At 39.9% G+C, this 72,089-nt stretch overlaps 1 protein-coding gene across 2 annotated transcripts; it reads left to right on the top strand.

Annotated features, from left to right (window-relative positions):
* Positions 1–12,208: 12,208 nt before the first annotated feature.
* Positions 12,209–69,762, top strand: NPSR1 (neuropeptide S receptor 1). 2 transcript variants are annotated; one of them, XM_027665018.1, is made up of 9 exons: positions 12,209–12,428; positions 25,572–25,704; positions 51,939–52,042; positions 52,389–52,482; positions 57,068–57,269; positions 66,160–66,236; positions 66,919–67,008; positions 69,073–69,253; positions 69,375–69,762. In XM_027665018.1, the coding sequence occupies exons 1-9, from the start codon at positions 12,282–12,284 to the stop codon at positions 69,466–69,468; spliced, it is 1,122 nt and encodes a 373-aa protein (XP_027520819.1). In that variant the 5' UTR covers positions 12,209–12,281; the 3' UTR covers positions 69,469–69,762. The 2 variants fall into 2 exon arrangements, with proteins under 2 accessions (XP_027520819.1, XP_027520820.1); XM_027665019.1 differs by lacking the exon at positions 69,073–69,253.
* Positions 69,763–72,089: the final 2,327 nt, after the last annotated feature.

Raw genomic sequence — 72,089 nt, 5'->3', positions numbered from 1 at the left:
AGAGTCTGAGATGAATTAATAAAACATACATTCTTTTATTTTTTTTCCAATTACAAAAATGGAATGAGAAATTGTACATATATATTACACCTATGTATAATTTACTGTTCAGTCTTTGAACTCTAATTTATTTGCCAGCCTGGAACAGTGATTTTAAATTCACCTCTGCCTAATTATTTGATCTTCTCCCTTGACTATCTTAACCTTCTTCAAACAGAAGAGATTTGTCTTTGGAGCATGTTGGGATTTGAATAGAACAAGTTAGATGCTGACATGAGTCTTTTTAAATATAATTAAAATGCAGGAAAAAGTCACACTTCCATACCTTTCAAAAAGCATTTTATTACATTAAATATTTAATCCAGGACAGTTAATCCATATTTATCTTACAGGACCATGCAGCGACTGTAAAATTGCAGGCCATCGATCCTTTCTTGGGCTCCTTGGAAGAGATCTATAATAAACATATGGGCTAAGATTACCTTATGAAGTTCGGGCAAAAATAGTCCTTGAAGTTGAACCATGTTTAAATAGTAGACCATATTATCTAATACTGTGCTCTACTCCATCCAAGAGATGCTGTTCCCTGGTGTACTAACTATTTGGTGATTACTCAAGTGTGCTCATCAGAGGGAATATCACTTGCTTCTTTTGATCATACCCATGCTGTACTGCAGGACAGAGATCTTGTCCACCTGAGCAAGGGACAGAAGTGCTTATTGAAAAGGGTAGCAGAACTTGTCAAGCCTTTAAACATCTTGTATTTTGAAACTGAAGAAATGAGACAAATGCAAAAAAAATCCAGTTTGGGTCCCAGGCTTTAATAGGCAGAAGCTGTACAAGAAAATTTGTGAAGTTCTCCAGTAGAGCCTTTGTTCTTGATTGCTTCTTTAGATCTTAATCTCAGATTGCCATTCATTGCTTCTTCCCTTCCTACCCTTCTACTTTCTTCTATCCATTCACTGTGTGTCATTTTCAGAGCGGGAAGCTCTGAAATTTGGCCTGAGCCATTTAAATTTCTACGGTTCTATATACGTATGTAAGTATGTATAAATTTATGTGTAAAACTTGCCAGATATTTCATTTAAAAAGTGGCACAGTTTAAGGATTTCTGGTGTTGAACTCATAAAAGGGAAGGTGTTACAAGAATAGTAAAAAAGAATTATAATTGCAAGCATAATAAAAAATTATTCTTATAACATGGTCTTCACAAAAATGCTTGTTTGTTTTGAGTAAAATTAATTACTTTGGGGTCAAATAGTTTTGACAAAAAGGTTAACCATAATTTTTTGACGTTGATGGCTTAAAATGAATATTTTTTTTTTTTAAAAATCACACTTGTTCAGTGAAATATCTGTTTCTTTCATATCAGTATTGGAGAGAATTCAGACATGTTGGCTGGCATTTCTATTACGAAACAAATATTGGATGATTTTTAAATTCTTTTTTTTTTTCTACAACTGTCATGGATTGCTGCTTTGTAGAGAGAAAGTGAACAGAGGGGCCCAGGCACCAGCAGGTTTTCTGTGAGATGCTCTAATTTGTGTCATTCCTTAGAGAAGGTGGTGAAAGACATTTCCAGACTTTCACTCCCTGAGGCACGGCCAGATTAGTTGGATTTTTATCCTGAGTTCTCTAAAACACCAGCTGCTAAGGTCTGTAAATAAATAAAAAACAATTGCTTGTGTGGACTCTTCAGCTTTTTGATGACAATCAAATTTCATGGAAAGAATAGTAAAACTTTTCACAAGATGATCACTGAAATGAAAAATGCTATTAGGTCTACCACTAGCCAGTCGACTTTCTAATCAATTTCTAACCTAATTCGCTTAAGCATGGGGAAAAAAATGCAATGAAAAGACAGATTCTTAGTGATGTTTAAGCAGTATTTCCTCAGCTCCTAGCAGTAGATTTTCAGTTTTCAAAAGGAGACTCCCATGATTCCTTTTTTTTTTGACATTTGAAAGCATGTTAAAAGCCCTTCAGCAACTCCTATGAATAAAAATTTAAAATTATCCTATTTTTTAAGAGAAGGATATGAAATGAGAAATCATCAAATACATTTTATTTCTGTAGAGAAATATATCAAAAGTTCTATATGCATACGAAATTATTTTGCTCATCACCTTCCCAAAGAAGACAGTCTTTAATTAATCCTTTCTCTGAGAAAGATATTAAATCCTCATGTAATCCCCAAGGAGCAGTACATATAGTCTCGAATTTTTTGCTTGTTCATAACCACAGAAAACATTATTTCTTCCTGAAGCAAACTGTGCTACAAAAGCTCTGAATGCTTCAAGTGTGGAGATGTTTTCCTTTTCTTTCATTTAATCTCTCATTGGCTTGATACATGTGGATGCATAACAATGTTTTTTTTTTCTCTTCAAATTTTCTTTTTGTTCCAAAAAGAAAATCGAAGGAACACTTCAACAATTTTGATCTTTTTAAAAGTTCTGAAGACTTAGCTCTGGGCAGCAGGCATAACAAATGTCTCCCACACTGATTTCTGGCTTGTTTCTAATTACTTTAACAAATTAGTTATTGTATTTGCTATTTCATATATTCTGCCCACACCGCTGTTAGAAACACTTGAAACTTTTCACACTCCTGCTTCCTAGATGATATTTATTGTTTTATCCTGTATAGCTTTATTATAAGAACAATATTACCTGCTCCAGAAGTATGTTTGGACAAGGACTAGAAATTTCTCACCCAACTAAAGGAGATGTTGTTTTGTCTGTATAGACAGTAAATCATCTCTGCTTACACATATAAGCATATAACCACTAATGTGAAAAAAATTGATAGCTTACTCCCAAATGTAGTCAGCAAGCCAGATCAACAGCCCACATGCATGGGCACAGCCTGTGAGCTGGAAAGAGTTGAGCACATTTATCTCCATGAAAATCCGCCGCTGCTGGTCCATAACTTACTGCAAATGGAGCAGTTGTCCCTGGCCAGCTCGTGAGGGTTGCCTGAGTGTAATGCAATCAGGAGGGTAATTATACCCCTGCTGAAAACAACAATCTATTACACATTTCTCTGAGCATTTGTATCATTATACTCACACTTACAATGGTGAGTAAAGAATCATTAGCATAAGATATCCACATCATTGTGTACACCTTATTGAAATGCTGATGATCTAAGAGACACAACAGTCTATTAAAATGTGGGGACATAAAAATACTGGACTGATTAATTGCCTAGTTGCAATTTGCTGCCTGCTTGGTCACTAGGGGATGTGAACACTTATGGCAACTGTATCCACAACCTTAAGTTGGTTGCTAAATTTTGCATTTTTCCTTGGACAATCTTTTCTTTTCTGCTTTCAAGTCAGCATGTGTCAGTCCTATTTCACTCCTTCTTCATCGGACTGGAACGGTAGTCAAATGGTTTTATTTGTACAGAAATGGAAATGATAGCAGTCTGTTTCCACATTTTTACTGAAGATACATTTCATAATGTGATCAGAAACATCAATGCACTGCTAAAGAACTCCAGATAATATCCAAAGAAGTATGTCTAAAAAACATATTAGCAAAAGACTATGGCATTTTGGAAATGAAGTTTTGAATCACACCAGACTAATTTACATCTGCATTCTAGTCTAAAAAGAGCTGGCCTGCAGAAGACTATTTTTTTGTATAAAAAATATATTTAATATATATTTTATATATTTTTTTTCTCCTGTAGGATCTTTTTAAATTATTTTTCTAACACTAAAAAATAAAAGAAGAAAAAAGTTGTTTTATGGCATACCAGATAGGATTTGTTGTTCTGGCCAACATATGTTATTAAACACCCTGCTTGTGCTAATATGCAGTGGTACAGATCAGCATGAACAAAGGTATAAAAACTTTATCCATGTGAGCTCTCTGATGAAGTGAGACAGTTTCTTTAGTGAGTATTTCTTCCTTTCTCTCTGACCCCTTTTACTTTCTGCTACCTTGCAGTCCAGTGAATTCAAAGTGCTGACACAAAGCTGCTGGTGTTTGAATAACTCATCCCTTTTGCTGCCTGAAAAAAATATATGTATGCAAAATCCTCCTTAATGGAGATGACCTGGGACACAATTGCATGTTATGGCCAATGTTATCTTATTCTTCTCCCTACACATACCAGTTCTGACCTGGGACATATTTCATGGGGGTTTTTTCTGTCTGTACACAGGTTTTCTGTAAGAGAGCAGTGTGTAATGTGCATCTTTTTCTGGAGATCCTAAAAAATTGAGCTTCAATAATTGAGGAAGTTATGCTGTTCAAACTGTTCTTCAGGTGCAGTCATGACAGCAGCACAGTACATTTATTTTACTCTACCTTAGGCTTTTTTTAAAGTAAATTGGGTGTAACTTGTTCCCCTTCCATACACTGACTTTTTTTATTTCTCTGTGTGTGTGTGTCTATCCATGTGAAGGCAGCACAAGCATGCCTGCTACTGCAAAAGACATTTAGTCTAGCTCTGTGTAATTTCTTCAGCCTTTTTATAAGTTGGAATTCAACTGGCTGCTTCTATATTTAATAAATAATAACCCTGCCATGAAATTGTAATTGGCAATAAAAAGTCCTGCAATTCATCTACCCGCTTTCCACCTCCGTTGTAAATCTGTAATTCCACTCTGCTGCTCATCGCCACAAGACAGAGTGTATTCATTACTTCAGGTACAACTTCTTCCACAGAAAGGAGAACTGGGATGCAGGCACTTAAAATTCTTTCTTCCCACACTTTGGTTTATTCTCCTACCTTCCTGTGGACACAGAGTTCTTCTATTTCTTGGACCTACACTGTGGTTTGTGGGGGTTTTTTTGCCCAAGCTTTTTGTGTTGATGGATTAGACTAATTCACCTTATCACCATCTTCTCTCACTGTAGCATCTGTAGTACTATTTCATTGGAGTTTAAAGCTGGCAGTATAGTCTTAGAATATGTTCTTATTTATTCTCTTTTTGCCATGTTTTGAACTTTGATTCTTCGATTTTAAACTTTACCTAGAATTGTATTTTTTTGAAACCTTCTGCCCAACAGAAATTCATAGCAAAAATTCAGTTTGCTGTGAAACGAACAGCTCACTTATTGTGTGGCTTTACCTAGCCCTGCTTTGCAAAGGAGGCTCAGCACAGTTTTAGCTCAGTGCTGATTTAATTCATTCAGATTTAGTGTGCAAGGACCCTGGTCTGCAAGGGTGCACCTTTCTTTAAATAGAGATACAGGTCCCTGTATATAGAGAGTCTGTCAAAAATTACAGATGAACACTCAGTTGGATACTCCAAGTGCTCTGTGTGCCCAGAGATAACTATGCAGGCAGCAGCATCCAGGTGAATGAGGAATGACATCCAGAAGGGTCAGGCTTGGAGTTGGTGTCACACTTTCAGAGGTTTCTTGGCCATGGTCTGAATGGGAAAGTGCAGAGGAGCAAGGAATTTAATATCTTCCCTGAATTCCAAGCCTGTGTCTTAGCCATTGGATTATTCTTCATTCACTGCAGAGGAAGATAGGTTTATCGAATCTAGGAATCCTCTTCACTCTGATGGGGGAGCAACTCCTAAATCAGTAGAGTCTTGAACAGAATTGACATCTTGTGTGCAATCACCAGAGGTAGTAGACAGGGAGGTAAGGAGTGGGAGGAGAGTATCTCCCAGAACAGATATATGTGATTATCCATAAAGTGTAGTTTAAGATGGACTAAGAATTAATATAGAATAGACTAGAATAGATTAGACTAGTTGGAAGGGGCTTCCATTTGGAAGGGACCTACAATGATCATCTAGTCCAACAGCCTGTTAAGTTGGTTTTAGTTCAACTAAACATGGGCAAAGGGAAGAAAAATGCTTTTAAGCAAACATATGAAAACTGAACATATTTATATATGTAGAAGGCATTATGTGTCAGTAGTAGCTGCTTAAAACACTGCAAGAAGTTTGGCTTGTGGGAATCTTGAAGCCAATTTGCCTCCAATGGCCTTCCTGTACTGTGTAAAACAGCTCTGGCACTGCTGAGGCTCTGGCTTGTAGCTCAGTAGACTGCACAACGAGCTGCTGATGCCAGCTGTAGACAAAATGGGAACTAGTATCTGTGTCTGCACAGCCTCTTTGCCTCCTCTCTCAGTGTACATTAGTGTTCATTGTAGTTAACCGGGACCTTAAGCAGAGGGAAGAGCAGGACAGGACAAGCATATGGCTGGTGTTTTGTTCTCTGCAGTTTCCTTGTTAATAAGCATACAGTCTGCTGGGGGATGCAGTCAGGCAGGCTGACGGCATGCTGCCGGGTGTGCTGGGAGCTCGCCAGGGCTTACCTGAAGCCACCTTTCCCTTTTGGCAGCTTACCTTTATTTCTGTGCTCTTTTCCCATTCCTGCTGTAGCGCTTTGAGAAGGGCAGACGGTGCCTTGGCAATCGGAAGCAAAAGATTTTGAAGGAAAAATCTTTCTGGTGGTGATGTGAGCTGTGAATTTATCCTACCTACTTACTGGCATCTCTACACATAACTACATGCCAGCACCTGATGGATGCCGTACATTTTGGCCACCTGCTCAGCTCCTTAAAAGTTAGAGTATTCCAAGTGACTATGTTGACTGCTTCAGTATTTTATTGGAATGCACATTTATCAGTCATCTGTTTCAGTTCATGGTGCTTGGCTCTTTTTTTGTGGAAGCTACTTGCAATTCCAGTCACAGAACAGGAAGCAATCCTGCTCTGCAACACAATGAATGAATGGAGAATCAGGCCCTGGAAAAATATATGATTGTCTTGATACTGAGAGAACAGAGCAAAGAGATTTGAAATCTCAAGGTGTCCGGCGGTTCCACTAACACAATATTCATATTTAATAGCACTCCTCTACATATTTTGTTCATCTCCTTGCTTCTTTTCAAAGGTAATTCCTTAAGGACTGCTTATTCTTCTGCAAAAGTTTCTTAGCAAAAACAGAGAAATGGCTATGTATCCTTTTTGTAAAATGAACCAATCCAGATTAAGACTACAAAGAGTAATAGGGGTGGGAAAGAAATCTCCTTTTAAAATTTGTTTAAGTTGTATATAGAAGAGAAATTACATGCTCATATTTTATCATTTATTATTAAAGCGTTCTGTGATTTCTACTACTCCAGTACTTCACTATGGGTAAAATCTAGACTTTTACAAAAGATCTGATTCAAAGCCTAAATTAAGAGGAAAATTCTACTTGCTGTCAGTTTGGGGATCTCATTCAAAGCTAGATATATATTTGACAGGTCAGAGATCAGGCTGGAGTCCAGCAGAGAGCAGTTATCTCATTCTGTGATACTACTAATATTTCAAAATTATGTTTGTTCAGATTCTGGATGAAAATCAAATGCAATTTTCTCCATAAAAGAGAAAGGCTCTTCAGCTCTAACTGCTAATCTCTCTAACTCTAGATCCCAGAAATTTGAGGATGCAGTGGATACAGTGGGCTCTTGTCCCCCGTGGCTCAAAGTGATCCATGCAGCACAGATAGGATGGAGTCACAACCTCAGGGTCTCTGCAGAGTGTAGCTGAAATTCACACACTCACCAAGAGCAGCCTGGGAACGGCTAAGATTGGCAGTGTTGGCATGCTGCTGTCAGACTTCCAGGCGGCATGTCTTGGTCCTGCCCTTGGGATATAGATCCTGAAATAAAATACTTGGGATTGAATTTGAAACCAGCTTCTGAAATCGTGCTTTGACTCCTGAATCTTCAAATCCTAAGTTACAGCCACTTCATTCTGGAAGGTGAAGAATGGGTGCTAGGGGTTTTTGTCAAGAAAACCTAGTAACTGCATGTTTAGCTTATAAAAGATCATTGCTACTTCAAGTCTTTCAAGATTTAGAAACTTGATGTCATCTCCACCTGGAGGGGCTAAAAAAATTGTATAAATGTGAATGCAAATGTGTTGGGAAAATAGTTACATCCTAAGTGAGGCATATATGGAGCCCTTTGCTTCACACACAGCACAACCTCCAAGAGTCCAGAAACAAGGGCTTCCCTTCTCAGCCACAGCCCAGGATCTGGGACCACATGCAGGTTTGGTTGTTGCTTTGAGGGCAACAATCCAGCCTGTTTGGGTATTGCCTACCCATGCTACACAGATCTGCACCCCTCTGGAGACACAATGCCAAAGGAAACCAATGTACCAGCTAAGCATCTTGTAAATTAAAGGAAAATGAGCTTACATGAGACAAGACTTGTGTCATTAATGTGTCATTTCTTCTCTCCTGTGCAGTGGGAATGAGGGAACACAGCTCTACAGTCATCCTACACTGTCTGAGTCACCAGCTGAGCCCATTTGCATTATCCCATATGTTCAGCTTTTGGGGAGAAGAGCTATGCATTGGTAGGAGCAGACTAACCTTCCTCTTCCAAAGCTGGCATATGAGGATTTGGATAAGCATGTTTTTTTACTGAAAAGCAATTAACTTGCCACTCTTTTAGAAGCAAAAGATATGTTATTCTCTTTCTTCCTGCAGTCTGATAGCATTATTTGTTCTTTGCATTTAATATGATTATGTCCAACTACTCCAGGGTGCATGAAGCTCCAAAGAGCAGAAAATTGAATATTTTTTTCAAATTACTCCCAATGTTTCCTAAATGCAGCAGAGAAATGCACTATAAAGTCTCAGTAAAAAATAATATATACTTCAGCAGAAATTTTTTCTGCCCGTTTCAGAGGTGCCTAATCTTTTAAACAATTAGACACATCAGAACATTTAGATTGGCTTATTTTTGGCAAGTTATCAACTTCATGCTCAACAAATACTGCCACACAATAGTTTCTGTCAGTGAAGACAAAATGTGGAAATGGATAGCATAGGAGGAACCATATATTCCTGCATCATTCTTCCTCCTACTGCTGCTGAATTTTGGAATGTAACATCCACCATTGCTGTGATGGCTCCTCTGCCTACCATAGAGCATTCACACTGTGCTGTACTAAATGACCCACGTCCACCTATTGTGTTTCACAGCTGTTGTACAGGAAAGACCAGACTCCCTGCACGAGGACTTTCTGGCTTGAATAATCAAAATCACTAATTTTTGTCTGATCTTTAAAAACTTTGATTCTTTACTTCTCTTTTTTTTTCTTTTCTCCTTTCCAGAGTTACCTACCTTTACCTATTGCATCATGTCACAGAATCACAGAATCTTCTGAGTTGGAAGAGACTCAGAAGGATCATTAAGTCCAACTCTTAAGTGAACGCCCCACACAGGGGCATTATTAGCTCCAGGTTCTAACTAACCGAGCTAGTCTATCAATCTCCTGATTTTACTTTCTGCAGTTGTACATGGTTTCTTCTTCTTGCCAGTCAGGAACACAATGCCACTATGGGGAGATACAATACAGGCATTGCAGGTTTGCCTTCATGTGTCTCCACATTGGTTTTACTGCACACAGCAGCCATGGCAACTTCACCTTTCACTGGAACTGTTTATGCTCTTAGGTTTTCTGGTCCTTTGTTTCAAAGCTTTATTTAAGAAAATTAAATTTGAATAGCTTCTGAGACCAAGATAAAGGGAAAGACAAATGAAGAGAACTCTAAAGCAAGTTATTTCTATTTTTCTTCCAAATAATCCATTCTTTGATACTTATGAAGCATGCTGTGGTGCAGTACAACAGTATGACTTAAAAAAAAAGCCATTCAAAATGTTAAGAAAGAAGAAGAATATTTTATCATATATTAGATAAAAAATTGTCTTACAATAATAATTTGAGAGCATTTTATATTAAAGGACAGAGAAGACTCAATTTCTCTCTCTGTAAAAAAGTCCCTTAAATCACTGAAAGTTCTCAAAAACTTTTCAAGGTCCCGACTGAGGAAAACAACAAAGTCAGTTACAGGAATCAATCAGCTATTCCTTCACCACAGAGGAATTGCTAGGATTTGATCTTGCCTTTTTTAAGCTTTTGAGATTCAATCATAGAAGTTTTTTATTTCACCATTTATTTCAGAGTTTGTTTATTCTCAGCATGGGGAGTGGGGTGGGGAACTAACAATCAACACCAAATTTCAGAGAGATGGCATGACTTTGTAGAGGTTTTAAAACAAAGTGTTGTGTTCTGGAGAATTACCTTAATTCTAGATGTGGTACCACAGACAGCCCATGCCTTCAAGATCTGTGGCTAAACAGCATTTCAGCAAAACCAGATGTCAACAAACCATGGCAGTGACAGTGACTGAGAAATACTCAAGGGCAGAAAAGCTAATAGTGATGGAAAACCTGAATTAGCCCTGTGTAACTGGAGAGTACTGGAGCAGGGCCCGGTATAGCCTTTTGCAGCACCATAAGCACTACTTAGATGAAGTAGCTGGCAAAGCCACAAGAGAAGTCACTCTTGGTTAGTCCTGAGAGCTGCACATGATCTGGCGTATGATGTAGCTACTGAAAAGCCTCTTAGTGCCGATAATATGCTTGAGCTTAAAAGCTCAAGGAATGGGAGCACAAAAAAACACCAAACCCAAAAGTTCAGTGTAGTAAATTTTAACTGCAGCAAAGAGAAATCTGTAAGTATAAGAAAGCAAGGTAAGAAGAAGGAAGAAGAAAGTATAAGAAAGCAAGGTAAGAAGGAAGAAGAGGGAAAAAAAAGGTTACTGTGTTTTCAAGAAGCTTGGATACTACCTAAATAATTCTTATCAGAGTTTCAAAATCAACCTGTACAATCAGGTTGTACAATTTCTTTAAAAAAAAATTTTCCCCTCTCTTTCATATAATATATAAATGAGCACTTTCCCAGTGGTTTTAAGCAAAACATGGTGGTTCTACAACATTTCTTTTTATCTGATCACATTCCAACCTATGAATCATTCACTGCTGTTAAATATTGAGCAGTGGTGCACATAGGTCCCTTCTCATCCTGACTGGTACTGATTATCTGTATTGGTCTAGACTGATTCCCTCCTCTGAATAACTCCAACATCTTCTGGAGAGGTCTGAATATTGCTCAGACACTCAGAGGTTTCTCCAGTCCCTAAAACAGCCTGGTCCGAAGCTCCGGGTCTAGACATGTCTCAACTTGGGAGGGTTCAGATTCAAAACTTAGACCTTGGAATTTCAGTGCTCGTGCCCCCGTGCCCTGCTGTTACTGGCCCTGGGAGTTGGAGGGCCCTTTTTTAGTGACCTGTCTCTTGTTGCTTATGTAGATGGAGCACAGTCCCACCTGGATCAGGAGCATGGATGCTATGTGGAGACCCCTGCTCCAGCAGCTGGAAAAGAGGGTGTGCTGTGCTGGCAAGAGAGAGGATTTTAAAGATTCCTGATCTCTCCTGTGGCCATCTTTGCTTACATAACCACAGGACTGGGTTTTACCAAGAGCAGGTAAGAGTAAATTATGTTGGTGGGGTATGGCTGTGAAATGCATCACGTTCTGCTTAGGATTGCATTGTCATTGAGGCAGAGAATCTTCACAAAGCCGAACAAGTTCTGGATTTACAAGTGACTCTCATCTACCATCTTGGTGTAAACCTGGGGTAACATCACTAGAGACAGGTAAAAACATCTGAATAAACAGAGGGTAGGTGAGATCAGAGCCCAGAAAATCCATGAGTAGAAAGATAATTGATTACCTTGTTCTGAAGAGTCCTTGAGCCTCTAAGTGACACTAGCAGTCTGTAGGAGCCATGCTTTTCCAGGCAGGCTCTCCATATGGTGAAGAAAACCCTGCCTTTCCTGGGCGTGCAGCACACTCAAGCTCTTTGCAAAGGTGAGTGAGAGGCCTATTTATGAAGTCAGGGAGACATTGACATGGAAGTTGTGATAGCTTAAGCTTACAAACTTAGTAGGGTTTTGCTAATACAGGAGAGTGTGTTGGTGCTTGGGTATGGATATATTGTAATACTGCAGGTAATCAAAATCATAGTGAGCTGAGCCAGGGTAAGTAAGCAAATCTGCTAAGTGGAATACCCAGGCTCCTGGGCTTAATGCAGGGAGCAGGTCCATGCTTTTACAGGTGTGCCTGACTCCAGAGCTAACAACTTGGTGTGCAAGGCAATCCAGAGTCGACAAAGCACATGGCTGGGACCATGTATGCTGGCTTTTGTACTGGCTGCTGCTACTGGAAAGAACATGTGGATAGTTGTCGTCAGAGTTGTACCAAAGGAAAGCTCAAAGGGATGATGCCAGCTTGGCTTTGTTGTTTTTTTCTATCACTCAGCTGCACTGAAGCCTGACACCTCTGGTAGCCAGTAGTGGAGCAGTGAGAAGCTGGTTTTGTGCTGCGCTTTTACGGGAGAAGCCTGGCTGCATTAACTCTTACTACAACAAGCACCTAGACAACTCACACAAAACCCAGTGATGGAGGTCAGCTCCACAGAAGCCAGCAGCAGCTCCCAGGGAGGCACCAGCTGGTTGGATCTTACCCTTGTCACCTGTACTGAAACGGTGACTTTCACTGAAGCGGTGAGAGAAGAGGAGTGGGGATCCTTTTACTATTCCTTTAAGGTATTCTTTTAAGGCGTGCATTACTTTTCTCACATGCTTGCAGCTTTGGTGCTTTTTCAGCAATTGTGTGGGGAGGCAACTAGGATTACTGAACTTTTTTTGCCCAGATATTGGTGGTTTTTTACCCTGTAAAGACAGCCGACAGACAACATGTGTGAGGCGTTTACTGAAAAGCAAAGTACTTGTAGGAATTGGAGAACACGTCTTAGCCAACTGTATCCCCCCCCCCAAGAGAGGACAGTACTGGTTTTTTGTAGAGGTATTGTAATTATACATGCATCTTTAATCAAAAGCTTGTATGATTTTAACACATTTTTATGTAATTTCTTATAGGCATCGTCATGACATAAGGGATTTCTTTTCAATTTTCCAGCTGTAACAAACATTACACACAAGTGAGAAGGGGGTTTTTTGTTGGTTTTAGTTGTTTGTTTGGGTTTGGTTTTTTGTTTGGTTTGGGCTTTTGTGGTTTTTTATTTGTTTGTTTGTTTGTTTTTATCATGAGGGACAGCTTCTAATTAGTTGGTTTGTTTGTTTTTAGCTTGAGAAGGGGACATAGTCTCTTAAAGGCTGTTGTTAAGAATGCACCAGATGAGTCATTCAGTAGTGAATGCTGCTGAGCAGCATGGGAAGTATGTGCATTCGTCTCCAAAATCAACCATCACCCTGGCAATATGTGAATGTAGGAAAAATATTAAAGATGTACTGAAATTTGTCTTTCCTTAAGATTTCTATGCCCGTTGCTGTTGCTTAATTGCATGCTGATTGCCATGTTTCCCTTTACTGTTATGGCATGTTGTACAAGTTAAGTTCAAGTTATTAAAAAGTCTTACAAGGAGTACCCTGTTGTTCCTTCTGGAGCTCAGGACCAAAGAGATCAATTTCAACTGGAAAGATGCAGGCACTTATATCATTTCACAACACGTGAGGTAAAAGGGGATATATTCAGAAGCAATTTTTATAGCTGTGAGATTGGTAGAGCTCAGACACAATGCTGGTGGAATCAGTGGAATTACTGCAGGTTTCCACCCCTCATAAAGAAAGAGATGATCTCTGGTTCTATCCTTAATTAATGAGGGCATCTTTTAACATGCTGCTGATACTTTTTTTTATTGTTAAGATAGTACTTTCCTATTTAGTATTTCAGGGTAGAAAATTCTTTTTTTTTTTCCTTTTTTTTTCCCCTTCTCCATGTTAGACTCCTAAAATGCTTTTGAAAAAAATATCAGAAGTGACAAGCAAAATATTTTTAACAAATTTCTCTTTATCTCCTTTCTTCTTTTCACAGTTAGGGCTGTAAATCTAAGCAATGTCATGGGAGAAGTATTTTATAATGGTAAAAGTGACAATTAATTTCATGATTAGAAAGTCCCCAGGCAGAAAAATGCTTGTTAATCGGAGAGACTGAGTAAATTACAATAATTAGGAAACCATGGATAGTCATGCATGCTCACCCATTGCTAAAGGAAACTTGGTTCTGTTAGATGAGAGCTTCTCATTAGATTTGCAATCCTCTGCCAGATGCCTGGCTCTCGCATATACAGCATGAACTTTGCAAGGAGATTCACTGATTTCACATCAATTACGAGCTGTTGATAGGCATGGAAATATTTTGACTCTGGAGACAAGTGACAGCTGGTGCAGCTGCAGGAAAGGAAGGAGAGAACACCTGCTCTGATGACTAGAGTGCAGGGAAGACAGGGCTCCCTGGCAGCAGTTTCAGTGCTCTGGAAAAGCTCACGTGTGGAAGGTATGGGTGGTACCTGTTGACTCAGTTGGCTGTCCTCCACCAGCTCTGCCCATGTTGTGGCCGTGCCCTTGTCCCCTCCAGCAAGCCAAACAGCGTCTCCTTCCTCTTCACAAGGGTCTGGTTAAGCAGCTAAAGCAATATAAGTTTCAGTTTGGAATAGGCTGTATGAATTTGAAAAACAGAGTTCTATGTTCAAAATGTAGCTACAAATAGGGTTTTGCCCTTTTATTGGGATTTTCAAACACACTGTAGCCTCTAGCTGATTGTAAAGGCAGCTGGATGAGCGGTCACCACACAGGTTGATCTCAGAGCTTGCGTGCCAGGGTGCAGACAGGGCAAACAAGCTATTTCTTCTCAGAAAATGCAGGTGTAATGTATCTTATCAAAGCAGTCAGAGGAAAACATGATCTAACTAAATATATGGAGACCAGGGAGTGACACTCCGCCAGTACCTGTGTTAATGACTTTTCAACAGTTTAATCCAATGACAGCTTTGCAGGATACCTCACATGCTGCTCAAACTATGGGAGCGTGCACTGGTTTCTTCTTTTCCTCCCATGCTTCAGAAGGACAACCTGTACCCACCTAAGGTACTGTCTGTATTAAACTGTGGTGGCAACGTGACAAAAGTAAAATGATGTGCCTTAGTGCCAGAAAGTCTTGTTACAGGCTGACCTGTGAATGCTTCCCTTTCAGAAGCATTGGAGTTTCTTTCTATTCCTCTGCTTAACAACTAAATCTTGCACTGTTTCAGATTAGAGAGTGTTTTGCCAGTTCAGTCCTAATTTATTTTTTGAGGGGGGGGGGGGGGGGCTCAAGAATGGAGCATTTCCTTCACTTGGAGAAATGCACATATTCTTCTGGTGGTCATTACTGTAGAAGGGCCAGCTGCTCACCAAGGCTCTGCTAACAAAGTCTGTTTTGGGGCCATGTGGGCTCCTTGGGGTGGTTCTCAGCATGCAGAGTTGCAGCTTTTGGGACAGGACTATGTGTACCCATGCATGACTCACCATCAAAGATGAGCTGGTGCTTCCATGGCAAGGGCACTGCCTCATCCCCACTAACATTCAGGTCTTGCTGCTGTGTTATGACAAATGGTCCCTGAAAGCCCAGATGCCTTTCCAAGAAGCATCCAGGTAGGTTACTGCCTTAAACCACAAGGAGTTCTGTTGTTTGTTTCAGCACCTAATTCAGAACAGATGTGCAAATTGGTATTAATTACAGCTTCAACCTTCCAGGCCAAAGGAGTGTTCATTACATCCCTTTACAATCTCCTCCACATGTGTTTAATCTATGTGTAAAAGGGCCCTAAGTGAGTGTCAACTGCCCCCTGCCAAATGCAGTAGTCTAGAAGCAACAGAGGGCATCTGAACACCTATGGCCTTTCTCCACTTAACTCTATAAGCCTGACAAGATACAAACCAGAAACCTGTCTGGGGAGAAGCTGAAATCTCAGAATAGGTTTGCCCCAGTTGTCCACAGAGTTGGAAGGCTTTGTCAGGGCTGGAGGAAGCAGCTCCTCTTGCCAAGTACTCACCACCCCAGAAGCTTCCCCAGTGGTAGGAGAGGATTGAGTAGGGATCATCTCTCTTTTAAGAGGTCTGCTGAGAAATGGGATGCCCTACTTTTATGCAGTAGAGTAAAGGTTAGAGTGCTCAAAAGGAGAAAATTCACAGTTGCTATTTCTTTCTTGGTGGCACTGTGTTTCCACCATCATCTCCTGCCTCCCAGTAGAGTGGGCTGACTTCCATCAGGTAGTTAATTTTCTTATTTTGTTTTCTGCTGCACAGAGCTGAATCCTCCCCTGAGCAGCAGGACACAAAGGTTTTGTTGTTTACATTCACAGTTGCTAGGAACCCCAATGCTCTCCTTTGCCAAGTGGGAATCCTAGCCACTGGTCCACATGTTGACACACCCCTCCCTCTGGGCCCATGAACCCTGGTCATGAGTCCAGCATCACCACAGCAATGACACTGCAGTGTTAGAGCTCTCAGGAGGAACTATGTGCATATCAAAACCACAACAGATTATTTTAAACGTATAATGTAAATTCCCAGTTTGTTTCAGGAAAGACTGTTTGATTCTCTGCCTGAAAATGTCCTCTCCCTAAACTGTAGCATTTCCTGCACCTGCATGTTTAAGCCCATGTAGCTCAGATATTAAACAGGACATCACAGCATAGATTGAGTAAGGACAAATCTAGGAGCATGTGCTGCTTATCCATGGAGTCTCTTTACAAAGGGCCTACCATCTCCAGCAAAGACCTGAGGAGACCAACATGATAGGTTTTGTAGGACTATCAGGTACCATGGATTTGGCCCCAGGTGTCCTCAGAGCCTGTTTAAGTCAGAATCTGGTGTCCTTATCCTTTCATCCAAATGCAGGAGTTGCTTTATCTCCTGGAAAGCATTTGCTTATGCTATTGTTCATTCTGATTTTCAAGCAAATATACAGAGCATCCCATGCTTGAATACATAATAGGAAAATAATAATGGGTGCTGTCAAATTTCTGGAGTAATCTCTGCAAATGCAATCACACATTTTATAAAATAGACATATCAAATAATTCAGAGGTAACTTTGCAATCTTTCAGTATGGGGAAAGGAGGAGAATGAAGTTTACACAAATAAGGTGTCAGGAACTCCTGAACACAGCCTCTGTAATATGCTATAATGACTGTTGCTATCCCCGAGATGCTGAGCTGAGAATGTAATAGCTGATCTCCTTGTGAAACTGCTGCTGCAGTGCTGTTGGCCAGGCTGGCTTCATCTAGCAGCTTAAATGCAACACAGAAGGGATCTGGCAATATGACATCCCAACTGGGAGCTGCGCTGAGCAAACTAATTTGGGCAGTTTTGTACTAGCAACCCTCATACTACTGTCTCTATGGTCCACACAGCCACATGATTTGCATCTGTCTGCCCCTCCTATATAAATATGCCTGGAAAGTAATATATTTTACATTTTTTGAGATGTTTTACTTGCACAAGTTAGGCATACTTAATAATTTTACTCTTTTTTGTGATTAGGAAAAAAAGCATTTCACAGTTTTAAATATGGCTGTCAAAGTTATACAATTATGGATGGACCATTGAGTGACCTAATATTATCTCTTCATATTGAAAATTCCTATGAAGAAAATAGTAAAAATATATCTTTCCTGATGACATTTAAATCAGGAATATCTGTTCATCTAATTCTGTGGAATTTTCCTAGAGTGCAATATGTAATAACTGGACAGAACTGTCCCCATTTATTAGTCATCTTGTACCAAAACACAGCAGAATGGTAAATATGAACTATCTGCTAGTAGAACTGAATTATTAACATTTGTTACTGACTGTCACAGCCACATCTATGCAGAAATCTGGGGCAGGGTGGAGGCTTGTTCAGCTGTTATTTGAGTTTGGAAAGATCACAGCAATTATCATGTATTAAATGTTGTGGTCTGAAAGGACCCTGCCTCATCTGTGACAGTAAAGTCACAGCTAAGAAATAAGTTTGTTTAAAAATGGGGGTTCAGAAAACAAACAGATACATCTTTGCTAGATTTCAAAAGAAGAGAAAGTTATCTTAACGTAATTACACGTTTCCACGAGAAAGTGTCCTGATTTAGTGAACAGACTTTCTAAGCTTGTCCATTTCCGTAAGTCTAAAAGGAGGAAAATGTTATAGATCTTTCCTCTGTATAACACATCACCATTCACAGACTGTGAGTGCAATACCATATAGACACAAGCTCATTCAAAACTTCTCAAGTTCAACAGAATAGAAAAAAATCAGCTTGGGTTCCTTCCAGTTGTGCCCTTCTCCCAGCCACAAAGACCTCTTGGGAAGTGACTGTTGCCAGCACCTCTGATGTGTTGTGAAGGCTTTATTTGGCAATGCATCTCATGATTTCCAGAATGTCCCATAACCTTGTGCTGGGAGGATAACACAGGCAGTCAGAAAGCATTTCAGTAAAGCAGCTTCTGTGCAGGAGATATGAGAACTATCAGGCATGACTGGTGACATTGAAATGGGAAAGCAGGAGTCCCAGAGTCAAACCTGGGGCTGAACTTGTTTTTATGCACTTTGAATCAGGCTCCATTCCAGGCCACGCTAATTAAAAAAAGTAATCAGCTCTTAGAGGCCTTGTTGCCTTCCAAATGTGTTCCTCTGAAATCCAATTGCAGTAGAAGTAGTTTCAAAGACAAAATATAGAACTTAGCTTTAAACTTTCCCTTTTCCCAGTCTTTCTTATCTTCACATGAGTTTTCTCAGAGCTTTTAAGTGTCAATCAAATTGCTTTCCTAAAATTTTCAGGAACATCTTGTGTGAACTCTGTGTAGAAACGTCTTCTCAGTTTTTTCTTGCTAGCTGGAGGACATCCTTCTGAAACAGGTTTGTATCACAGGGGTGGACAGTACAACTTCTGCTGCTTGTAACAATGAGGGCATAAGATTTCAGTGTCCTTCTCAGTTGTTTGAGCATGTTTCTTTCTTACTGAGACGCCTCTCAGCAAATGAATCAAAAATGATTCAGCCATTTTTTCAGTTTTTCTTGAGCAATAGGGGATGGCATAAATTAATCATCTGAATCTTTACATTTAGGTCATTAGTATTTCCTCCATGAAGCTGGCTTCTAGCCCAAGTATGCCATTTGCTGAACCTCTTTTTGCAAGACATTTAGTGCCCCTTACTTTTTTCCTTATTGACAGTCAGAATTGCTTTCTACAACTAAAGTATACATAATGCACCTACAGCTTATCTGCAAGCATATTGCTGTTAGGTTGTGGGATTTTTCACAACACGACTTGTGTAGAAAGTTTCAAAACAAGAAGAAATAAGGATGTCTCCATTTGGCAGTTTAATCAAGTTCGTTCTTTTTTATGTACTAAAGAACCTTTATTTTGTAGGTGGTAAGAATAACAAGAGTCATGATCCCTTCAGTGGCATCACACTTCACTTCTGAGAGCCCACTGTTTAAGCTGGTCAACACCTGGCAGAAATTCTTCATCTCAGGCCTCCAAATAAGCATAAGAATAATACTATCTTATCCTTTAAAGTTCTTTTCCTAAGACTTCTCTGTTTGTACCATTTCCATGCCAGTAGCCTTTAGACTCCTACTTTTTACTTGCAGAGTGAACTTTAATTCACATAAAGAGTCACACAAAGCCATGAGTTGTTCATGTTTCTGTGATACAATAAATAACATACGACTTGCGCAAAGTACTCATCTGATTACGTCTGTGTAAGTACCTTCTAGTTTTAAGAATATTCCTTAAGAAAATAGGTCAGATGCATACTTATGTGTGTGCATGATAATTCAGGTAGAGAAAGACTTGTAGAGATCACCTGTGCCAACCACTCAAAAGCAAATTCAAAGTATGCCGGATTTCTCAGGGCAGTGCCCATTAAAGTTTTGAATATCTCCAGGAGTGGAGAGCCTGCAGCCTTTCTGGGCTCCATCCCAGTGTGTGACCACCCTCATGATGAATACTTTTTTCCTAATGTCTAATCAAGATGTCTCATGTTACAACTCTTACTTGTGACCTTTTGCCCCTTCACTGTGCACGTCTGAGAAAAACCTTGCTCCATCTTCTCCACACCCTCCTGTAGCCTGCAGTTAGACCCCAGAAGGCTCTTCTAGGGTTTCTGCTGGGGAGAAATCTGGAGGTATGGGACAGAGAGGTTTTTAATTTATTTTTGCTTTGTTTATTTATTTAAAATAACTTTATGAATTATATCAGATGTTGTGCCAGTACTTTAAAACTCCCTAATTAAATTGTGTTGATTAGTGTATTTCTTTGATTCCTTTCAGTGTTGCAGTCCAAAGTGCAATTTGCCTTAGAGGTAAGCTGACTATAAATTCCTGACTGAAATCAGTCAAGCTGTATGGCACCTGTCTGCCTCTGGAAAACTAATCTTCCTGGCTTATTTCTTTGGGGTTTTTTTCTGGTTTGTTTGGGTTTGGGGGTTTTTTTGTGTGTGCTTTTTTTTTTTTTTTCTTTGGTTTTGTTGTTGGATTTTGTTTGGATTTTTTAAGGGCTTTTATTTTTCATCCTAAATGGGGGGTGTAAAAACAGCAAATCTGTCCTGAACATTTTCAGTTTTGAACATTCAAGAATCCAGATCTTCTACAACAGGATCAATAAATGTGAATCTAGACTGCTCCATTTTCTTACATGGTCTGCAATTAAAAAGTGAGCGAATATTTTTTTTTTTTTTTTTTTTTCCTTCCTTCAAGGAAGTGCAATGCAATCTACCAGTGGTGAAGCTGACCATGAGCATGATATTTACTCAATTTAACAAGGGACTTTTATATATTCTTCTTATGTGTTAAGGACATTCTTACAAAATTCTTTGACTTGCTCCATGATTACAGCTCTCTTACAATCTCAATTTCTGCAATAAGCTATGCTAAAACCATAACTTTTAAAATATACCAAAGTCAAGCAGTAACATCAATTGCATATTCCCAGAGTTTGATCAACTGGCAGGAAGGAGCTCTCTGGGGACTTAAGCCACCTGTGATATGAGGAATCAGTGCCTCTTCTTCACCCAAGTGACCAAGGACATAGTGTAGGAAGACACCATGTCAGCAAGGCCATGAATTCACCATAAGCTGCCTGTCCTCATATTAAGAGGCCAGCCAGTCACTCCAGGAATGGAGTACCTCTCTTTTTCTATTTGCTCATTTCTTACCTAGAAAGTTATTTTTCCCAGGCTGTTTCCCAACCAGTCTCAGCAGCTAGAACTAAACTGTTTTATGTAGAGTCCCCATTCAAGTACAAACATGTTTTGTGCACTAATAGTTGAACATCTTCTTGTATTAGGCAGCTCCTCTGCTATCAGGCAAAGGCTCTGCACCTCAAGACATGAGCAACAGCACCTACATTGGGATGGGCTATTAGGAACCCTCTTCCACAGACACAGCTGGTGCCCCTCAACAGAAGGGATACAAATCCTGAAAGATGACAAAGCAAGGAAGTTGGTTAGGGAGAATTGGAAGGAGGGATGGCATCATGGCACCAAAATGTTACCCAATATCTCCAAAAGGATTTAGCTATGGTCTTGATTAAAGCTGCTCACAGGGGTGATCTTTGTCTCAAATATAAAGCAGAATACTCCTCTTGCTAGACTTATCACGCCCTATGGATTCAGAAATATTATTAGAGAAACAGAATGACAAGCCTCTTCTATAGCCAAAGGAAAATGCACACAATCTTCAGCAGGCTTACATTTCACCCATGAAGAGGCTTTTTTCATTGACCAAAGCTGGTTTTAATCTTAAAGCAAATTAGCAGTACATCAATATGCACTCCAGATATCAAGCACTTCCATGCTCCAAACACAGCAGTCTTGTGGAACAGCAGCATGTATAATGGCTCTAGTCAAGCCAAGGAAATTCTCTTGACTTTGAGTCACCAGTATCTCTAGCTTTTCTATCCTAAATAACTGGTGTATGACACTAATCTCTCTCATAGCATTCTCATATATTGTAGTTATCAACACCCATGCAAAAGAAGGTCTTGTCAAAAGCTTCTACACAGTGATTTGGGAGATATTAGTATCTTTCTTTTTATCAGAATGCTTCTGATGCCTGTACATGTTTTTAAAGAATGCTTTTTTGTAAATTACCTTGCTGAGGATTGTTACTAAGTGAGGATTTTTGTTTGATGAATGAACAAGACATGAAATGAAACACTTCTATGTCTAAGCAACCTGAAGGTGATGAATAAAACAAAATTAGAGAAAATTAATCTAGAGTGAAATTCAAGGATCCATCAGCTATCTCTCTAATCTAATAACTATTTTTAAGACTTTCACAGATGGAGGTTTCACTGACTCAATCTCTATATAAATGATATATTTTAAGTCAATTTTTTAAAATTTTCATCCTGAATTCTGTGCTATAGTTTTGATTCACTGTTTTTTATCCAGTATGCAGTGAATTTAAAGAAGAGATTAGTCCTTTCCTAGTCCTTTCCTTTTTTATATCTGTCTTTTTGTGTCTTCAAGGGTATGTTCATCTTTTGCTGCAGTCTGATTTTTGCTGGATTTAGCAGCTTGATTCATTCAGTCTTTTTCCCTGGCTATACCCTCTAAACTGCTGTCAACTCATTTCTCTGTGTCTCTCTTGAAGCACTGTGCCTAGGAGTGAGCATAGTACGGTGGAAGGATTAGAGCAGAGGCACACAAGACTAGTGTACATCCCATGACAGTGGCTGTTGCTCTCATGGTGGGATGATGTTACTAAGTCATGTTCCATTTCTGGGCCACTTTACACATGTGCTGTGTGTGAGGGAGGATGTTTTGAAGACTGGTCCAACCCACTGTGATTACACCCACTACACCGTAGAGTCCTATACTTTGTTGAACAGCATCTTGCTTTTTTCCCAGTGCATGTTTCCAACTCATGAAGGTAATTTTGAATTCTAATCCTAGCCTCCATGAAGGCCTTTAGCAAGGTGGCCATCCCATTAATAAGCACAGAAGTTTTCATTTTGCAAGTTAATGCAGACTGAGAGAGGCTGCAGTGATTTAAGTTGCCTATTGTTATAGCTCCTTTACCCTGAAGAATGAGACCTTTTTCTCTTTTGTCTGAATGGAAGCTCCAACAAATAGACACTTTGGCTTTATTTCTTTGTTTATAGCCTTTCAGACTTATACTATATACAGTGTTTGTATTTTTTAACTTATCTTTGCAGTCTGGCTTAATTGTTTCCGCAGCCTAAAATTGCTTAACTGTTAACCATTGCTTTTTAACTTGGCAGGAGGAGATTTAAGCTGACCATATGTGCTGCTGCCCTATGGTGAGGAAACACCCTTCTAAAACAGTCTCTCTTCCTCCATAGCTATTTCTTCTGTGAGAATTGTAAGAGCATTTGAGTGTTAGATCCTTGTTCTGTTCCTATCCATCAGTATAATATAGAAATACAGAATTACTTTTAAGAAAATAGTCTCCTGATTTTATATCAGAGAAAATGGGAACAAGTCCTGTCCCTTAGTTTCCCTCATGTAGGAAATATCTTTTCTAAAATGGAAAAGACAAACCAAACCCCGAGGAGAAGTCACGGTTTTCAAGGACAAAAATGATGTGAAATCTTACCTTTAATGATTTTATTACCTTTCAAAAAGACGTTTCCTTCCAATTCCTGTACAAAGCAAAGCATCCCCATAAAAATAGTTCTACCATGCCTGTGCCACACATTTTGAAGGGACTTTGTTTCCAAGAAGTTTAAGAGATTTGCAGATACCCCAAAAAGGTGGTGTTTTTTCTGTTTTGTTTTTTTTTTTTTTTGTCTAAAAGCTAAGCATCCAGCCCACACAAGTTGTCTTATCCAGGTCACACTATAATCAGTGGAGACAGGCCATCCCATGGTAGGTGCGATGAACGGTGACTCATCTCTGAGACACTGCTATTATCTAGACAACACTATGACAATTTAGAATTGTTCTCTCTTTGGAATTTTGAAGTTAGGTGAGATTACCCAAATGGTAGATTACACTGGTGAAAGTGATCATGCTGAGAAGAGTGAAACCATCTCAACAAAGCCTTCACTGTATGGTAATCTAATCTCTGGGTTCAGGCACAGAGTGCAACCTCAAACTGCTCGTCACCTTCCCCGCACAACCATATAATCCACAGTGTAGCATGGCTCCCTACCTGGAGCAAAGCTATGGCTCCCCAGCAGAGGAGACATCATGGCTTCTGGCCAGCTGGAGGCTAAGAGCTGAGGAGGCACTAGAACTCACTGCGAAGCAAGAAGCTACTTGTCGCTGCTCCATTCCTTTCATTTCACCTTCCCTCCCCAAGTTCACAGCTGAGATATTTTGTTTGCAAGCAGCTGGAGCTCTGTTTTCTGCTCGCCCATGACAAAGTCATGAGTTAGTGGCTTCCGAATACTTTTAATGAGTGTTCTCCCCAGGTTCTGCTCTATTATCAGCCCAAACAGGTAGGTGTGGGTCTCACTGGCAGCCTCCTTTCCCCAGCCTGCTCAGGACAGTGCCTTGGGGTCAGTTCTGTATGGCCAGCAGCTGGCACTCCTCTTCAGCTACAGCCTTTACTTATCTCCTCCAATTTCCTCTAACTCCCACATTTTGGGTTTGGTGTCAGGAACTGGAAGATCCCAAACGACTGCATTGACATAACCTGAAATGTAGCATTAAACCTGTATTATATGGGAAAACTGTGGTTTAAACAGGTTTTAAAATGGCTTTTGGTGGTGTCTTTGTAAACACATGCTTCTTCTTCCCACAACCCCCTTTGTTATCCATACAGGAATGTCCTGGGAAGGTGTCCTGAGGTGTTTCCCATTGGCCTTTGTTAACCTCTTCCTGTGATTGGGTGTTCCTGTAAACCCCTTGAGACTTCTAATTGGTTACTCTGTGAATCCTCCTAAACCCTATAAATGTAACATCCCCAACAATAAACGTGCTCTTGCCTCCTCTCCACGCCCGGTGTCCTGTGACCTGTCTCCCTGCCGGCCATGGGGCCATGTGCCGGGGGGGAGGGGGGAGCACCTTTCCCCTCCAGGCTCAGGGCCTGAAAAAGCCCTGGGATACCCCTGGAGTTTCCTTTCCCCATCCCTCAAAGCGTCGCAATGGTTCTTCAGATGGAAATGGAACTAGAACTGGGCCGCCCCACGCCGTGGATGGGGAAAGGAATCCAGAACTGAAACTCATTCCAGTTGCTAGGATATGAAGACTGTATGTGCACTTACCAAACAAGAAAACGTGGACACATACTCCCTTGTTCTTGCAGACAGAGGATCATGATGTTTGGAGAGCACAAATAGCTTTATTTCTCACTTTCTTTTCTTTGTACACACACCACTAGGGGACGTTTTGTCATCACGTATCACTGGCTACACAGCTATACTTTTCCTTAGTGGGTCATTTTTCCTTTTCAGTCTTGGTGCACATCTAGATCATGGAGTAGATGTCCGAATTTTGTAGGGCTCGTGGATGACCCAGAGTCACTGGAGTTGGGAAAGAGAGAATTATTTATTTCCCCCATTTCTCCAAAGGAGCCCATCTATCAACATTCCTTATGAAGTGAGGCAGCTGGTTATTTCACAGCTTGCTGGAGCAGCACAAGAGCTGAGGGCAGCTTCTCATTTTAGCGTTAAGTGCTGAATACAGGCACTGCTAGTGGTTTTGTGAAGATAGAAGTAACACAGCCACTGCAAATCAAACTGGAATGAACATCACTTAGTGATGCATCTAAGTGTTTTCTGAAAAAAACCCAAGAATATCTTTTAGACTAAACAGTTGAAATCAATTGGCAAAACTCACATTTCACTCCCATTTTCCATTCTCATCTTATTTGTTCAAGGATAAGTGACTGTCTTAACCCAAGTCACTACCCACCTATTGATGTGCTCTTTTCCTTTCTCTCCATTGCAGACAGAGCAGCTGCTGACTCTTTGGATTCTCTTTATTGTCACAATTGCTGGAAATGCCACCGTGCTCTTCTCTACCTGGAGGAGGAAGCGGAAATCTCGAATGACCTACTTTGTTACACAGCTGGCAATCACAGGTAGTACGAAGAGGGGAAAGGGTATCTGACCTGTACAGGAATTGTTATTAAAATGGCAAATAAGAAAATACAAGCTGAGTTGTGAAGAATTCAGTTGTCATCTAATGTCCAGTTGCAGCTTGCCATAAAGCAAATGGATGGCTGCTTATCTTAGGGATCATCTGACTCTAATTGAAAAGGATGTTGCTAGATGTAGTAGTATCTGTGTCAGAATGTAGCAGCTGCAACTCACTCATGTCACTAAATCTTATCTTCCAGTCTGAGTTTGCATCCACATTTCCCAGAAGCTATATTTCCAGCTGTTGTCATGGAGCTGTTTAAATTAAACTAGTTTAAGATGAATCTCTTGTGTTTTTCTACTAAAACTGCTCTATCAATTATACTCTTGCAGGGAAGAGTGAAAATAACTTCATAGTAGTATCATAGTATCATAGTATAGATTGGGTTGGAAAAGACCTCCAAGATCATCAAGTCCAACCCCTGATCCAACTCCAATTACTATATCATGGCACTAAGGGCCACGTCCAATCTCTTTTTAAAAACCTCCAGGGATGGTGAATCCACCACCTCTCTGGGTAGGCCGTTCCAATGCCTGATAACCCTCTCTGTAAAGAATTTCTTCCTAACATCTAACCTAAACCTCCCCTGGCAGAGCTTGAGCCCATGTCCCCTTGTCCTATTGTTGGTTGCCTGGGAGAAGAGACCAACCCCCACCTGGCTATAACCTCCCTTCAGGTAGTTGAAGAGAGTGATGAGGTCGCCTCTAAGCCTTCTCTTCTCCAGACTGAACAACCCCAGCTCTCTCAGCCTCTCCTCATAGGACTTGTGCTCCAGTCCCTTCACCAGCCTCGTTGCTCTTCTTTGGACCCGCTCCAGCACCTCAATATCCTTCCTGAACTGAGGGGCCCAGAGCTGAACACAATACTCCAGGTGTGGCCTCACCAATGCAGAGTACAGGGGAAGGATCACTTCCCTGCTCCTGCTGGCCACACTGTTCTTGATGCAGGCCAGGATGCCATTGGCCTTCTTGGCCACCTGAGCACACTGCTGGCTCATGTTCAGCCTCCTGTCGATCAGCACCCCCAGGTCCCTTTCCGCCTGGCTGCTCTCCAGCCACTCTGTCCCCAGCCTATAGCGCTGCAGGGGGTTGTTGTGGCCAAAGTGCAGGACCCGGCACTTGGCCTTGTTGAACTTCATTCCATTGGAGTCAGCCCATCTCTCCAGTCTATCCAGATCCCTCTGCAGAGCCCTCCTGCCTTCCGGCAGGTCGACACTCCCTCCCAATTTGGTGTCATCAGCAAATTTGCTGATGATGGACTCAATCCCCTCATCTAAATCATCGATAAAGATGTTAAAACTTCATGTTATCTGGTTTAATAAAGCAAGTGAAATATAAAAATATAAAGGTGAGAGGAATGGATTTAGATGTTTTTTAAACAAAAAAAAAGGATGTTGATCCAAGGACTTTGTAGTTTTTAAACAAAATGTAAAATGTACAGAAGCCTGGTTTGTAAAATGTCAAACTCAGCAACAAGGAAAGGAAATAAGCATAAGCAGCACATTGTTTCTCTGTGGCCTTGAATGGACTAAATTTTTGGGGATTTAAGTTTCCCAAGGGAAAATATGTGCTGTTTCTATAACAGTGTCCTGCTACTAATCCCTACTTACAAGACAGCTGTGTTGTACTGTCTGTGTATATAGGATATATTTATATGCTTTCTGTTGCTATTTTTTTCCTAAGCTATAGTAGGAACTACAGCACTTTTTCACCGAAGAGCTATTTAATATTCGATTTTCCAGCAGTATTGCATCCTCCTTTGATGTCTGTTGTATTTCTATTTAAACTGGAAAAGCAAAGGACTATACTGCCCAGTTTTAAACACGCATTCTTTGTAAACAAATGAACTCCTGCTCATGGTCTCAATCACATCTGTCCAGGAGCTTGTCCAGTTTGAAGAACTACTCTCAGCTGAAACAGATAGACCAAGGTGTGCAAAGTGGTGTAAAAGGGCAGGTCTATAACTACAGGTGATGTAAGAATTATTACAAGGTGAGGAGGTGAAGGTTTGCTGTGACTCCTCTTCTGAAGTGCTGACAGCTGGTTTTCCTATTTGCCTGTGAGTCATCTGTAATAAATGATTTTAATTCTTATCTCATTTGTGACCTTTATGTCACTTCCTTCATGTGCCAGTGGTATTTTCCATCAGGTGAGTCATGTTAATACAGCCTCACCATACAGTTTGGAAGCATCAATTGCAGATCGAGCGTTACAGTGTTCACAGGAGTTTCAAAATAAACAGTCTCTGTTCAAAGAGTTCCCTATCCCAGATGAATATACTCAGGCAACCAAGAAGTAATACAGGCAAAGAGCAGAAGAGCAACTGAAGCCCCAGATGGACACCATCCATCTTCTGTTTACTTCGTCAGTCAGCAAGGTACCAGGAGCAACCATCATGAGAAAGGCTTTGGAAGAGAGGAGGGTGAAAAATGACTGTATGTATCCATCTGGCGCAGAGGCCATAAGGGTTGGGCTTGCTGAAAGAATGAAGATTAATACTCACAACAGCATGGTAATAGAAGATGGGTTCCAATAGGAAGAGTTCAACTAAACAGCAAAGGGTCTTGAACTAGTAAGAAAACAAATGTATTTACTGCAGCAGAGAAAGAACTGGCATAAGGACGTGGGTGTCCAGGTCGAAGGAATAAAGCTAGAAGCAGACAGAAGTATCGGAATCAGGATAGCTGAGGTGTACTAGGAGGAGGCTACTGCTGTTGCTGCACTGAATAAGGGTCTGAGCGGGAGTCTTGCCATTTTGGACCTATAGGAAAGAGGACTTTTTGTATTAGAATGGAGGTGTATAGAGAGCTGTTCACTAGGGGTTCAAATACTGTTTACATGAAGGGAGGGGAAGGCATTGCAAGTGCAGTTTTGAGGGAGCTGAAATAATCAGTGGCAAAGACAACAAGGCAAATATACCACTAAATGTTGGTAGCAAATAGTGCTATATAGCTAATGTTATAATTTGACTGGGGACCACGTGTTCCACTTGCTGACCTCCCCTTCCCTAAAATTATCCTTGACCTTTAAAATTCCCTGAGTTCAACAGTCTATTCCATTTCCCATTACAGAAATTCACATAGAAGACTCACTTGACATTCACATCTGCAATGTTAAAAGAGGTAACACCAGCTTGAACAGCAGGCTCCTTTCAAGCCATGACATCTTCTTTTTTGTGATGCAGGAGTCAGAACTCTAATTTATCTTCCTGTACCAAGAGTTCTTGTCAGTATTTTGGCACAAAGAAATTACTTAATTCCTGAAATGGAACCATTTCACTTTCTTATCTTCAAAAATATTATTAAGAACAAAGCAAGCTGGCAACAGCCATCAGCCTTTCACAACATATTATGAGGTAGACACAGAAGATTATGAAAACATTGACTTGTCACATTGTTTTGACATGCCAGGCATATTTAAATCCTACTAACTAAAGCCTAATCTCCTGGCAAACAGTTCCTGCTTCCATCTATTTTGAGGTTCTTAAAATATTTATAATTTCTGCCCCAGTAGCAGAAAGAAGAATAATGGATATATCTTTATCAATGCAGGCATTTCAAAGCCACTTAAAAACTTTTTGTCTATTGATCTGTGGCTCAAGAGTTGAGTAGTACCCTCAATTCTCACGTCTTCCCACTAATGTAGTACTAAAATGAGATAAAAACACAGCCTTCATATCAGAATAAACAAGGTATTCAAAGCAAATTGTGTATAATATATGAATGTGAAATGAGCACTGTTGTTCTTCTTGACTGGTTGCCAAGCCAGATGCAGAGGAGAAGTAACTAACTGATTGAGGCCTCTTTCAACACTGCCAGAATTCGGTGGTTGAAGCCACTCATCAAATTCAGAGAAGACTCGTACTGATTCCTTACTACATCATAATCAAAACAGGGTGCTCAAAACTGCAAGAATTTGTAGGAACATGAGTAATCTCTTCAACTTCAGAGTGCTTAAAGATGTTGTTGAAGCCTGAATTCATAATATTTGTATTAAATATATGCCTATACAATGCCTGTGTCAGAACCATATTTAAGTCTATGTCTAATTCTCAGTTCATGCATAAATCTCTTTGAAATTATCTGGGAATTAAGCACTAGGAAATCAGCTAAGAGTCAGCAGCTGAGCTGAACAATAGTACTAATCACTCAGCATCAGCTAATTTAACAAAGAGGAATATTGCCATGTTTACCTTGTGTTCAGTTTACATTTGGTCGTATTCCTCTTCTGTAAAAATGTTTTTCTTAGAAACAAGTTCATCTGTGAAGACTGAGACTAAAGCTAGCTTTCCTACAGATTTCTATCTCCAAGGCAATTTAGTTTCTCTGAAAGTGCAAGTTCTGAAGAGTATCCTGTGAGGAGGGTATTTCTAAACACTTTTCCCCAAATAGATTTCTTCTGAGTTTAGCATAAGTTATGCTCATAGCATAGCTATTTCCTGGCAGGAAATCTCTTATGTCTTCCCCTACCTGATGCCATTTCACATAACTTCAGAATCTTAGTGTCTTTAAGATGTTTGCCTCTGACTGAAATCACCAAGTGGTTCAAGATCAAAGAGTGGGATGAGTTCACAGGTGCTGTATAATGCTGGAAATATTGAAGAGAGATATATTTGTTTTAAGAAAAGATAGTTTATCCACTCATTTATGTCCATTTAGATCAGTTTACTCAGCTCTATCAAAGTAATCTTTTTAAGTCTACTTTTAAAATATAAAAGCAGTGGGCACAGGCATATATAAAGGATAATTATTTGAGTAGCAGTGGATAAAGAATGTCATTTATGGGCTAAAGAGTCCATTCAGTAAGAACTGTTATCATTTGACTGATTCTAAAACTAATCAAGCACTGCATTAAAAAAAGTCTGCTGAAAAGAATTTTACTTCTCATTTTTCTCCATTCAACTTCAATTACTACTGATAGAGGAATGTATTTAAGTCCCTTTTAATGTCCAAAGGTGTTTAGCTCTTTCTCTCCAACATTAACATCTGGAAAGTTGGAGCTGGAAATATCATGACCTTTAGCTCATGTGTGTTTCTCTTTCTATTCCAACATTTAGCAAAAATCAGTACTCTAAGAACACCATTACATTTTGCCCACTGTTAGGGGTAGAAATACATGTAGGCACTTTACTGCATGCCAAATTTTAAGCGACAGACTGACAGTCTTGTTTGGAAATACATGCTAATTTGCTGTGGCTGTAATGAAGAGAGAAAACAGAAAGAACATCCCCTAGCTTTTATGGTAGCTTACATATAAACAGTGAAAACAAAAGATGTTTGGTTAAAGTATGTAGCTACAGTCTATATTGTGATATAAATACCAAATCCTAGGGGATTACTTGAGAATGACATTAAAAAGGCAAGGAAGTAGTTTTAAAAGTGACATAAAGAGATTTATATAATTGCCACCTTCTTCAGTTGCTCCTAGAAAGCTGAACCATAGCAGGCCTTGGTCCTTATCAGCTGCCTTAATTTTGTTTCAGTGTTTAGTGAAAAGCCAATACACCGAAAACTTGCTATGAGAGGGTTATGGAAGCACTTAAGTGGAAACAGACCCTACTAAAGCAAAGATTGTTTATTTTCTGTTCTGCTTCTGCCCAGAGAGAGCATGACTGTGCGACTAAAACCAACAGGGCTCAATCACTCGCTTCTAGGATGTCTTTGCTTAAGATGACTGAAAGAAGAGTCTGCCAACTTATCTGCTAGTTGAATGTACTAAATAAGTGCATCTAAGTCTACTGCTACAACAGCTACATGTGAACAAATGCCTTAGAAGCTGTCTTTCCCTTCTTCTTCTTCTTTTTCCCTGCACCCAAACCACTAGGTTTAATGAAGTGTGCCTGTCCTTCAATATTTTTCTTCCTTGTCTATGTGACTTGGAGGAATGAAGATGACTTGTTACTCCATGATTTGTAGAAAAGCTTGATATAGTAACACCATTACAAAAATTAACATGTAGAACATTATTAACAGATAATTGTCTCTGTTTCATCTGGAAAATGGTACTTGTAATATTTCTGCACTTCAGAGAAAACATACATACAAATTCATCAGTTTTACAAGTACCTTAGATATCACAGTGATTATGAGCATTGGAAGTGAATCGCACAGAGTCAATTAGCAGCTAAATCATCAGGTCATCTTAATGGAGGTGAACTGTTGCCAACCAAAAAGTTCAGAGTGTTTTCAGTTGTACTGGAAAATTTACACTTTGCCAGCTGGGTCTTGGCTGGAACCTGACAATCTGATTTATATGATTGCCCATCCAAGATGCAGAAACCTAATGCAGAAAACTGAACTGAAATAATTCCCAGAAATCTACATCTTTTTCCCCTTTCCACACTTACTGTCTGCTAATTTGTAGGAAAAACACAAAGGCTGAGGAAAGGTGAGAGGTGTCTGCATCCTACCTGCAGACTTTGAGGAAGTTAAAATTGTACTGCAGAGTTCATTGATAAAATTGAAAGAAGGATATCTGCATTTTTTATGTTCATCATGTTTTAAACCTCCTTAAAGTGTAATTAATCTAAAGAAACTGTCTCTGGTAATGGATCATCCATGTTCTACACTACATGTTCTCATCACTACTGAAAACAGTTTCTCAAAATTAGGAAATAAGAGTGTAATTTGTTAATATTCCCTCAGGCACAGACACTAAAATTTTCTGGAGTACCCAGTGGCATCCAAATTCCCCACTTTTGCAAGCAGCTTGTTTGCCAAACACTTAGCTGGAAGTCTTACATCTCTGCAAATCACCTGAGTATACACACGGCTTAATAAACAGGGAAGGAAATAGATTATATTCACCTTTCCTCTGTAGGCTAGAGAAACTATAGTATTTAGTACAACTGTTCATTTTGCATTCACAGAATAAATGTGATTCAATTTACCGAGAGCAAAAATAGTCTCTGGGAGTAAACACAGCAATATTAACATTACTTATTCAGTGTATCTCATGAAACTATGTGAATAGGAAAATTTGTTACATGGCTGCATTAGTTGCCTGGAGAAGAAGCAATCATTTTCCATCTCGATTCTGCCAAGAAGACTTAATTCAGTAGCAAGGAAGCACCATGGGACTTACTTCAGGTTAGGTATGTATTAGTGTGTGCCCACAAACTGAGACATAATGCAGGATAAGAAAAAATGTGGTCACTGCCTCTAATACCCCATAGTACTACAAGGCAAACCAGATTTGATATCTATTGCCATTTTTGGCAATTTAATAACACCTAGCAGGAACTCAAATTGTCTTTTGAAATGTAACTCAGATTTGAAGATGAGTCATAGTCCCCTAGTTTGTAATAAGTAGCTTGGACACTGACTGTACAATTCCAGCTTGATATTATGAATCATGCTTTACTATACTCTTAGATTTCTTATGTAAACATTCAGGAATATTTCTGTATGTCTGTATATAATAATTTTCCTCTGCATAAATGGTTAGTCAACACATAGTTTCTATTTTCCTAAGGAAAACAGAAAATATCCAATACATGCATCCCTCTTAAAATGTATTTTCTCCCAACCCAATCGTGAAGTAGATGGGGTAAAAAGTGGAATATCCTCAGAAGTTAAGAAAGGAAACCAGGAGTGAACTTCAGCATCAAAACTGAACAATAGAAAGCTTTATGTGAAGAAGATGACATAGTCGATTTAGGGGTACCAGGACCTCTATTTCACAGTGTTTGGCCATAGAGTCAAATGAAAATGCTCACAGAAAACAGAGTAGATTTCACATTTTAGAGGTGAAATCATGAAGCAGCACTGAATTTGGGACTAGTACACAAACAATCCATCTAGTTACATTACCTCCTTATAAGCTTTAATATAAAGAAACTGCTTTTGGTGCAAAATGAACTCCCCTTGAAAAGGTAAAGAAACGTTACCACAACACTGGGGATATAAGAAAAAAGGTGGGTTTGGGGAAGTTGCAGTAATCCTGTGGTCTAAGTTGGATTGCCTTTGCCGTTAATGTAAATGCACAAAAGAATTGAGTCAAGGAAGTATGTGAGGAAAGATAAAAAACAACAATGGAGCAGATCTTGGTGCAGTAACCAGAGAGATTCAGCCTAGAATGAGGTACCCCAAAAAGCAGACTGAGTGATTCTGTAGAGATGTGACGCTCCAAGAGTGTAGAAATGAGCTGCAGGTTTGCTGACAACTACTTCTGCTTTAGCATTCAATTCAAAGAGCATTCAAAGTGTTTTTAACCAGCTCAGACACAAGCTTGTTACACTGTATTTTGTTTAGTGCTCATGTATTTTTAGATATCTTCTCAAGGGCTCACTGAAAAGTGCAGGGCTGGACACAGTATTCATGTTTGTAGTGACTCTACACATCTTAGCTCACTGCAGTAGGAAACAGTATCACTAGTACAAAAGTAAAAGAAAAAAAGCTGAGGTGCCCTAACTGTAATAGTAGAATCACAGAATCATAGAATCATGCGGGTTGGAAAAGACCTCTCAGATCATCAAGTCCAACCTTTGATCCACTACCACCATGGTTACTAGACCATGGCACTAAATGCCACATCCAGTCTCATCTTAAAAACCTCCAGGGACCCTGAATCCACCACCTCCCTGGGCAGCCCATTCCATTGCCTGATTACCCCCTCTGTAAAGAATTTCTTCCTAATATCCAACCTAAACCTCCTCTGGCAGATCTTAAGACCATGCCCTCTTGTCTTACTGACAGCTGCCTGGGAGAAGAGACCAACCCCCACCTGGCTACAATCTCCTGTCAGGGAGTTGTAGAGAGTGACGAGGTCTCCCCTGAGCCTCCTCTTCTCCAGGCTAAACAACCCCAGCTCCCTCAGCCTCTCCTCATAGGACTTGTGTTCAAGTCCCTTCACCAGCCTTGTTGCTCCTCTCTGGACCTACTCCAGCACCTCAATATCCTTCCTGAACTGAGGGGCCCAGAACTGGACACAGTACTCCAGGTGTGGCCTCACTAGCACTGAGCACAGGGGAAGAATCACTTCCCTGGACCTGTTGGCCACACTGTTCCTGATCCAGGCCAGGATGCCATTGGCCTTCTTGGCCACCTGGGCACACTGCTGGCTCATGTTCAGCTTCCTGTCAATCCAAACTCCCAGGTCGCTTTCTGCCTGGCTGCTCTCCAGTCACTCTGTTCCCAACCTGTAGCGCTGCATGGGGTTGTTGTGGCCAAAGTGGAGGACCTGGCACTTGGCCTTGTTGAACCTCATCCCACTGGAATCAGCCCAACTGTCCAGTCTGTCCAGGTCCCTCTGCAGAGCCCTCCTGCCTTTCAGCTGATCAACACTCCCCCTCCATCTTAGTGTCATCTGCAAATTTGCTAATGGTGGACTCAATCCCCTCATCTAAATAGTCAATAAAGATATTAAACAGAACTGGTCTCAAAACTGACCCCTGGGGGACACCACTAGCGACTGGCCGCCAGCTGGATGCAGCCCCATTCACCACCACTCTCTGAGCCCGGCCATCCAGCCAGTTCTTAACCCAGAATGTAATGTCCCTCCCATTAGTGACAATATAAAGATAACGAGCTTTCCAAATTTGCTACTGGAAGTAGGAATAGTCTTCCACTTAAAAACCCTGTAATGACTTTTATTTATATAGCCTACTTTAATCCTAAAAATCCAGGAACAAGATGTCCATGATTCATCATTTGTAATTAATCCAATCACAAGCCACTAGGTGGACATCCTTAAATGAATGATTTTTAGTCTGTTGTCTCTGAACAGTGGTCTTCAGATCCCCTAATGGCAGCAAAAACCATTCCGCAGCATAACCCCAAGTACAGAACTGAGGTCCACGAAGGCTAGGAGAACTCATTAAAAAGGTCTTTTCTTTCCTCAAAGTACAGTGCCTAATACTGTAAGGGGGTAGTTTGTGTGTTGATCATACATAGGAGCTCAGAGTGGGATTTTCAAAGTGCCTAGTGATATAAGCTGCATCTCCTCCACAACTGCAAAACAGCAGACACACTGTCCTTGCTTGCCAGTGGCTCCGCTATCAATGTCAGTGTAGTATCTGGGGGATGTGGTTTTTATCACATTGCAAAGGACCATCTGGGACCCTGAGAATTTAGCAACAAAGATGAGATGCCCTCATTTCCTCTGCATCTCAATCACTTTAACACTCTGAAGCCAGAGCTATCTTTCTTTAACTTGCATTTTATGGAGCAATAATGTATTTTGAGTAGGGGTATGGATTCCTGTAAAAAAAAAAAGAGTATTTCCTTATATAACCTTTAGGGACTTAATAGGCTTTAATTCATAAATCCTCCTGCTTCTAAACATACCTATAAATATTCAATACAGTATGCAATGATTCCCAAATCTTTGTTCGCGAAGCCTAGCCATGATGATGAAATGATTATTCCTTTCCACTGTATATGTATGTTTAAAATAAAAAGCAGGCACCACTTCTGTTTCTAAGCCATCCAGGAGTGTTTTTGAATGCCATCCCTAAGGCTTAGAATGGAAATAATAATAACATCAGTGGAACATCTTAGTGATAATCCTATCTCCCGAAATTCACCTAGATAATACAATTTTAAACTAGGATGGAAGCAGTTGTTCTATTTGCTTTTCCCAGCTAATAAGTAATTTCTGAAATGATTAAAAAATGATGAATGGACATTAGATGCCCTATCCTTATCAAAGGCATCATTTTCTCGTTTCAATAGACACACACACTCAGAACCTAAACTTGATTCCACTTAACCACCTACAGATTTCCACATAGGCGGTCCACATTCACTATTTGTATTATTTCAAAAGGAGCTGTCATTCTTTTAGATCTTTGCATGTGAATGCTTTTCCTGACTAGACATCTGTGTGATTAAAATGAAAGCACTTCCTTTCAGCTGTTTTTTTGTTAGTAGTTTTTTACCCCCACTTTCACCTGCAATATGATTTCTCTAACCCTGTGGTGAGACTTGCACTGTGCAGCTAAATTACGGCACCATCACAGCTCTGCTGATACCATAGGGCTATGTGGAGATTATAAAGGTTTGTCTGGGCAACTACAGCACTTTGAGGGCTGTAAAACAAAAACGCAATGTGGTCTGGGCTCATATGCTAGAGTGACCATGTGTTATTTGAAAGAAACAATATAAAAAGAACAATGAAATTCCTATCTTAGTAAATTTTCTAGTTAGCTGAGTAAAATGTGACTTAGGCAAGTATCTTCAGACATCTTTGTTCTCTTATAGTCCAGTGGTTGAGTACCTAGGTGACAATTTACATTTGCAGATCTTTGAGCCAAAAGGATTTTAATTTGTGACCTTCTTCACCTGAGGAAGTTACTGTTATTTGGAACATTACACCTTTTGCTTCATTAAAGAGCATCATTAAAGCAGGAAAGGTAGAGGGAAAATGCTCTGCTAATTTCTTGCCATGTGAACAGAATTAGGTCTAAAGGAAGCATACGTCTTGAAAACAGTCCTGGGAAGCAGAATGGGACATAACTGTCACAGACATAATTAGATTAAATTTCATGACTGCATTCTTGCACACTGGTACTCATTTTAGGGATTATTCATGCCATCTATTTTAGACTCCTCACTGTAGGATAAGATGCCCTATGCTTCATTTATAGCCAATAGAGAAAAGCACTCTAAGTTGCCTTTAAGTTTCACTGACTTGTACAGGAGGATTCAATTCCTAATTTTGATCTCTAAAGTTGACTATATAAATCCCTTCAGTGTTCATATGTCACCAAATATGTCAGGATTACTATTCATCTTTGACAACTAAGAACCTAATCTTTCTCCATTTCAATCAGACCTCAGAAGGCTCTGATTTAAATCCCATCCACGAATACAAATTTTACAGCGTTGTTTCTCCCCACCTTTTTTATTTGTTCATTTTTAAACACAGCAAGGCATAGCAACATGTTACCTGATGGAAAGTAGAAGAATATTTCTTTGGTGCTCAGCTCTTTTCTAAACTGCTATCTGGAATTTGTCCAAGCTTTTCTAGGCACTGCCCAAAACACAATTTATTTATAAAATCATAGAATTGTTTAGGCTGGAAAAGGTCATCGAGTCCAACCTAACACTGCCAACTCCATCATTAAATCATGTCCCTAAGTACCACATCTACACATCTTTTAAATACTTCCAGTCATGCTGACTCAATCCCTTTCCTGATCAGACTGTTCCAATGCTTGACCACCCTTTCTGTGAAGAAGTCTTTCCTAATACCCAAAGCAAACTTCCCTTGACACAACTTGAGTTCATTTCCACGTGGTCTATTTCTTGATACTTAGGAGAATAGACTGACACCCACCTTTTTACAACCTCCTTTCAGGTAGTTGCAGAGATCTAAATGGGATCTGGAATAGAAGTGTAGCTTAAGTGACAAATTTTACTCCAAACCTGTGCATTAACACTACATACAGCTGCCTGATCAGGCTTAAAGGAGAACCTTTAGGATCATAGAATCAACTAGGTTAGAAAAGACCTCCAAGATCATTGAGTTCAGTAAGTGTTGTGCCCTACTGTGTTGCTGAAAAGAGCAACCTGAAAGATCTGATGTGTTTTAGCACTTCATTCTGTTTCTGCACAAATTTAATACACGTACACACACACACACACACTCCATAGCCCGAACCTTGAAATTCAAAAGAAACTTGCAGGTAAATCACTCCTATTACATTAGCAGAAAGTAGCAAGAATGAGAGAAGAGTGAAGACCTGCTTAACAAGAACGTGATTGGTCAAAATAGGATGGATATTACATCTGGACAAATCTCCAAACATTTCATTTACAAGTCAGACTTTTTGCTACTTCTTAAGGAATAGCATTAACAACTTTGAAAAGCAGACGCAGTTGATCATGCCAGTTTCTTAGAGGTTGCTGATAATGAACAGCAAGAATTTTTTCTTGCAAGACATTTTTACTTTCATTGTAAAATAACAATAGAAAAAACATTATCCTAATATCCAGAAGCCTGCAGACTAGAGGAGGTGAATAGAGTGATTTCAGCACAAGGAAACAGTTTGCCTTGAAGTTGCGGGAACCTGAAGATACATGACAAAAAAGAGAAGCTTAAATATTTCCTGAAAAAAAACCAAAACCCCTCTACATTTTAAGATGGTGTTGTTCTACTGATGGATATTTTCTAGTTTTGAATAGAAGAACTGATTTCTATCCTTTTTCAGTTCCCAAAGGCAGGGAAAAAATGGGAGCTGATGCCACATGTGGAAGGGATGGACAGCCCTCTTGGAAAATGGCTTTCCCATGGTGCAGAGATAGGGATTGTATATACACTGGGTTTCTAATGTGTTGTGGGTTTGCTGGAGTTACTGCTATATTACTATGAAGTCCAGAGAAACAATTTAAGGTATATTAAATATGGTAATTTCACTGCTTGTTAGGAAACTCTCTCTCCAGTGATATCTGATAAGTCAACTGAAATACAAGAAATGTCATTTGTTGCTCAGTATTCTTTCTTTTATGAAACATGCAATATTTTTAGAAATCAAGGGGACATTCTTATTTAAAGTCTTTTCTCAAGAACTGTGAGGTCATAGATGTTCATTCGTGGAAGTTGGTAGCAGATCCCCTCTAAAAGAGCTGAACAGCAGAAGTGGCTTTTTCCTTAGCATGGAATCCAGTGTCACCACTTCTGAGGACAGCTTTGTACATAATCCTGGAAAAGTAAGGGTCTTTCAGTGTTTTGTTCGCCTCTCTAAAAGGAGGATACCGTGACTCATCTTCCATCTTTCATTCACAGAATCAATTTAAATTTGGATTCCTGATTATCCCTGACAGAAGCCCATGCAGGCACACAGCAAGCCTGACACATTTTAAATACTGAGCTTGTTAATGGCAGAGTCCATTTGAAGTATTCCTCACAGTACTGGTTGCATGGGACCCATGAAATTCTGTACTACAGCACCGATCCACTCATTCAGTGCATGCATTTCCAATCTCTAATCATCTTCTCTGATGAGTTTTTACAGTGTTGTAGTACTCAAACATCAAGTAAGTTTCTTTGTGTCAAAGAGTTATTAGTGGCAAATCTCATTGCTCTAAGACAGAAACTCTCATGAAATTTTAATGCACAAAAGACAGCACAGCAATAAGATTACCCACCTGAAATCTTTGCTTTGCAGAGGTGTCTAATCTAATATTAATATGTGTCAACCACATGAGTTGCACATCAACCTAGTTTCTCTGGAGTGTCCTCTCATTATGCTGTAAAATATTATCTCTCTCAAACACTGAAGCTTCTTAAATAAACAAATCAATAACATATCCTTTACCCCTGCAACCTGGCTGTAAGTGAAGACTGTCTCTAAGTCTCCCTACACAGGGATACTAGCTTTTATTGCTTGGACAGTTCAGTGGAACACCACACTATGTTATTCACCAAGTACCTCCCAAATTCCCAGTTTGCCTTCCATGCAGTGAGTAAATCAACTCAGTTTGTTCAAAATAGGGCACCTCTTGCATCCCTCAGGTATTTCTCAAAACCACTTCCTGCCTCTTCTACAGCAAACACTTGTTGAACAAGAAATTTTTGAGTAATGTGGGCATGTAGCACCTTAGCTAACTGGAACCTGGTTGTAGAGTGGGTGAGACAAAGGTGTTCAATGTTCTGACACTTTGGAGAAAATGGGTGGTTGATGGAACTCAGAATGAAAGTGTTGTGCATTGTGTCTGGGGCAGGGAAAAGTGAGTGTAGATTTCCTCAAGTATGGATTTTCTGTCAGCATGTATTGTACTCCAAAGCTACCTTACTGTAAGTGCATACCATCTCCAAAGGCATGTAGCATGGAACAACTAGTGTACTTAAAACTGAGTTTCAGCTCATTGGCTACTAATTTCTTTTGGTTATGGTGGAAGCATAAACTCCACCACTGAAAACAACTTTTAGGTGCTCTTTCTGGGAGGAACACACACACCCTATTTAGACCACAGTTATCCGATTATCAAATATCCACATTTAGAGCTGGAAGTGGAGGATGGTGAGGGGAGCAGTGGAGAGGAGAAAATGAAGGCAGTACAGTTTACTTATTATGAAAGGGGAAGTATATTCCACTAATACACCAAAAGGAAAAATAATTTCCCTTTTAGGGGAAATCACATGCCAATAGAGAAATCGTTATTTGGAATAAAGATTTTGAGGCCAACCGAAAAAAATAAATTATATATTGACAATTTGATATTGACTAGAGTGGTGTCTGTTGTCTGTGTGAAGGTCTTAGATATTCCAACATCCTTTATAACTGCAATTTGCAGAAAGTCTTCTTAGGATATAAAACCTGGACCCTGTAGACAATATAAAGTTAATGCTTAGTTTACAGTAGAGATAGACAAGATACAAAAAAAGATGAAGATAATTACTGCAAAATTTACAGAAAACAAAATCTACAATGAGGAAAAGAATACCCTAACCCAGGACAGCTGCTGTGATGGAAAAAGTCCCCAGTACACTACAAGGCAATACTTATTCAGCTGTTGAACTCTACAGCAAGTATTGTTGCTCTCCACTTTCTGGGGAAAGCTGCAGATCACCTGCACAGTGACTGATTTTGACTGAAAGCACATCCTCAGATGTGCTCTCAATTCTTTAGGTAAAGGAGAAAACTCACATGTTCGAACATCACATTCATGGATGTTGCTGAGCAAGGGATAATCTTAGGAGGTGGGAAGATGATTGTTGTTTAATGCAATCAGAAACTAAAGCACTATGACACTTCCTCAGTGAACATCAAGGATATCTTTAAAATGGCTTCATTATTATTCTACCTGGTAAAGTGCACACAACACATGGGCATAGGAAGTACTCTTTTCCTCTGTGGCCTTCACAGGTCTCCCAGAACTCTCACTCTGGGGACAGATTCACAGTAGCAGGTGAGCTAGAGCACCTTGCAGGACTGCGCATCTCCAGAGCCTCCATGGTTTGGGAGGAGGACACTCACTAGTATCAAGGAGATGCTTCAGCATGCTCTGAAAAGTTTCTTTCTGTCAGAGATAAGAGATGACTCCAGAAAGAATACATGTGCTACCTGCCAGTTGTTGAAATTTCCAGCAACCCACACTTAGACAACTGACCTCTTGAACTGGAAGGAGAGTCAGAGGCACATCAAACCAGTGACTGACAGGAGAGCACAAGTTTTCAGCTGGAAAGCCATGACACTAACTCCAGTAGAGCACATCTCAATATATTAAAATGCCTTAGAAGTATTAAGGCTCTTCAGCTTGTGTGGTTTAGAAGTAATGAGCACAAAGGACATTTGCCTTTTAATAATGTTTTTATGAGCTGCCTGAGTGGATTGCAAGCAGTTCAATATCAACTGCTGCATTTTCTAGAAGACTGCTTGGGAGACACAAGAAAGAAAATTACTGTGACCAAAGTGAAATTACAATACACAATTGCACTTCTGTGAATGCTCTACCCAGCTAATAAAAATAGACTGAAAAAAATCAATTCAATAAGATCCATCAGAAAAACAAAGCAGTGCTTCCAAAACCATGCCCTTCGAGGTATGCTTTTAAATAACTCTGTGCTTCACTTACATGTTCATAATGTCTATCTAAATTTGAAAGGATCTGTGAAAGGAAATGGTTTTGAGTTCTTTTATTGGACCTCTTCATGTGCAGATAATATTACAAACAAAATATTTTACTCCTGCTCAAGATTAATTTGATCATCCTGAAATGTCACAAATGAATGGACTACCCACTCTTGCAAGATAGCATTATACATTTTCAATTTCATTCCCAAATCCTTAAGCACCTGCTCATTAATATATCAAATACATTTTCAAATACATTTGGTAGGTTAGTACTGTTTTCAGCAAACAATGTTTCAACAGTGCATTTTTTGTGCTTTGTAGAAAATGTTCCTAAAAAGATAGGGATTACAAATTCATCAGATTGATGAATTTATACAGCCTGTGGATTACATTATTTATTCCTCTATGATTTTAAAGGTAGTTTCCAACCTGAATTATCCTATGATACTAACAGGTTTGTAAAAGTACTCACATCCCTTTTTGACCGTTCATTCCTTCAGAAGTAGATAAAGACACTTTCATCTTCATGAAGCTTTTCCCACAGAGTTACATTTTCAGTGTGAATTGTAAATAAATAAAAAATTTCATATTCATTCATTATTTTGGAAGATATTCCAATTTCAGAAGTACGTTGCTAGAATGCTGACCGAGAGGATGTGGAAAAGGCAGAAGCAAATTGATTTTAGTTTTCAAATTGCAGTTATTGTTTATACTCTTTACAATCATCAATCTCAGTGAATTACCTGCAGGGAAAATCCAAATATCTGGTTATTCATCTCAAAGATACTCATAAATTTTTGGTCAGGAAAAGAAGACAGACATTTTGAAAAAACTAATTTCCTTTATGATTTTAGAATGCTCTGTTTTTGGTTTTGAGCTGGAATTCCAACCTTGACACAGCTGCTGGCTGGCTTAGCCCTCAAACTAACAATCACATGAAATCCAAAGACTTTTGACACTGGTGGGAGATTTTGACTCCCTTTTTGCAAAGTTCTGTGTAGGTCTTTGAGAGGCATTTTGTGCCACCATATCAGTCTCAGGTTGAACTCTTTGGGACCCCAGGGAAGGAGTGTGTACATCCAGTGCTGTCAGAGAGGTCTGACTTGGCCACACTGATGAACATCTGATGCACCAGGTCCATGTAATGCCACAGACACGGTGCTTGGGTGGCGTAGGCACAGCCTTTATTCATATTAGTACTTTGGGAAAACAGAGCAGCAGCACCTCTTAAGTCTGGCTGGCAAAACTTTGGTCCTGTTTAATGTATCTTTTCATAAATTACTTCAAAGCAACAGGTTTTTTGGACAAGGCAGAGCACAAGAATAACAGTTGCATTTTTATTCTTATCACATCTATTGCATATAATGAGGCACAAGGAAACATGAAGGGCAAGAGGTGAACTAGGGGTTTTCTATAGGGTTCCAGAGAAAAAGCAGACATTAGGATGGCTGGTATTTCGATAACCATTCCTGTGGCCTGGTGGTAGCCCTGAGTATGCTATATAGATACATTTGGCAGTCAACAGACTGAATCACGTATTTTCTACATCAGCAACAGTCTGCTTTTGCTGTGCCAATTTATCCCAGTTTTATAGGAAGCCTTAATTCTTGTTTTGACAGCTACAGAATTGTTCTGTGGTCCTGAAGGACTGATTATGGTTTTTCTACCTTCAGCCTGTTTCAGATATTCAAATTCTAATGTCAGTTGTGCTATGTCTGTTTTTATTTTTGTTTTTAATAAAAGGTGCTTGGCAGACAAATTGTATAATCCTTTGGGCCCGACACTTCAGCATCAAGGGGGGAAGTGGATTTCTTTCTGAATTGCTTGAAAAATATGTTGCTTCTAAATTGTATGGATACCTGTTTGATTCCCTGATGGATATACAGGCAGGATTTTCATCTGACACAGGAGACATTTATTTTTACAGTTACTCCCCATGAGAGTTTGACTTCTATTATTAAATGAAGGTAGATATGTGGAGTTTTCTATCCAGCTTCTTCATATACTGGCAGCAAACACTGAGAAACAGGACTGCATGAGCATGGTGCTGCCAATAGCATGGCCATAATGACTACACTTGGAATCATCATTTAGGATCTCATTAGCTCTCATTAAAAGACAAGACTTTAAAATTTGACATTAGATATACCAATATATCATTAACATTTTTTAGTCCATCGTCTGTTCTGCAGGGTTTCTAATTGCAATCAAATGGAAAGTATGCTGGAAATAGCCTTTGCATGCACTAAAAAAGCAGTGAAACAAAAAGTTACATTAAGAAGATAGGGGTTTTTTTCTATTCCCCTCTTGCATAGTAAAGCAAGTGATATTTATTTATCATTCTGAGTTATATTGTCTTTGTGTCACCAACAATAACACAAATTTCCTTTTATCCATCTATGCAAAGGGCTGTGGGACAATACATCCAACATTTTCATGCGGTACTTTGTCCCCTGCCAATCTGCCCAACTCACATTCATGTCTTTTACAGGTTTTCTCTGGAGAGTCACTTCCTTTAACTCCATTGCCTAGCTAGTGACCAAATGTTTACAAATGTTTAACAGGATTTATGGAATTCAGGTCAAAGATACACATACGGCGCTACAGAGACTTAGTTGTTCTAATAAGACCAAACACTTAGAAGTCTATTTTAACCAAATTCAGCTCAATTATAGGACTGAGATCCAGACCACATGTAACGAATTTTCAGCCTGTTCTGGCATTGCAGGATATTTAATGGAAAGCAGCTCAGCATACATTTGCGTATTCTATCTTTTCCACGTGGTGATTTTTCAAGGGAATTTGCCAATGAATCTTGCCAGTATGCTTTTGTTCATGCTATCAGCAAACACCAGGGGAGACAAAGCAGGTACAAAAATGGGAATGAACATTGCTCTACTATTCTGCAATGGCAAGCCTAAGGTTTGACAAAAATTGAGCTGCAGCATGCAATATCACTGCTTGAACATAGTGGGAATCTTACTTACAGTTTGGTGTGAGGGAGGAAAGAAGGCTTTATCCTTACCGTTCATACTTAGACTAAGGTATCTACATCAACAATATCTGAGCCAATTAAGGCAGCATTATAAGAAGTGTGGTTATTTGGTGACTATAATCACCAGAGTGCCTGAACTACAGCAACAGAAAATATTCTTACAACAGTCCACATTTTTTAGATAAGAATAACCATGTGGTTGCTGTTGTGACCATGATATGAACGGCAAGTCCTTAAAATACTTGAGGTAAAGGGTTGCCAAAAGGATCAGTAAGGAGGATTTAGAAGAAACAGAAGAAGAATCTATGTACAAGATGTTGGGGAAGGAAAGAATTAAAATGGACTTGTTTGGTATCTGGTATCTTAGAAGTATTTTTTCTTCTGGAAAATGCCAGGTGCCACTTGAAATAAATAAAGAGGCCACAAAATACAAACATGAGGGTGACTCTCACATTCACACCTGCTCCACATGTAGCCCCTCACTGCACCATGACTGCATGGAGAGGCAACACACTAGGCTCTTGGGGCTCAGCATTTAAAGAGCTAAAATATAATAATTTCAAAAGGTATCCTCTAAGTGTCTTGAAAGTATCTTGTCCTACAGTTGCCAGAGGAGGTACATAACCTATTTCACCATCAGCTGCTGAATGAGAGAAGAGGGCTTGGCATATTTTCTAGCTAATATGACCACAAAATTATTTCTAGTGCAGTGAATACTTGCAAAGCCACACGCCATTTTCAGTGGAAAATACAGGCTACGGGAAGAGTGGGAGTAACAGAACAAGCTTCAAGGGTGTCTGCAGGAGTGAGGACAGCTTTTCCTGCTCTCTCTGCCCTGTGCCTGACCTCAAGCCAATCTTCAGGACCCCTAAGAATTCTTAATTTAAATTGCTTGCACCCTCAGGTCTGTAAAAAAATCAGCTACGAGTTTTATTAACTTGAAAGGTAAGCTCACAGCATTGATTGTTATTACCTGACAGCACATCAAGCATGATACAGAGCAGCAAGGGCAGACCAGCAATGGCTGCCTCATCAGTTCAAAAATCATAGACAGGACATTATTTTTGTCACAGAGCAGTGATGCCTCTTTTGTTTTTAAGTGTCTATCACCCCATTGCAGGCAGGGATTAGTAAACTGCTGCTTCTGATCCTTCCAGAGGATGTGCTCTTTGGGGAGTGGTAGGTGACAGGAACGCACATTGGGAGGTCCAAAAAGAATAAGATGTATGGAATGTTTAGCGGGGATGAGGAGCTTACACCCCCTGTCTGGCATACCACGTTGAGGTGCCTTGGGCAGCTTGGTGCCATCAACAAAGCAGAACAAAATATACCTCTGTAAGCGGCATGAAAAGAGAGAGGAAATTTCAGTAAGAGGCACGGACTCACCAAGAAGTGGTGGATCACCACATTCAACTAAATAGAACTCTTTTAATCAGCGGGAAATGATGAAACTGCAGCTGAGATGACATGGAGCTTTTTAACCCACCACAGTTCACCAGCAATCTGCTCTCCACTTCTGACAGAAAAGACTTTGAGCATCTTTAGGGTAAGTGTCTTCAGGGAAGCATGGTGTCAGTACTAATAATCAAACGATAGAGATATTTTCTTGCAGAGTTGCTAGTGCAGATTTTTGTCTTAACCTCTTTAGTTGTAATGAAAGAAATGTCCTCAAGTTTCCACAAGGCACATCCCTTTGGCAATGCCATCAAGTCAATGAATTTCTATGAACATATTAACTGAGACAGTTTTAACCTGTCTGTATTTCCACGCCAGATTGCTAATTACCTCCATGTGTTTTCTATAATGGATTTCTATCTCTGTGGAGGGATTTTTGACATAAAAATTTGTTTCACTCATAGCAACAGCAAGCCTATATTCAGATTTGTCCCTGCAAGGGCAGTGTTTTCTTTTTTACATTTTTGAGCTCCTCAGTCCTATGAGGCAGCACTCACCACCCGAGCCACTACAATCACCTCCTGAACCAAGCAGTTCCTGGGCTCATATACATAGAGGCAATGCCTACACTCAGTCATGCCCATAAGAAATCCGAAGAGATTTTGCTGAGCATGATGGAAACTTGGGTCATATTGTCTTTAGAGCTGAGGATTTTCACAGGTTGTTTCAGTACCTGACATATTTCCCAACAATAGATGTTGTAGCACTATATTCAGCGTGTTTCAGTCTCCTTTGGGAACAACAGGGTGCTTCTCCTTCTCAGACATTTTCTTGGCCTTTATGATAAATGCTGTTTAAAAATGTTGCATTTTGAAATGCTGACAGGTTTGTAAAGGCAGAAACTAGTTCTGCTTTTGAGGACTGGCTGTGGCCATGGTGGTGGCAGCGAGGAGGAAGATGAAGGGTTGCAAACTTGTCCAGTTTTGCAAACCCCAATAGGCTGTTTCTCCCTCCCTCTACCCAAGCAAAGCCATCTGTCCTCCCTGCCTCCCTCTGTTTTTCCTTACTATTGAAATCTCATGGAATTTTTCTTTTACATTAGTTTATATAAACTCCACTTCCCATCAAGAGCAAACTACTACCATCTCTATCACACTAGTGCCGTGCCTTTTCTTCAACAAGGTATCATTTCATCTGTATCCTTCTGTGGTTTTACATTTGGCTTAAAAGTCACAAATTAGCACTTTGTCTTTACTTTGTATCAAAAGAGAATGTATTTCATTAATTGATTTTCTACCAATTTTTCTAAGTAAATAAATGAGCCTATAACCACACTGTTGCCTAGCAATGATTACACAGAACCATGCTACACATGCCACTTCTTAGTAAAAAAACCCAGAAGAGTATTAAGCAGTTGGAATGACAAGCTTGCACACAGTTATGAGTGAAGGTTGATTAGTACAGTTTTCAGAAATGATCTTGGTGTTGTTTGGCCCACAAACATTCATCAGTGAAAGAACGCAAGTATCTAATATGCAAACCACCAGCTTAGTAAGGAGTGGTGAGGATACCTACACTAATGAGGACATCGAGGTTTAGAGCAATGTACCAGCTCTCTTAGTTTTCTGTACCCGACATTCACCACTGAGGATGTCAATGATGTCATCCAGTGACATGCACTGAGGTGTAAGCTTGCTGAAAGCAGCCAAGGAATGTGTGATCTGCTGAGAATTCATTGCTGAAACCAGGTGACTTACACACACTAACCTTTATTACAGCAATTCAGATTACATATAATGTTTCCTGTATACTGTCTGATCACCTGCACAAGGCACATTATTTACTTGGTGGCCCTATATAAAGTAACATGTGTCTGCAGGACAGATCCTCTAAAGGTGTGCAGTTGTGTCATAGTGAGAGAGTCTGGTGCTTTGGCTTTGCAGGGATAGGATAAGAAACACCCTCTGGAGCAGGCAGCAGAAGACTGGAGAAGAGAGAAAAGTTGGTCTGGTACTTTTAGGATTGAAAAGACAAGAGGGATTTCTAAAACCTGAGAAGACATGAGGACGCTGACGGGAAGAATATTTCTCTACTTAAAGGGCACATAAATCTGACTAAACTCGGCACACACTCACAGCTGTCTACAGTGGCTTTGGCATGCACGTGTGTTGTGCTCAGGGCACATGCTCAGAGGAGCATGCTGAGCCCTTTGCAGTGATTCTGAAACTCAGCACAAAGAACTCTTAAAATGTACTGCTGGGGGAGAGGAACTGAGGCTGACAGCACAAAGAAGGTGTGAAGTTTAAACCTCGTTTAAAAACCTCTGCAGTCACCTGAAAAACCTCACTCAATGGATCTCAAGGGAAAGACAATTTAGAGTTGTCTTTAAAGCTTCTGAAGTACTTAAGGCTATAGATATATTTGTAGGTATGCTATGCAGCAGGAAGAGACCTGTAGCATGAAAAGGATAGAGCTGATATTCACTCTGTGCATTTGCAGAGAGGGGTCTGCTTCAGCTGAGTAAACCCCTCTATGGTCCCTCAGCCTGAGCACTGGCTAGCAGGTACATGGTGTAGGATTCATGAAGGGCACCCTGGAGAATAACTTTGAGTTGAGCAACAGCTGAAGCAAAGGCTCATTACCCTATGGATGTCCATCATATAAGTCAGTGAAGTGGGGGCCACCCACAGGTTAAAACCCACGGTACTGATGCAAACTAAAAAGCTGATGTGGCCATAAGCTTCTGGAACTGCCCAAATTGCTTGCATGAAGGAAAGCACCAGGACACTGTCCCATCTCTCATCACAGCTGCAGGATGTACCTTCAAAGCACTATCCTGATGCATTGGAAAGGTATAGGAAAATGGTGATGAGAAGAGGGAAATGAGCAAATAGCTGAGGTGCTTTCCCTTCTCCCTCCCTTTTCTCTCCAGAGCTCTCAGATTGGTAGGAAGGAGGGCAGTCCTCTCGATCTCCCCCTCTGGAGGAAAGCTGAGCCCCCATTTAGCACCTGCTTGGCAGTTCCTCAGACCATGAAAAGGGAGAGGATACCCTGAGGTGAAATTCTATTGATGTGTATTGCTTTGAACCAATGAATATTTCACTATTGGAGAGAGAGAGAGAGAATATGAATCAATAATTCAGGAGTAAGGAAAGGGGAAGGGATGGGTTGGAACCACTGCTGGAGAATGCATTTCACTTTTTGAAAAACTTAACACTCTGTGTTTTTTTTTTCAAAGACCACCTTAATAACCTACAGTCTTTTCAGTAAAGCCTTAAAGCCACTATACTCATCAAAGGAACAATCATTCCGTGCCCTATCTCTCTAATCAATGAGCAACATTTAACATAAGGCTTCAAACCACAAACTTCCTTCTCTATGGAGGCAGGGGAAGAGAGAAGAGAGAGAAGACAGGGTTGGGAAACACTGTGAGAATAAAGAGCAAACTACTATTAATTGAACAATAAAGTCATAAGGAGGGAGGAAATATAGCTACACTCATTTAATTTTGAACTGACCCGTGAAGAAAAAGACAAGATAAATGAAGGAAAAAATGAGGAGATAAAGAATTACTGATACAGAAAAAAATATCCTGGTTTTCCAGTGAAGCAAAACAAGTTGCTTTTTCCGAAGCATTAAGCTGAGATCTCAGTTTCCGGCTAGAAGTATCTGGAATTTCTGTAATTTCAAAGGGCTTAGTAGAACCCTGTTTTGAAAAACCCATGCCTGTTTGCTTGGAAATACTGGCTCAAACTATTTACTTCTCAAAACATTTTTTTTAAATTATTGAAATATCTTGTTTCCAAAGGCATAAATTTAAAATCACAATCTTCTGACTTGGGGGTTAGAATACCTTAATCACACTAAACTTTAGAGGTGGTTTTCAAATGTAATATGGTGATATCATAATGAAACACTTTACTTCACCACCCTGAAATTTTTAAATTGAAGCTATTTCTTCATATTGCTTGGTTTTGTCATGATAAATTTCACAAAATGTTTTCCTAACCTGCTCTCTCCCTTTATGGTAGTCTGTGCAAGAAGAGCAATATGCTATGTTACTTGAAGTGGCAGGATACTGGATTGATGCACATTTTCTTCCCTGGACTACGCTTAGAAAATTTGGTCCTACAGAGAGAACTTGGTTTTAGAGGCAAAACTTAATATCGCCCATATGTACAACAGGAGCACCGGTTCTTGCAATTTGTTTGTAAAACCTGCATCTCTGTGAGCACTCACTTGTTCAACAAGCAGAACAAAGGCTGGAATATCTCCTTAGATTTTCTAAAAAAAAAAAAAATAGCCTGAGGTGTATTTAATTCGGAGAAAGTAAAAGTACAGGCATAAGTAGGTTAACTTTAAGCAGACAAGACAGGGTTGGTCATTAATTAATTAAGTTTGCAAACTAAGTCCTGACAAAATTTCCTCTGATTTTAGCAACATTTGGTTTTCACTCCAGGTGCTTTTGTAGGAGACACTTTTTAATTGAAATAACAGAAAAAGAAAAAAGGACATTAAGTAGTTCAATATTTGGCACAGCTGGGATCAAGCTGACACATTTAGACACTAACCTACAGCTTCCCCAGTGCTATGTTTTTTATTCACACCTCATGGAAAACCTGGTGACCCTTTGTAGATGGCAGTGAACCCGGCATACTGCAGGATCAGGCCCATCAGGCTGTCCCTTCCATTTCTCTCACAGATAAGCCTAAAATGTTTAGGTGTATGTGAGATTAACACCCATAGGGAAATTTTTATGCACCTCTACTCACAAAAAAAGGCAACTTGTTATTTGAGGAGGAATGGATCTTAGTTAATTTTAGTCATGCGGGTACAGACCAGGACCTGCATCCAGCCTAGGGCTGGAGTGCTGGTCACCTCACACCTCTTTGTAAGCAATGAAGAGGAGAAAGGACTTTAAGGACCCAGCTCATCTGACCTGTTTGCAGTGCCAGCCAGACTGAACTGCAGCCCAGAGGGCAGTGGAAAGATGTGTGCATGAGAAGCCAGCTATGGTCTCCCATGCTTAGAGGAATCTTGCTGTCTGCCTGAATGGATTGGTGGTAAATTAAGAAAGCAAGAAAATAAATACACAAACCTTTGGAAGCTTTCCCAGCTCCTCTAGCATTCTCAGCTGACTAGTTGTGGCTTGGCTGCCCTCAGGAGTGGGGAAGCTGGTACATCCCGAGGGTCATACCCAGCTCTGTGGCTCACCTGTGGTAATTATTTGCTTCTTTTAATACTTCTTCAGTTAATTTTCTTTGCAGATTCATTCACGGGACTCATAAATATAATGACTGACATAATTTGGCGCTACACTGGAGATTTTATGGCTCCTGATATCGTTTGCAGAATCGTTCGCTACTTCCAGGTATAGAAACCTCATGCTCCCCTGTATGCCCAAGCTGCTGTGCTTTGTGTCCCCACAGCAGGAAACCCCAACAGAAATGCTGTATAAAATTGTTCAAAAGTGCTGAATGATGAAAATTTCTATTTAAAGCTGAAACACTTTAATCAAAGCATATAAAATCATTTTAATTTTGTGGACAAGGTAAAGGAAAAATATCTGGGTGAATAAAAAAGGTGGGGGGTTTTTGCCTTTTCTCTTTTTTTTCTTTCTTTAAAAGTTTTCAAATATTCCTAGTTCAGAGTTCTTGCTGACATAATTTTCTGCAACAAATTTGTCTCAACTGCTCTTGTTACACCTTCTGCCCCAGGTGGTCCTTCTCTATGCCTCGACTTACGTCCTTGTGTCACTAAGCATAGACCGGTATCATGCCATAGTTTACCCAATGAAGTTCTTGCAAGGAGGTAGGAGAATTTCTGTGCCTTGTTATTGCTATGGATATTACTGGATAGTTTTTTAGTTTTCAAAATTCTTAATCTTGTTGCCATGAATTATTTATTCCTGCTGTAGCTGCATTTGAACTCCATTACAGTTTTCAAATGACAAAGGAACTCTGATTTCAAGATTTATTAAACTCCACTTAGCCCTTAGCAGTGTTCAAAAGTATTATGTTAGCAAAGAATGAAATGGCATTTTAAAATGTATAGTGGTTTTCATTATCTTCCAGCATTATTAGAAGGTAATTATAGGCAAAAGTTATCTCTTGTACAACTATACTGACTATAGAAGCTGCAACAGCTATATTTTCTATTTATCCACACTAAAAAATAACTTGATGGAGAGGATGGTACTGAGAATTCATACAACAGTTTAATAAGAACTTCAAAAGATATAGCATAAGTGTTTGGACACCTACTGTTTCTTATAATTTCTTCTATTTGTTTTGGTTTGATTTGTGGGTTTTTTTACAGCACTCAAATATCACCTGTTCTCTTAGAAGTACAGTTTAAAGAAAACTATTTCTTTCCTACAGAGACAAAGTGGGGTAATAAGCATGTTGCACTGAGTGAATAAACAGAATTAGCAGATGGGGAGGAAGAAGAACAATTATAAGGACCATGAGGTCTGGAAAATGTGATTTAATCAAATGCAAATATCATTCTTGTTTTGGAGTAATGATGGCTTTTGCCAGACAGCTCTATTCAGGGGATCAGATTAACGATCCTTTCTGGACTTAAAAACCTATGAATCAATCACAGCCAAGGCAGTGGTGCAGCTTTGGCAGATGTTAAGATCTGAAAACTTCAAATACTTGTCTGAAATTTAGCTTGATATTCTCCAGTGTGCAGATAAACTTTATTAGACCAGGGAGATTGATATCAAGGTTTTCCCAGCAGGCTATGGTAAATGTGGCATGCCCTATGGCTCCTGCTGATGTTGCATCAGGAAGGCAGGTGCTCATAAACCCCCCAGAGTGGGGTAAGATGATACAGACCTGCTGGCGTTTCTTCTTCATGGTATAGGAAAAGTAGCACTTGTTAAATTGCTGCCTGGGCACAGTAAAGAATTTGATGGTAATCTTTGTAAAACACTTTGAAGTCGAAAAAGAACCCACACCAAAATCACCTCAAATCTCACCTCAAATTTTCATAAAAGTCACATTCGCTATACCTATACCATTACATTTTTTCTTTTATTTTTAAAACTGGAGAAGAGCAGACATTGCCCTCAGTCAAGGGTACCAGAGTCATCAGCTGGGTGCAGCTCTGGGCAGAGGAAAAAGCACTGACAAAACTCACCTGCCTCTGGCAAGAGTTGGCTACTCAAGCCAACATGGACAAGCAAAGACCATGTTCAAAGGGGAAAAGAAAGCATCTGTAAATCCAAAAGAACAATCTAGAGAGATATATTTATGATAGCAACTTTTTGGAATATGTATAAAATAATCACTTTTTGCAACCCAACTACTTCTTGCAGAGGTTCCATGTGGGAGGCTTTTGAAATGCCCTCTTAGTTATTCTGCAGATAGAGAACAAAGAGATTCACAAAACTTTGTTATTGGTGATGACACAGAGAAACTTCATGAACAGTTCTGAGTCAACCTGTGGAAAATTTCTTTCCGAAATGAAACACTCATCCCCTCGCAATCATTCAATCAAGAAACAAAAGAGTTGTTTCTCCTTACTGATTTTAAAAATTATGTTTCCATGTGGCCTTGGAGTGTGATTTGAGAAAAAAAAATCAAGTATTTAGCTTTGAAAATGTCAACCAACTTTTTTTTTTAAATGTGGTTTAGTTACTAACCTCAAGTCCTGTTAAAAAGCATTTGCAATGCACGTACTTTGTGTGGTTTTTGAGAAGACAGACTTTGACAGTTGAATATTTTATAATTTGCAAACACATAAATGACCACAGAAAGTAAAGGATGTGAAAGAAGTATGCCTTCTACTCCTAACACTTTTACTGTGAGGCACCTCATTCTGTAAGCAAAAAGGGGCATTAATAAAAAATTGTAAAATAAAGATGGAAAGCAAAAAAGAAACTGAGAAGTTATAGAAGAAGGCATTTCATCATGTTGAAAAGGTATATGCAAACAGCATACAAACTAAACAAGAGGTGACAGAAGAACTGCTTAATTAAAAGAAACCCAAATAGGTGTAAACTGTCCCTGGCATGGCTTCAGTCTGAAAACAATGCCAAAGTCCATCAGATCAATGAGATTCTGGAACAGCCCGCTCTGTCTGGATTTAGAACCTAATTTTAAAGTGGTAGTCACTTTATCAAAGGGTTGCATAGCACTGACGTTCTTGGTGGCAGGAAGGAAAGTTCCTTCCAAGAGGTGCCTCCCTGCCACACGTTGTTGGGAGCAGAGAAATGTGCGCAAAACCATTGTCACAGCGCAGGGACGGTGGGAGCGGAGTAAAGGGGACAGTCACATGAAAACATCCTTTACATGAGTCAGCGCTCACAATTGAGATTCCCACCTCAACCCTGGGAGTTAGTCTTGACCATCCAGTATGAAAAACTCTCCTTTAAACAGCAATGTTGTTTTTTAAGGGAAAATACTGAGACTGGCTAAATAGTGTATTGTATTTCAAAATCTGATTTTTTTTTATTCCACTTATAACTGACATAGTTCTAGTTATATGATTTGCTGGCATTTAGAGCATATTAGAGTAACTACTAAAAAAACCTCCAACATAAAAAAACCCAACAAAACCTGCTTGTGAGGCAGCAAATCGACATTAGTGTGATAAAACAAAAGTCTGCTTCCCTGAATACAATCACTGCCCTGTAAAGCCCTTTAGACTAGCAAGGCCATATTTTATCAAACACAAGGGACATTTTAAAACAAGAATAAATGAACATTGCAGGTAATGTTTTATAAAATACTAAGATATAATACCACTCTTGTCCAACCCAAATTGCCCACTTCAGTCCAAATTACAGTCATTGTTATACAGTGCAAATAAAATAAGGCATATTATCCAGGTATGATCCTTTTCCCTTAAAAATACACAGGTGGCCCCGACTGAGACTTGTATGAATGTAGTTTAAGTTGTTAGCTCATATTTGAAGTATCCTTTCTGTCAGGAAATATTTTGCAAAATTTATTCTTAATATTCCTTTTGCTAAGTTTATTCAGTTACGCTTAGGGAAACTTTACAGTTCTCCTTCTCCTGTGCAATATTTATAGACTTAATCTAACCCTCTCACTTAGGCAGATGTCATCAGAGTTCCTTTAAGCCCTAGATTAGCAAGACTGTATTTTGCTGAACTTGGGTAGCATTTAAAAACGAGCAGGATAACTGAGTATTTGCAACTGATGTTTTATAAAGCATAAAATTACTTTTTGAATGTTTCGCCCACATGCTTTTGTATTGCTCTTTGAGCTTCAAGGAGGAAAGACATTCTTTTTGATATGCATAATTTAAAGTGATTTTCTGTTTCACCTCAAGTATTTTTTAGGACAATAAAGTATTTGAACACTAAAGCTTCCTAGATCAAAAAAGATGCCCCATCTGTTCCCCTCACAGTCTAACTGAGGAGGACTAACTGTCACTGAAAATCACTAGTATTCCACAGATCAGCCCTTTTTCCCCACACTTTGTTGCTAGAGCTACCTGGATTTTAGCCAGAAGATACCGATTTGTGAAAATGAAAGCCTTGGGACTTTTTGCTCCGATACATTGTTATTTACAAAATCCCATGGATGCCACCAGGCAACATCTGGTTGCCCACTTGTTTTCCCCACTCAACAGTGGAGGAGGCCAGAAGTCAAGAGGAAGCAGTAGCCCAAATCTGTTGGGTGTTCTGGGATCCTTCAGCTCCTGTTCTTCACCATGAGGTCATGGATCTCCTACTCAATGTCTCTTGTAGCAGGTAAAACAGGGCTGAGCACTTGAGCACTGTCATGTGTTATGTCTCATGGTTAGCAGTCCACTCTTGTCACGGCTTGGGCATATGCTTTTCAACGGGAGCTGTGTTTGGCCCCCATCACAATACAGAGAAGTGCAGGAGATGCCCATGCTCCTTGGGACCACATTGTGGGACTGTAAAGTTGCAGCTGGAGGTAAAGGCAGCTGGGTGTGCAGTTCTGTTCTGATCCTGAACTGAGGCATTTTCTTTTTCCTGACAGGAAAGGTTTTGCAATCTTTCTCACTTCAAGGTGCATCAATAGGCAGGCCTGCAGTCCTTTACATCCATTCACAAGGTTCTCTTGGTAGCATAGAGGAACCATTTACATTTCATCTTTCTGACTTGCTGACCCTGATCAGTGCCTTTCTCATAGTGTTTCAGATTCAACAGACCCTAACCATCCTTAAATAAAACCTGTAAAGTACAAGCCCATAATGACATGATTATTTATCATGAGAAAAAGATGAAATCCCTTTTTTCCTTCGTAGTCTTTTCAGCATCAGCCAATTGAAGCCTAAAATTCCCTTTCTTCACATGATTTCCTCCTCCTCCCTGCCTCTCAGTACTGCTGCAAGGGTTCACTCTCACCAACAACCCCATTAACACTATCTGTTTGACTCTGTTGCACAGAAAGACAGGCGAAAGTGCTTATTGGAGTGGCCTGGAGCCTCTCTTTCCTGTTTTCCATACCAACTCTGATTATTTTTGGGAAACGGCAGCTCTCCAACGGAGAAGTGCAGTGCTGGGCTCTCTGGCCTGATGACTCCTACTGGATACCCTACATGACAGTGGTGGCTTTCCTGGTGTATTTCATTCCTCTGATCATTATCAGGTAAGCCTGAACTGCAATCAGCAAGCATGTGGTAAAAGCTGTCAAGTGTGCAATCAGCATAATGCCTTAATTTCTACTCATTCATTACAATTTCATTTCCATACCTGCTGTATAGCTGCTTCGGTTTTTATCACATAATACATGGGTCGCTGTACTTGCCCTGGGTGTTCTCCATGTGGTATTAACAGCCAGAAACATTTTCTCTGAAAAGAGGAATGAATCTCTAAGTGTGTCCACTTATCTCCACAGCTTCAGGCTTGAAAGATATCTCCATAAATCCAGTATGAATATCAATCTATTATTACAAAAGATAATTTTAATAGAAGAACAGGAAACTACATTTAACACTAATTATAGTAAAATTAAATTGAAGTGCTCTCAAGCTTCACAGTGTTAGACAAGTATTCCTTCACCAGGATTGGAAAGAAACCTCCAAGCATTTGAAGTTGCCAACCACTTTTAAAATAGGAGCAAATACAATTCTTCCTGTTTTGTTTTGGGAAACCTAAGCTGCAAATATTTGAGACTGATTTGCCCCAAATCACAAAGGCAATCTGCTGCAGAATCTATTTTAAACTGAGGTCAACCAATAACCCAGACTGTGCCCAGTGATCAGTGAAGTTTATTGCCTCCCTCTAGGGCACTGCCATTAGTTGACGTTAAACAAAAATTATCTAGCCATGAGGAGTTATCAACGCAAAGGAGCAGCCAAAATCTGATGTGGAAGGGGACTGAGGTTTCTTAACTGCCTTGAAAGGCTCCCAGTGGCAGTAACTTGTTCTCTGAGCCCTTATCTTTCTTTCCCCCTTTTTTTTTTTCTCTTTCAGAAGCAAGGTTACTAGGATTTCTTAGTGTCCAACTCTTCTTTTTAGCAGCAAAGAAGACTTGCTGGGACTCCTTTTTCCCCACATAATTTGACGACAGGCTGTTTGGACTCTAAGAGAGGAATTACGTTTGCATGTCCCTTGGATATATCTCTCAGTCCATCTGCTTTTCCAACAAGTGATGAGCCATGAGTCTCTGTTAGCTTCCTGCTCATTAGCACCCTGGGTGAGAGTAGGGTGGGGAGTGGAAGAAGGTGCTGACCTTTTCCAGTGGATGACGAGACTGGCTACAAAAGCTAAATGCCTTGAAGTTTCTTACTGTTTTATCATGGACATTAAGTTCTGCACCTTTTAATAGAAACAAGTTTATCTTTGATAGAATCAAAATCATGTGGTACTTGAAGTCACCTGACTTTTTGATATGGATTCAACATGGACTGGTATTGCTCCCTAGAAAGAAGGGATGATTACAACACTTTGCTCTTAACATGTTAGTTTGCTAAACCTTCTATTTTTGTGCCAGATTGTACAGATATAATAAACAAAATCATGAAAATTCTCCTTAAAGAAAGGATGTGATAGCAATAGAGAAAAATTACTCCCAAGTTGGCTGATAACTCTTCCTTCCTAGATAGGATCATTTCTCTAAATGTTGTCCTGTCTCTTAAAGCAGCCTAGTTTTAAATAAACCAAAAAAATATTCTTGGGAATATGTAAATAAAAATTTGGGTAGATCTGCAGCCCAGCACTAGCAGCAAAAAAAAATAAACATACACTGAACAGGCAAAAAGCAATTTAAGAGTGGAAAGAAATGGCACTAGAAAACTTTGAGGATGACTGCTACTATTAGAGGGATTCTTTAATGAGCTTTCTCAAGTAGCTAGCAATCAGGAAATTCTAGTCAGCATTTAGGTTTTTTAGAAAAAGACCCACAGCCTGTCCAGTTACCAGTCATTCCATAGGTGTGTGAAACATCTCTTTCCCACTCAAACATACAGATTTGCATGCTTTCTATTACAGACCAGCTACTCCTTTTTACATGCCATATATACTTGTTTGGCAAGAAAAGACAAGCTACAGAGCAACGAATATTTCAGAGCTGTTGACATTATACTCCCCTCCTCCCTGCCAAAGGAAGATATTCAAACCAGATCAGCTCTGTGACTTGCTTTACAGTAAATCCCCAGAAGCAAGAAGGTGATGAAGACATGAGAGGAAAGGGAAAGGCAGTGAAACCGGCATTTCATGAGATTGCCCTGACAGCTGAGACATGAATAAAACATCCTAAAATTTTTGTGCCTTTAACCTTAAGCAACTTTCACACAAGAAGTTTATGGCAGCTCAGGAACTTAAAACACTGGCCTTGGAGGCAGGGGGCAGCGCAGTTGCCCTGTTGCTGTCCAGACACATCCCTGGTTTCAGTGTATATTAATACAAATGCTCCTGTGTCAGCAGAAGTCAGATTTTTGACATGTCCTAAGTGGTGTCTGGCACTGGGAGGAAGGAAGGGGAGTGGTACAAGGAAAGATTTTTTGGTGCCTATTTATTTCTAGTTGTCAGCGATACCATTTTCTTCAGAACACAGAGGATGGTCTAGAACTACAGAAAAAGAGGATTATCATCAGGGCAAGGTCAGCTGAGACATTATGAAAAAATGCCATGCAATTTGGAAAGAAATGGCTATTTTTTAGAACGTTTTTTCAAGTCTCAAGCATAAAAGTGAAGGTTGCAACTTCCCAGTTGATGTATCTGTAAAACATCTGTCAATGCAGCCTGAAGGCGTGACATCTCTTTTGTAAAAGATTATTGGCAGTCCAGAAGTTTAAAGCTAATCCATCTGATGTGGCTGCAGCAAATAAATACTCTGGTAAGCAGTTTGTGGCTCAAGAACAGGAATGGCTGTTAATATCTTCAGGAACTCACTTTCTCTGCAAATGTTTTGTTCCACCTAATACTTTCAGATGCACAGTAGGTTTGATGATAAATGAGACACTGTTTCATAAGGGTGAGAGAGATCACGTGTATCCTAGTTGTATGTTACTCTGTCAAGAGATTAATTATAAAAATGGAAGGCTTTATTTAGTAAATGAAGGAAGGCATTTTGTGATTTATTTTTTCTAATGCTCTTTAGATGTTACCTAAAAAAGGCCACAACATAATGACGGAGAGAAGATCCATAGATGTGCACTGAAAAGTCACATAGATGTGACTGAAAAGTCACGGATCAGTATCTAAGAAGCTGTGACTATGTATAAACCAGAAGCCAAGACACACGACACACTTACTGAGGCAGTAAGGCAGGGTGAACACAGGGAAAAAATAAAATCTTTTCTGCAAAAATTCATATTGTTTGCACAGCTACTTTATTTTCTCTGCTGAAGCACTCTGATTTAGCTGCACGGCAGGTGCCTGATGCAATGTGGGACACTGGCTGGCGGAGTTAATTCTTAATTAGTTCTGCTGCCTGAATTTGCTGAAAACCTAACCTCTAGAGCAAAGCTGTTCACTGATGACAGCACTTTTTTTGGTGCTGTTCATCTGAAGTGCATAAAAAGGATAAAATCTTACTTTTCAGGTGCAGGACTTAATTCCACACTAGATATACTGCTTTGGCTGAGCTGTTTTCACTTTTTACAGTCCAGACACCACCATCTTTTAAGATTCTCTCATCCATCCCTCAGCTCTCTCAGTAGAGCTGATTTTACATGTTCCTGACAGCCTTCAACTAACTCACAGGAGTTGTGCTATTCATAACACTGCAGCCCATGGAATGAATTATTTAGCTGATAACCTTATGCTCAGTCTGGAAAATCCTTCCACTGACAAGCTAAACCCCCAGATGTGGTGTGAGCACATAGATTCCAAGCCAAAACATCAAAGAGAAGAAAACATTCTGTCCCCCTGTTTTGTTTGGGGTTTTTTAAACATATATTTAAAAAGGTAATTTATGAAGAAAACTGCAACAGCCTGAAAGATTTAAATACTTGTGAGGTCTATTCCTACCACTTCTTCGCAACTGGGAAATCAGCAATCAGTTATCAAACAGCTTGTGGTTTTTTGGCAAGTTTTTTCATCTGATTATAATACAAATGAACAAGATGTGAATAATGAAAAAAAACGAAAAGCTGTTATTAGTATTTTTAACCCAAGTGTGTGGTTACCTTTGAGAGCTGAAAAAAGGGGAGAATATTTGTTCTTTTAGTGTAAAATCTTTCCTTGTCCCCACTATTTCAGTGTCATACAGGGAAAGCCACAGATCCCACATCAGGTATTTCTATACAGTGCTTTAAAATTTTTCCTGTTCCCTCTTATTTACACTATTCTACCACTTCTGCAGTTGATATTGTCAACCTACCAAACCTCAGAAAAATTCAGAAAAAAGTAATTAGGGAATCTGCAATAATTAGTTCTCTCCTATTTGAGGACAAGTGTCATCAACTACAACCAAAACCTTTTCTCCTATGCTAAAATACACCAAGAAAAGCTCGAATGGTATCTGTGATAGTTGAAAACTGGGGCATTGCTGAGCAGAGGTTAGATACAGGTCAAGTTTGCTCTCCTGCAAATAGTTGCATCTGGGCCCCTCAGATCCTGTGATGGGGAGACAGGACAGCTACTGGGTTTCTATTCTGTATCACTACTCTGTCAAAACATAATTATATTCCAGTACTTGAGTATTCAGAAATATATTTTTATATTATGAATGTAATACATAGGCATTTATCTAATATAATTGCAAATTCATGTTTAAAAAAAAATTGCTAAACCTCCTCTTGAAGCATAGAGGAAAAAATATCCATCTGCTCTTTAAAATCTAAACTCCAAAGAGAACATTTGCTTTGGAGCAGCTGAAAAATAATTAGAAGATAAAAACCAGAATTGACTAAAAGGAAATATACAGAATTAAACCCAAGGCATTGTAATGAAATAAAAAAATAGATTAAATAAAAGGTATTTCTCTGAATTAAATCAAATAAAGGAACTAGAAATACCATTAATAATAATACTAAAGGTCATTTTTTGAGCTTGATTCGGTGAGCACATTCATTTTTGCCTGCAATTTCCATTTCTAAATAAGAAAGCATAGATCCTGCACATATGTTCTAATATCTGCCCATCTCTTCATTTACCCATCACATATACCTGCAATGGTTTGTTCAAATGAGATTACATATGCCTTTTTTCTTTAGATAAGCAGCACTGTAAATTAGCTACCATAAAACAATGCAGCTCCATCACTTTGCACAAATAAATTATAAGGAACAATAGGCAATGCTGGATGATAAATAGAAGTATTTAGCAGGGAGCTTAAGTGCACGTTTTCCATGGTAAAGGCTCATTTTACTAGAAGATACTGAGGTTGGATGGGATAATGTCATAATGCAATTATTTACTTAAAATAAATAATCTGTATTTAAAGAGTGGGCAGACCAATAACTCTTATGATTGATAATACCAATACACAACTTTACCAGAAGACAGTTCATTTTCCAAAAAAAGTGATCCATGAATTAAAAATAAAGATGGGGTGGGACTATTCATGTATGACTAAACATAAGTTACGTACTTACCTGATAAAGAATACTGTAATTACCAATGAGGCTTATTAAACAACACCATTAACTAATAAGACACAATAATGAAAATGGGTCTTAGTCCTTCAGAATTTGGATCAAGCTAAGTCATTTTTGGAGATGCAAAGAATTTCATTTTCTCAGATATATCTGTAATGTGAACAATATTCTTGTATTTTCCTGCCACCTCTCAAGATATGCATTTTATCAGGGCTAAAAAAATTGTCACATTTTCAGATCAACTGCACATCCTTTTTATCCTGTGGTCTTCAAGGCCTGAGCAGTTCCTTTTCAAAATGTCTTGGATGAATTTTCCATTCAAGTTTGACTACTCCATGATAAATAGTACTCTTTCATTAGTTTATCACCTAAAAATAATGGGCCACAACAACTCATATAATATTTTCATATCACAGTGTGTATTACAATGACTAGAGCACATGTTTCTATAGCCCCCAAGGAACCTCAGTGAGGGCTTTAGGACCAGTGCACTCTGTGCTTACAGATACAAAGAAACGTGACAACATCTGGACTTAAAGAACTGTACATCACATCTCTCAGTGCTTTCAGTGGAGACAAGAGCAAGCAGCATGCAGACATGTTACATGGGTTGAAAAATGGGTTTGTGGCAACGTGTATCATGTGCTTTTACACTTGATAGTGAAGGCTGAGCAGCTGGACATGCAGAGGAAGGGAACAGATATTACAATACGGTCAGAATGGTGCAGACCACTGCCAAACACCCCTCTGAATACCAGTTATCATCTGTTCCCTGCTACTCTTTGCTCATCTGCCACTTCATTTTCCAAGTGGGAATTTCTTCCCACCCTTTGAGATCTGACCAACTTCCACATCCTCCTTCAGCTGTCTTTTACAGAAAGAAAGGAGCTACAAATGCATTCTGAAAGAAAAAGTTGTTTTCCTTTTGTAAGAAAAACACAACTTCTGTTCCATAAGTGTTTTACTCTTGTGGCTTTGAAACACACGTGCAGTTGCCTTCTGTGATCTTAAGGTTTAGGTGACAAATTTCTGGAAACTCCAGTTTCTTAGCTCCATGCCAACATTTCTATGGGGGAAAAAAATTGGTTAGGCACTAGTAGGAGTTAGGCACTCTTTGGAGTCCCAGACAGATCAAATTATAAAGGCATAATTGTGGCTGGCAAAACCATCATTCAGAAGAGTACCTAGCATAACAAGTGACTTGGCTTTCCTGACACCCATCCTTAGCATCCTTACACCACCCCTGGTCCACTCCTGATAAGGAAAGCTCCAATGGTTTCAGGTATAGAGATATGAAAGATGAACGGAGGCAAAAACACCAGCACAAACCCACTATGTTGGCAGCACTTTATAAACCTCTGGATTAAAACAGGAATTCAGCATTCCACTGGAGTCCTAAAAATTAGAGATACAAATGAATCACATGCAATCTCATATGTGAAATGCCAACGAAGACGACAAATGCTGTAACTATCTGGCAAAAGGCATGTTCCTACCAGACTCTACAGTCAAGAGGGAAGGCATTCTGGGGTCAAAAGGAAAGCAAGTGAGGAGCCTGACTTTATAATTCAATCCTGGTGGCACTCGGCTGGAAGTAGGAAGTCTGACTATTTTGATTGCAGAATTAGACCTCTTTGTCCTGATGCTTAAGCAGCTCTGAACATGTCCTGCTGGACACAGGCAAGTCTGCATCAGAGGGGACATTGTTTCAACTACAAATACAAAGGCCAGGCTAGAGATAGCAGGCTAGGGAGAAAATAGAAACAGGATTTTTAAGAATTGGCTGGAAAATGTTTTGAGATTACATTCTTATTCATTGGAACAATCAAAGGAGAAATAATATGGGAATTTTCCACCATTGTCAGTACAAAGTAGAAAGAAACTCTCAAGTGTATGAGCTGTTAAACAAACAGCCTCTTGAAAAGCCAGGAGATAAAAGGAAAATGTTCAAGTCAGCTGGGAGCCAAGGTGGACCTTTGAGGAGGTTAAGGAGAGCAAGTTGTAATCCATAGCAACTGCATGCAAACCCCTCACTGGGCAAAGATGTTACAGCTCTACTGCACAGCCCAGAACGCACAATGAATTTACAGCTCTCACATACTATATCTGGAAACCAGATGGCTCAAACTTCCACAGAAAGGAAACCTCCAAACTTCTAGTAGCTTTTTGAGCACAAATATCACCTTTGCAAGCATTTCTAGCAATTGATGGTGCTATAGGAAAGGCTCATATATCAGTCTGAAAGGTCTAGTAAGAATAATACCTCTTCTGACAATGAAAATAAACAACATAACAGTAAGACACATTTTTGCCTCTATAAAACACCCTGAAACAATGTTCTTAGTTGCACCTTTTTCACAGAGGGACCACTAAGGTTTAAGGTAATTAATGCTCAGGCTGCCTCAGATTCTCCAGAGCACTGTGTTGTATTGCAAATGGTACATAATGACTTCTGTTATGATGCTTGGATTTTACATCAGGAAAACATGGCAACCTGAGTGCATTAGTTGAAATATTATTAAGTCATTTTTTGTCTTCCTTAGCAAACCAAAAACGAAAACAGCAGTCCAAGGTATGCTGTTGCTTAGTGATTTTAGCTGCACGTTATGCACACTTGCAGGAGAAAAGGCAGTCAGAGCAAGGCCTCCTATCTTTCGCATATAAACTGCTGAAAAGGTAACATCCTAAAGGAGGATATGGGTTCAAACAGATCTTCAGCTTGAAGAAGTTATTTTTACCTATTCCATACTAAACCAATGGAAGTTCAGATTGGTTGTTGCCTTAGGGAAAGATCATAACTATCCAAGGTCATTGTGCACTAGGGTACTTTTCATCTATTCCCATGGAAAGTATATATTTCTCTCTAAATATGCAAATTGTGGTGGATCTGGTTTTGAATCATCTATCTGATACTTCTGTCCTCCTTGATTTCCACCACAGGACCTTGAGACCCAAAACTGAGCACTGCTGTATTTAACTGCATTTCTCGTGGATCTCGCCCCTGTCAAATTCCCCAGGGTACCAATTTATTCATTAGCTTCACACTCCCAAAGTAACACCAAAACAGAAGTGTACATACAGCAATACCAGGTCCTTCCCCCTGCTTCCCTCATTTCAGAGCTAGTGTCCTGGGACTGGTACCCAGGAGGATTTGGCTTTGGCTAGCTCAAAATCCCCACTGAGCTCTTGCCTGTGAGATTTTGGCCAAATCACTGCCTTCCTCTGATCCTCAGATTTGACATCTACAAAGCCAGGACAATCATAAGGACTTCCATGGTGAAAACTCTTCAGATCTGCTTCAGAAAAATACTATGTGAGAGTCATATCTTATTTACTACTGTTGTTACCATTTATTATTTTTATTCCTATGCAGCCCCATCATCTCAATGAACTCCTTACACATAGATAAGTGTAATCATAGAGCACAACTGACCCGGATGCCTGCTAAATTTACTGTGCCTAATAATACCAATGACTCTTTCCCTTCTGTAGTGTCATATATTCAATCGTGATTCGAACCATCTGGATGAAGAGCAAAGCTCAGGCTGTCATCCTATCCAGCTGTCCTGGTGAGTCTCAGCATGCACGTGACTCCAGCCTCATGATTCAATTCTGGCTGGTTCTCACAAATCTGGGAATGCCTGGATGTGCAGCGTTGCGTTGGGCCACCACCACAGCAGTGGAAATGGGGTTTCTGTAAATGTTCATTCATAACTCTTTTCTACATTGTTTACCTTCTTTCCTTTGACACTAAACCCTCTTTAGAGAAACAATAGGAAAAATCTGTGAGAAAATTATTAAAAAGTGAAAACTACTTATTCTAGAACTTAAAATTCCTATTCCTAGAACTTTGTCCATTTTCAGAATAAATATTTTCTAGTATATACCTAGGTAACAATTTTTCTGTGTTTTCACATTTCCTTGGCAAATCTGAATTTTGCTCAAGACCAGAAATTCTTGGCCACAGAAAGTTATAAAATGAGTGAGCATTCCATCCCAAGACTATAAATGCCAAAATGCTTCAGAAAGATCTACTCTGCTTACATTTACCTTTTTGATTTTGGGTGGCTCAGGTTTTAAGGGTTCAACTTGAGCAGGCTTGAAAGTGCCCAAATTTCAGGAACTACTGAGCTCCTGACTGACACCAGGGAAGGATGGGGCTATGTATTCCTGTTCTGCCTGTCAAGGTACACACTGACACATCCACACACCAGCCCTATTCTCTTACTAGCTGAACTGTTCTTTTCCCAGGTGGCACAACCTCTGCTGGCTGCACCAGTCGTGGGTTCATATCAAGGGCAAAAGTGAAAGCTATCAAGTACAGCATTGTAATTATCCTTGGTAAGTGAAAAGCCCCTCAGCTGATAGCTAGGGAGGATGCTGACATGAGGAATCTGCTTCTCCCTAGCAACCTCCATCATCAGCAGACAAAGTGCAGTAGATGGCTCAGAGAAGGAACTTAGATCCCTGACTTGCCTTCTGACCCTGTCCTTCCTCTCTCCTCTGGCTGATACACTCCTATTTTAGGCATCTGACATAAGCCTCAAGTGAAATTATATGCACAGCCCCTCATGTGCATTAAGAAAGTAAAGAAGAGACAATGCCTAAAAGGAAAAAGGAAGGGATCATCTCCTTCCCATCCAGACTGCTGAAAGATTTGGCAACCGAGTTGTCTTTTAGGCTTAGAGACTATGGCATGTGAGCTGCTGGGCTGGTGCAAGGCAGAGGAAGGAGAGGCAAGATGTGGAGCGATTGCATTTGATGTTACAGGTGTGTTGCCTGCCGAGATGGAAAGAATGAACTCTCCTTTCCTGACTGAGCAACAGATGACTCAGTGCAGGCGTTCTCTGTCTCCCAGGGAAATTACATTATTCTGATGCAATTAGGAGGCTGATATTCTATCTCAATAAATAAAACCAGCATCACACGGGGCTTGTGATTAACTGCAGAGAAATGTAGGAAAGCGACCAAAGCTGTTTACTCTTGAGGGCTGACAATCATCCCCTGACACTGAAAAAGAGATTGCTTCTCTTTCCAACACTGTGCAAAATTCAGATTGGAGGGTACTGTGATAATAGCCACTACTGAGTTGCTTAGCTCACCGTGTAGAGGTAGTGTCTGCAGATGTGATAGAGGGTGGTGTGATTCATACCTTTCATAAGCCCAAGAACAGCTTCTTTGTGTCTGAACTTTTCTGAGAAAGATTTTGTCAGATGCGACTACTATTGCAAGGCCATCAGGTGTTAAGAGCTCACATGGATGCTCAGTATTTCAGTGTACCTTGGTAATAGTAGACACGCAGCCTCTCTCGATGTGCAAACAGGTAACTTAAAGTTCTGCACAGTTAGTGCTATGATCCACATGCTGGGACTGTGTACTGCTATTTTATGGATATCTGTGCATAGACACCTCCTGTTTGGTTACTCTACAATAGAGGAGGTGAGTTTACCTCTCCCTGGCACTTTCAAGGAGTACTCAGCTAAGTGCCAGAGAAGAAATACTGATTAATGTGACAAGAAACAGGCATGAGGTCACTCTTCTGTCTCTTCTGGGTCAGGAAGAGATAATGTGTCTGATTTTACAGATTGTTTGCAGTCCAGGTACTTATAGGCTGTTGAGTGAACTGTCTGTCCCAGCATTTCTATGGAAATCCTGAATCATAAGCCTTTGTGAGAAGAGACGACATAAAAATTTGTGTAGGACAGATTCATTCCCTATGCTTGCAAATAAAGGTAGATCTGTGACCTTTTTTTTCCCTACCACCTCTGAATAAAACTAGAGGCTATGAGCAATGCAGTCTTCTTTTCCCTTCCTCAAATTCGCCTCTCAAATGACAGTACAGGAAATTAGAGAATCTTCCTGCACATTCCATGTACACAGCACCTCCAGCCAGCATACCAAATGACATGTTGGTTTGCTGTAATGTGGTGTGAAAGAGTGTCATTCCTTGCTCCTGGGTGTCTCAGAGCCTTCTTTTAATAGGTGGCTATGACAGGCAGTGCTGTCATGGAGCAGCGCTTCGGTTGCGTGTACATTTAGATTGGCTGCTCACTCAGGGGACCATTAAAAGAGCACTTCACTATAACTGATGATGCTTTAACTGGTTACCTATTTACCCTTTATGTGTTGTGTAGTGTTCTGAAGTGTCTAAGTATGTCTAAAGGGACCATTCTAAACACTTAGAGGATTACACATAATATATTTTATAGGCATTAAAATAAAAATAAAGACAAATAAAAGCACAATCTAATAACTATTCTCTTAAATAAGATCCTGAATAGCGAGAGGGTTTTTTGCATAAACAAATATTTATGTGTTATGACAGTCTCTCCATGAGTGTGTAATTGCCTCCCTAAATTGCTCAACTATCCAACATCAAGCTCTTCCTCTCTCTCTCTTCTGCAGCATTTGTTCTCTGTTGGAGCCCTTACTTTCTTTTTGATATCCTGGACAACTTCAACATACTCCCTGAGACTAAAGAGCGCTTCTACGCATCTGTGATCATTCAGAACCTGCCAGCCTTGAACAGTGCCATCAACCCCCTCATCTACTGCTTCTTCAGCAACCGCCTCTGCCCCCCTTTCGAGTATTGCTCCTTTACTGTCACTCTGATTACCCCCTAAGAAGGGAGTGAACACAAGCACAGTCCGTAAACTGACTAACTATTTTTGTCTGGTTTAATTCTGATCATTCCTTATTTTTTACAGGGAAAGAAGAACTCAAAGGCTGGGAGGGACTTTCCGGGAAAGGAGCAATGGAGGGCAGGAGTTGCAGGTCCTATCCAAACCGGAATACATTTAGCACAGACGATGATCTGCAAAGCCATGCTGGAACCTGTACTGAAGAAAACAGAGGTCCCCCACAAGCCCTGTCATTGTGAAGCAGATGGACGCTGACTGGCAAGAGCCTGCAACTTGCTGCTCTCGTGCACCTTACAGCACATGTATTTCGGATCGGCGCTGCAGCTTCAGCAATCTCACACTGCCAGCGCCAAACTCAGCGCGAGGTTTTTGTCTGCCTCTGTTTTGAGGCTTCATCTTGGCCCTCTGTTTAAAGCAAGCTGTAATCTATGCATGCTCCAAACAGCAAAAAAAAAAAAAAGTAAAAGGTGTCTAGTCAGAGTCTTCTCTATTTTCCAGGAGTCGCTAAAAGCCATCTACTGTACCATCTGGCTCATATAACTGATAGAGTGTTTACAAGTAATTACAGAGCAAGGACCCCAGGTAAAATGAAAGCACGGGCACTTTTCCAATGAGAACACACCCCTGCCACTCAATTATATATTATATCTGTTTTCATACAGAACCACTTACAAAGTCATAGCCAGACAAGAAGGGAATGAAGGTCTGGGTCACTGCCTGTCACATCTCCTGGCCTAGCTTCTCAGCTCATGCCAGTCACACCATCCCTGTAGCTCCTCTTCCCCATCCAGTGTGATATTTCCCTGCTGTGCTACCTTGGCAAACAAGTGGCACCCCAGGATCCCAGAAGGGCTCCACATGACACATCCAGATAATCATTTATTTCTGGGCTACTAAGAAAGTGTTTGCCAGCCCCTCCCAGACCCCATGGTTCATCCCATGCACAGATCCTTGCATGCTTCTGTGACAAAGGCCCTGAACAGTCTTTTCAGGACCCTATGGGGAGCTGCCATACAGGGCACTCTGTCATTGCAGATTAATCTTGCCACCCACACAGCAGCATTTCCCTACCCCCTGCCCTATGTAAATCATCCTTGCCACTTAAATCATGCAAGGAACCATACACATCTTTGCACAAACTCACAGCCGGAAAAAGACCCAAGTGAAACCATAAAACTCAAATTACATTTAGAAAAAATTAGCTGTTGATGGTCCAGTCTTGTAAACTCATTGTGAGGCTCACAGAACACCATCCGTCAGGCAAAGCTTTGCTGCACAGCACCCAAGCAGTTGGGCATCCCCTTCCCCCAGCCCTCAGGGCATCCTCCCACCACACTGTTCTCAAGTTTAAGGAGAAATTTCTCATGCAGGTTAAGTGGGTGGGGAAATGATATTAACTCCAATGCTCATTTTGCCACAAGGCAGCTTGAAGTGTTTGTGCGATAATACACTCTAACCAGCTGTATGGCAAGTGTATTTGTTTCCACTCAGTAAAAAAATTATTCTTACTTAAGTGGAGTCAGTTTTAAAACCTTTTTTTGTTATTATGATCCTTTGCAATGAGTTTGCTCCCTGCAAAACAAGAATTGAATAAAATTTATTTATAATTACACATATTAGTAAAATACTTTTTCCTAAGTAGGAGATACATAAAATTGTGGGGCTTTATGTTCTCAGTAAAATAAATAAGGTATCTCTCTTTATTACCATGAAGTTCTGTTATTAGACTCTATGTCTAAATTTTAATAACTGCTTAATTAAAACTATGAATCTATACCAGCCTTTACAGCAACCACCTTGGATAGACTGTATATAAGAACTAAACAAAATTTTTTTCCCGAGGGCATGTAGTAACTTTCCCAAAAGTGGACTGCTTGGTTTAAGCTTCATAGTGATATAAATTGTGGGATTTAACTTTTTCATCTGATACATATACACTGGCTACCTACTTTCAAACAATTAATGGAGTTTGTAGATTTAATACCTGGAAATCAGATAACATTTCTGAGCAGTACTTTGATTTGCAAATTTAATGTGACTCAGTCCCACTAAAATTTACACATAATTCAGTGTGGTCACCACAGGAATTATCCCACCTAAATTAAGCATATGCATGAATTAATGTAGAACTCTAGACTTAAATGAAGTCATTATTCATTTACTTTCAAAGAAACAGCCTTTTGTTTCTTTCATTATTGTATTATGTACCATTTACGTGTTGTTAATATCCTTTCTCCTCTGGACATGATTGTGATGCCTTTCCTCATATGAGACTCTTTCAGTTTAAATGACCTCACACTGCTTTTGTCTGCATCCCTTCCAAGTGCTTAAATACAGAAATAAATAATTCGTCTTATTTTCTATCCTGCTTTCTTACTGTGCAGGAGATGGCATTCTACTACCTTTTTATATTCTCCACATCTTCTGTTGTAAAGCAACAGAAGAAGCTGATTTTTTCCATTAGTCTGAAAAACACTTGCAGAGCTCTCCTTTGTCTCTGGGGAGAGAGATTTGGGGAATTTCACCTGACTCCAGTAGGTTTCTTGTTCTTATTCCATGTTTGCAACTCGCTCTACATCTGTTGACTGTTCAGTTGCTTAATGGTGTCAGAGTTGTTACAACAGACCTCAAACCTATGAGGAGAGGCAGCAAAAGTCAGTGTCAAGGTCTGATCGTCCTGAGAGGGAGTCTGAACACAACAAGAACAGGGCACCCAGCTGGTTTGTCCGTGACAACCCAGGATGAGCTCTGGTTTTCAACAGCTTTAACACTTCAAGATGC

This window comes from Corapipo altera, unplaced genomic scaffold (assembly GCF_003945725.1).
Source record: "Corapipo altera isolate COAL_440 unplaced genomic scaffold, ASM394572v1 89, whole genome shotgun sequence".
NCBI lineage: Eukaryota > Metazoa > Chordata > Aves > Passeriformes > Pipridae > Corapipo > Corapipo altera.
The sequence above is the reverse complement of the archived record's forward strand: the minus strand, read 5'-3'. Positions and strand labels throughout refer to the sequence as shown.

Excerpts from the sequence above, each read along its gene's own strand:
- NPSR1 (XM_027665018.1), top strand. The coding sequence starts at position 12,282 with ATGGAGGTCAGCTCCACAGAAGCCAGCAGCAGCTCCCAGGGAGGCACC. Across the intron at positions 52,483-57,067 it reads AATGAAGTTCTTGCAAGGAG|AAAGACAGGCGAAAGTGCTT; the intron begins GTAGGAGAATTT and ends TCTGTTGCACAG. Across the intron at positions 57,270-66,159 it reads ATTCCTCTGATCATTATCAG|TGTCATATATTCAATCGTGA; the intron begins GTAAGCCTGAAC and ends TCCCTTCTGTAG.